We start from the raw sequence: 62,354 nt of genomic DNA, 5'->3' as shown, positions 1-62,354 counted from the left end.
GGGTGCGGGTGGGCTCCCACACCTCCACAGCACTCAGACTCAGCACTGGGTCCCCCCAGGGCTGCGTGCTAAGCCCCATCCTCTACAACCTCTACACCTACGACTTCACCCCCGTCCACCCCAGCAACTCCATCGTAAAGTTTGCAGACGACACCACCGTGGTGGGCTGCATCTCGGGGGGGGACGAGGCGGCGTACAGGGATGAGGTAGAGCAACTGAGCAAGCTGTGCAAGGTTAACAACCTGCTGCTGAACAAGTCAAAGACCCAGGAAATCATCGTGGACTTCAGGAGGAAAAAGTCTGAGATCCAGCCCCTGCTCATCGACGGAGAGAGCGTGGAGAGAGTCTCAGCCCTCCGATTCCTGGGGGTGCACATACAGGATGACCTGTCCTGGAAGAACAACACAGCAGCCACCATCAAGAAGGCACAACAGCGGCTCTACTTCCTGAGAGTCCTCAGGAAGGAACACAACAAGCAGGAGATAATGGTGGCCTACTACCGCGGCGCAGTGGAGAGCATCCTCACCTACGGCATCTGCAACTGGTTCTCCAGCTGCGCAACCGCGGAGAGAAATGCGCTACAGAAAGTCGTGAGAACAGCCCAGAAGATCACCGGCGCCCCCCTCCCCTCTCTGGAAGAGCTGTACAACACACGCTGTCTCAGGAAGGCCTCCAAGATCTCCAGAGACCCAACCCACCCTGGGTACGAACACTTTGCCCGGCTGCCCTCGAAAAGGCGGTACAGGACCATGGCTGCAAGGACAAACAGACTGAAGCACAGCTTCTACCCCAGGGCCATCCAGGCCCTGAACACAGCAAAGACCTAGGTTCTGGGCCCTGGACAGTCTGGACGGATTGATGGCAGCTGCTGGACTGAAAAAATCAGGTGTAGTGCTGAGGCACAAATATGTACATTTCAAGCCTGCAAACTGCGACACTTCAAATGAATGTGCAATAACACTATGTGCAATATGACAACCCTAGTCGTCTATCTGTACAGTATAGTATAGTGGATAGTGAACCATAAACCAGCTCCTTCCCTTCTTGTGTTTTTTTTTCTTTTTTTTTTCTTTCCTAGCACCAGGGGAGCCACCCCTCCTAAATGTTGTTGTTTGGTACCTGTACTATAGCAATGACAATAAAGACCATTCATTCATTCATTCATCATTATGTAATACCAACCCCTCTACTGCCATGGGTGGCCATTATCCCTTTCGTTACATTATGCCGGCTACTTGTTATAGAACAGGCTAGTTCTTACTCTAACTGCATTAGGGCTTCTGATGACAATTCCAGAAATCCATATTTACAACTTGTTACCATGGATATTTAAAACTTGCTCTGATCTGTTGAGATAATAATGTGTGGGCCATGTTCCCTCCTACTATGCCCCTGATGGCTTGTATGAGTGGATGACTCCTCATAGGCCCTCAATTGTTAGAAACTTGATTTCTCGCTTACTTCTCAAAAAGCTTCTGCTTATTTTTTTTTATTTTTTTTTTATACTTTATTGCAGGGCTGTACATTACATTTCAACTTTATTTATCTTGACTTATCTTGCCTTATTGCCTTATTTAGCTTTCAAAGCCTAAGAATTTTACTCTCTTACACTTGTGTAATGTGACATATCAATAAAACTTGAAACTTGAATATATAAATAAATAAATCATTCATATTGACTTTAACAGTGGGGAGCCAAATGTGCATGGGAGTAGGCAATATGTGTACACTGTAACAATGACACTCATTGTGAAAGATAATAGAAGTAGTCTACTTACCTATTAAGATAAGTGAAAATAGGCAACACTGCAAATGTGTTCTTCCCAGGACACTTTCTGGAGTATGACAGCATCGGTATCAGAAGTGTTGCTTATATATATTCAAACAACATATGGGTGGATCTCTCTGCATGCTTCCTGATTATAATACTGAACATGCTTCCTGTAATATCACTGAGTAGCTCCACCTCCTTTTTATAGGTGATTGAAACACATTAATGTGTAATTCTTACATTAATTTAGCCTATTTATGCGTAATGGGGGCTGGGATAAACTAGAGGGAGTACATTTTCTAAAAGATAGTTTATGTCTACGCTCAGCTCTCTAAAAGGGGTTAGGGTTGGACGAAAGATGGACAGATGAAAGGAAATAAGACAGCAGGATGATGCTGATGATGATGATGGGTGGATATGAATGTAGGAATTTGGATTGATGGATACACACACACACACACACGCGCACACACACACACACACACACACACACACACACACACACACACACACACACACACACGCACACACACACACACACACACACACACTCTCTCACTCACACACACAGAAACACTCTTATTTACTTGGTGCAGCAGGAGGCGACAGGCCCAAGCCTAAAAAGGAGGAAATACAAAACATTGTAAGTTCCTCTGTATTTCTGACCTCTAAATATTATTATTATAGTTTGCTCCTTACCAGAATCACACACACACACACACACACACACACACACACACACACACTCATTGTAAATGCTTTATTTATGTCCACATAAATGTAGAATATCTAAAAGACATAAATACTATCAGTGCATTTTGACATTATGAAAACAGTCAGTTACAATAGTGCTGCATTGACAACCAGTTATTCTACACATAGGATGTTATTCACACCAAATGATAACAGTGGATTGACATACAGTATCAATACTGTAAAACAGACAGTATAAAGCTCATGGGTACAAGAAGCACTGCCTTCTCCATATTGAGCGGCTACCAATAATAGCAGATACTGAGCAATACTTTTCTAACTGTTTGGCCCTTCTCTTAGATAGGCCAGCCATTTGAAGGCCTCTGACAACAAGCTTGTGAACATGGCCCAGGCTGCCAAATATGAAAACTAAAAGTTTACATCTGTAACCCAGTTGTGATATGGCCTGCTCCAGCTGTTGGTATTTCAAGAACTCGGTTGAAAAGGCTTCCTCTAGGCTATGGTCAAAGGTGCAGCCAACTTCTAGAATGAGCACCTCTCTGTGATTTTCATTGACAATTACATCATCGGGAGTGTTTGATGAAATATTAGAGAACACTTCTGAATCGTCACTACACAGACTGAACATGCTAGGCTTTACAGTGGAGTGCTTGTACAGCGTTGCGGCAGGCCTGAATATGGAAATGACAGTGACACCCTCTGAAATCAGATCCACGATTCGATCATGCCTACATATGGAGAGCCCTTTATAAGCATGACAACCATTTAAGATGTGGGGCATGGTTTCAGTTATCTGCTGGTGACTGTGATGTATGCAGTGTGGGCTATGACTGTCAGGAAGCCAGATGGAGAGGTTAAGCTTTGTTGGTAAAACCTGCAGCCTAGCTTTTAAAGTGAAGGTGACAATACACTCATCGAGAGTTACACTTTTGAACACTGCGTGAGAGACCGAGTGATCAGCAGCAGGGAGACATGCCAGATTCCCTTGCAGTTTCAGTTCAGTCCAGTGCTGCACACACACAGACACACATACACACTGTACTTACTATAACTGGTGAAGGTTGTTGTCGTGGTACTGGCTCCATCTGAAGAGGAGTAGCCCGAGGTGCTTAAGGCAGGAGGAAGCAGGCTCAGCCTGGGGGCCTGGGCCAGAGCTGGGCCAGAGCTGGGGTCAAAGCTGGGGTCAGGACTGAGACAGGAGCTGAAACACTTGCGGTGCTGCTGCTGCTGTCGGAGTCATTGTCGGACTGGTAGTACCCACGCAATGCCAGGCGGGCACTACGACGCGGCATGACTGATAGGAGAGAGAGAGGGATGGTGGGGGGCATCAAGAGAGCGATAGAGAAACACAAGGTCAAGTGTTGATTCCACACACTGTTTGCATCCCCAACCACTTGGGGGTTCACTTAAGTCAGGTTCAGAAATCACAAGTGTCTGCTGCTCATTAAAATGTTTCCTCAAATAAAATGCTGGTGTAAGCTCCTGGTGCAACCTGGGACACACAGGTTGTTTGTTTGTAATGTTCAGTTAGGTCATACTGTACATATATTTGGACAGATATTAAAAAAACCAACAACACATATTTTATTATTTTAGCTGTTTACCAAAACATATTCAGGTTACAGCTATATAATCAATATGGGCTTAACGTGTAGACTCTCAGCTTTAATTTGAGGCTTTTCATATCATGTCTCTGCTCCCTCATTAACGAACGTTAGTGCTTAGTTTAGTCCCGAGGACCTTCCCTTGTGTAACAAAAGGTGTCGTTGTTCTGCAGTGAATTCACCAACTTAGCCGCAGCCATTCGGGCTGAGATCCCTTTATGCCACGTATGTTTACAAAGTGGGAGCTATAACTAATAAAGCACATCACACTCACTCACACTTAAAATATCTTGCAAGTCCCATCAGATAATGCCAATGTTGTTTTATTTTAGATGACTGTCCCAGGATTAACTCAATAAAATGCTATAATCTACTGGAATTGGACGAGTCTTGAGACAATTGTAGCCAATTGAATGCTGAACAGGTGGGCACTGGGACTAACTCTCTTCAGCATAGGCTTATACTGACTATATATTAGGCTACAGTCATTTTGCACAAATACCTGACTGTTACTGTTCAGACTTCTGCTATTCAAAATAAATAACTGTCCATTTGTAGAATGTGCCTACAGCTCTGATTGGACTCAGGTAAAGTCAATTGAAATCAATTCAAGTTAATATGATCAAAAGACACCCAGACACTGTCAAAGTGGTTGAGGGACATCATAATCCCTTTCACAACAGGTGGAACTATTGACATTGTGTAATAAACTCATAGAGTAGATTATAATGATTTAAATGATCATTTACTAATGACAGCAAAAGAGGGAGAGAGGAGGATAGAGAGGGAGAGGAGGAGAGAGAGCAGGATGGTGTCGGCACACCAGAGAGAGAGAGCAAGAACCAGGTGAGAAAGTGGACAGGTAGTCAAGACCACAAAAGTAGCCTTGTGAACCGATGGTTCTCGAGCCTAATGGCCCATAGGGCAGGATTCTCCTGTTTCTGTAGCGTGAGGCGGCTTGATGTACAAGTACACCCCCTGGACGTGACGCTGGTATGTCGCAGGGTCTTACCCCCAACCAACCCTTAATGCTGAGTTATCATCACCGAGGGGGGGGGTTCCATGCCACAGTCCATGCCACCCCCCCAAGGCAGCAAACCTAGGGGAAACACTGAGAGCAGATAGATGAACTGTTCAGTGTCAATCTTGTAGAGATGGAGATGGAGGTTAAATCTCCAGAATAATGTCCAGCTACAATCGCAACAACATTCACAACATTTCTGGAGCCTGGTAGACCCAGACAACTATAAGAATATTCACCAAGCAGCCCTGAAAGTATTTGCTTTATTTGTCTACATACCTTTGCGAATCAGCTTTTTCTGATATGAATGTAATGAAATCTACATTCTGAACAAGACTGACAGATGACCATTTAAATGACTCTATAAGAGTGAACCTAAGTGGATACACTCCAGCATACACAACTGTAGTAGACTCCATGCAGTGACAGTCATCTCAATAGCATGGAAAAGTTAGCTGGACTTCGAGAGAATGTGTGTTATTGCGCCATCTTGTGGCAGGTGCTATAAATACACGAGGAATTGGTGTAATGTAAAGAAGATACGCTTTGGATATTAATGTAGTTAAAAGAAAGTATTGTACAACACATTTGATTGGCGTCATAGAGTTTACCTAATTTATCAAAGGTATTTAACTGTACAAATTAAACCGATTAATCGTGTTTCTCTTTCTTTCATTAATAGCCTCTAAGCAGGTGGCTACAGATCAACTTTAACTCGTGTTAAACATTTTTTAATAGGAAACATGAGAGTTAAGCATTAATTACACTCAAACTATTAGACACAGACAGTTCACTTTATATTAGTAGTTTAAGATTCCAGCGGAAGCAGCGCGTTTGCCCTTGTCGGCCACCGTAAATTAGGCTACCTACAACATCTTCAAATAGGCAACACCTGTCTCCCTGACTACCAATTAAAAAGTTCATGATGGCGACTGTCGCGGTTCATTCGGTGAGACTCGTAATAGATTACTGTTTTTGTAAATGATTTTTCTCTTACAGAAAACATTCATCCCCGTTGAATCGCCCCCAAGTGTTCCCTTGATATATGGGTTATTTGCTTTTGATATTCTTATCTTCTCCTTTTTCTTCTAGCAAGAGAAAGGAGCCAAAAAGAAGAGGGATGTCAAAGAGGTCCATGTTACTGCTGCACATGTTGTTGTTGGACCACATGTGAAGCATCCCCTGCAAAACAGGTGTCTTCTTTTGATTATACCATCTGTAACATACTTTGAGATGGTTTCTTGACTTGTATGTAAAATACTTTGAGATGGTTTCTTGACTTGTATGTAAAATACTTTGAGATGGTTTCTTGACTTGTATGTTTTATTAATGTCACCTATGTTCTGTGCCTCCATACCTTGCTGAAGCAGGGTAAGTGGCTTATTGCTGTCAATTAGAATAGTTAACCCTTAATAGTTACTTTTATTTGGTTTAGATGGGCTCTCTGGTTTTACAAGAATGATAAGAGCAAAATGTGGCAAGATAACCTGAGACTCATCACGAAGTTTGAGACAGTGGAAGACTTCTGGGCGTGAGTTTACCCATTGCTCTTATGAATTCAACTGTATGTATTAACTTAAGTTTAACTTAATAAACAATTACATTTTGAATGTGGAGGTCAAACCTGGCAACTGCAGCCTGTAAAACAAATGTATGTTGTCAAATGCCATCAGTTGTGATCATCCTTTAATCGGTTCAAAATCAAGTTTGCATGTCTTGTTTTATAGGTTGTACAACAACATGCAGATGGCGAGCAAGCTTTCGTCTGGTTGTGACTACTCTGTGTTCAAGGTGATTTTAGACTCTGGAGTGTAGAGTGATTGTGATTTTCATCTCGTTTCTCAGAGACATGTTAGAGATTTAAAAATGGGCAGAGAACGAGAAAGTAGTTTTGACCATTCAGGAAAATGCTTAATTAGTCCCTATATAACTTTGGCTATTTTATTATTACCACTTTATTTGTATTACCACTATTGTTTTGCTCAATTTGTCTTGTCTTATTTGTCTTTTATAACTATTGACACTATTTCTTTTCTCACTGCAATATTGAGAAACTGAAGCCTAAGGATTTTACTCCCTTAGACTTGTATAATGAGATGTAACAATAAGATTGAAACTTGACTACGTTGAAGCTGTCGTTTTCTCACCAGGATGGCATTGATCCCATGTGGGAGGACCGAAGCAACAAGTGTGGCGGCCGGTGGCTGATAACACTGTCGAAGCAGCAGAGGCATACTGAACTCGACCGCTTCTGGCTGGAGACGGTTAGCAATCGGTCCACTCAACCTGCCTCACTCGATTTTGCATTTTTGGATCACTGTGAAAGTCAGAGGTGGTCTAACTCTGACATTCACCCCTACATGTTATGCAAAACCCCAACTCAAACGTTTTTCCTGTTAACCAGTTTTACCAATTCATTGTTGAAATACCAGTGAGGCATATTTGTTGTATCCCTCTGATAATACAAAATCCATGTAGTTTCTGTCTCTTGCCAAAATATGTTATTGTTGTGTATTGTACCAGCTTCTTTGCCTCGTTGGAGAGGGCTTTGGATCCTTCAGCAGGGATGTTTGCGGCGCGGTCATCAATGTTCGAGCCAAAGGTGACAAAATTGCAATCTGGACCACCAATACTGAGAATGGAGATGCTGTCACTTATATAGGGTGAGTCCAGCATGATTCAGTGTGGACTGCATTTACATTTACATTTTTGGCATTTAGCAGATGCCTTATTCCAAAGTGACTTACAATCAATACATTTCACTAAGCAAGTGAATCATCAATCCACCAGTCGTAGCAGGAAGAGTAATCCACTGGACCTGGACTGTGCTCTGAGATTGATACTTCTCTTACTTACACAGTTGTGGGTTTTATTTGATATCATTAGTCTGTATGTAATAGTCAGTATGTCTGCCACTTTCAATTTCCATAAACTGCTGATAATTGTAACCACCAGACTTGCAGCAAATCCTGGGCAGATGTGGCCTGCTAACCATCAGGTTGTAAACTATAATTGTTCTGAATGAGCATCTGCTTAGCAACATAATGAATATAGTTGCCCATTAGGTGGATGGGAAGAGGGAAAACCTGCTGGTGCAATCCATTGCTTCTAGGATTACATGCGGCATGGGCCACATCTAATTGGCAACAGTTGTCCATGCAGTTTATCGTAAAGAGATGAGCGCTCAGTTGTAACATGAATGTTGCTTGTCAACGATCTTACTCTACACCTTTTGTGTGATTGATCATTAAACCTAACCCTTCATCATTGTTTCAGGCGGAAATACAAGGAAGGACTGGGCCTGCCTCCAAAACTTGTCATTGGATATCAAGCCCATGCAGATACTGCCACCAAGAGCAATTCAATAACCAAGAACAAATTTGTTGTGTAGAAATGTTATATACATTTTGTCTCCTATAGCAAAGTTTCAGTTTTTGTGTACACTAATTGTCATGTTATATTTTGCACATGTACTTGCACTTAATTCAATACTTTGTTTAATTGTGTGCATCACACCATGTACCTGTGGGAGGTATTTGTTTAATTAAAGGTGTAAGAGATATTTGTGAAGCCTAAAAATAAATTGGATAGATTGTATGTCTCTTGTGCATTTTCGTTCTGTTTGAAATGTCATTGAATTGAATTTGGCTGAACAAACAAATGGCACAACTTAAACATTAAACTCTTAAATGCTGTCTAACTGGAGCTGCATACTTTTTTTTAGAAGATTTGGGAAGTACCTCATTGTGCCAGTTCTGTGATCTACGATACATTTGAAAAGAGAATCGTGACCAGAGAACAGCTTAATTAGCTGAAGGAAATGGACTGCCCTCTGCCTGTTAATGTTTCATCTGGTTTACTGAAACAGGGCTCGGTGGTTGGAAACCATGGTGAGGTGAATCACATCAAGACACTGGGATTGCAGGAGAGAGTCTTTGTCACCACGACGACAGTACAGTCTTCTTGTTTTACAGTTGATTTTTTTTTTCTCTTTGAAGCCTTAACATCAACCACACACATTAAGGTATGTTTCTTTTCCTAAAGCTTGTTTTGAAAAGATGTGGCCTACTTAAAATACAGCAAATATCAATGGCACTCGTACCATATTAATCAGTATTTTACTGTTGGCTGTTACTCTATTTTGAAGATATGAATCACCTAAGTAAATGAATCACAAAGTCGAAAATTCTAAATTGTGTCAAACTATAACGTTAATATCAGAATGATTTGATAATGCATTCAAGCTTGGATAAAAGGTTGTTTTCCATCAGATGCATTGTTTTCGTCTCTAATTCGCGTATACAATTAGTAGTTCATTCATTTATTGAAATATCCTTTTCTGTTTATTCTCCTTGGGCATATGACATTGTTTTATGTCTTTGAGATGCTTAAATCAGAGCTATGGACCCATCGTTACATGAATATAGATACATGTACTGTATAATATATTGTTCACAAGTCATTATAGATTTTAATACTGAAGTACAATCCCATTGATTTGTTGGTAGACAGAGCATGCAAAATATCTGAATAATCTGCCCCAGTATATTTTTCCAGTGGCTCTGGCGGGTCTTTGTTCAATAGCACAGTCCTGCCCAAGCATTTTTCCAGGATAATTAGCTAGATGCAGCAGGACCGTTATCACAGCTCTCCATGGTGACAGGGTAGACTGGCCACAGCATTACTCTTAGCACTTGGCAGGAAGGGAGGTCAGTGGAGTGTGACATGACATTCCTAGGACCTGTAGTTTTTCCTTGTCAAGTCATGGTGTCAGAAACCAACTCCAGGCCCTAGTTCCTCCACCTGTGCCTCTGAAATGGATATATGTATAGTTAGAGGAAAAAGCTATAACAATAAAACTGTTGGAGCTTGTTTATGCTTTTATACCCTAAAAGTTCCCAGTGCTATAATATGCAATATTTCGATAGCAGTGTTTTACATCGAACTAGGAAAAATTAATAATCATATTGGCAAAACATTGTTAGCTATTGTATTTCATTAACCTCCTTGCAATCATATTTTCCCTTTGTTTTCAGGGTTGTGTTGCAGAATTTGTTACACAAGACTTCTCAACTAAGCACATACCGTACCTCTCCAGTTTTCTTTTACTTTAATGGACTTCACAAACTACTATTCATCAGAGCAAGAACATTATGAGTCAGAGACAACAACACAACAGACAGACTCACTGGAGAGGGCAAGACTGAGGGGACATTCAAAGTGTAATGTTAGATCCCTCCTAAGAGCTAAACCATGAGATTCTATCTGTACTACCTGATTCTGTTGGGGTCCAGTTGTGCCATCTCCACCTATGATCCTCATCAGAGAGCACAGAAGACAGGGGATATTATCCTGGGGGGGCTGTTTCCAATGCACTTCGGTGTTGCCTCCAAAAACCAAGACCTGGCAGCTCGGCCAGAATCCACAGAGTGTGTCAGGTAGTATTTATCATTGGTCATTATTGACAATTAAGAATTTGACTGTTTTGTGCTAGGTAATTCTGAACGTAAGTGGCAAGGTGATGCTGCCCTTTTTTTATTGCCGTGTGCTTCATATAAGGTACATATTCAACTTAACTTAACGCATATCACGTTTTGTTGCTCTTGCAGGTACAATTTCCGTGGATTCCGTTGGCTTCAGGCCATGATTTTTGCAATAGAAGAGATCAATAACAGCAGTACCCTCCTGCCCAACATCACACTTGGCTACAGGATCTTTGACACTTGTAACACAGTGTCCAAGGCCCTGGAAGCTACCCTTAGTTTCGTAGCTCAAAATAAGATTGATTCTCTAAACTTGGATGAATTCTGTAACTGCACGGCTCACATCCCGTCAACAATAGCAGTGGTGGGGGCGTCTGGGTCAGGAGTCTCCACTGCAGTTGCAAATTTGTTGGGCCTCTTCTACATACCACAGGTGAAGAATAGAATGATAATTTGAATGTAAAGGTACACTCTTTGTATAAATACACTCAGTAGACAATAGATGTCATGCCAGAACCCTACTGTATTTCATTGTACCGTTTACATATGTATGCTGAGCATATGATAAATAAACTTTGAAATACACAATCCATTGTGCAAATTGTATTCATCGTATCAAATCAAATCAAACTTTATTTTTATAGCACATTTCATACACGCTTTTATTTATTTATTTATATATCATTTCATGCACAATACAATGTGCTTTACAGGAGGATAATAGGGAGGAGTACCGGTAACTCATGTTCTAAAGCTACAATGTGTACTGTACTGTAATACTGTAGCAGCTTGGTCTTCAAAAACCTTTCGAGCAGCATTGACATCTCTTCTTGATGACTGAAAGATTGTTGTGTGATGTTGTGTGATTCACAAGTTATGCTCTGCTAAATCTTGTTGAAAACCCCTATCAGAATGTTTAAAAATGTCAATGACGTTATTCCCTCTGTGGTTGCAGATCAGCTATGCCTCCTCCAGCCGCCTGCTGAGCAATAAGAATCAGTTCAAATCCTTCATGAGGACAATCCCCACAGACGAGCACCAGGCCACGGCCATGGCAGACATCATCGACTACTTCCAGTGGAACTGGGTCATCGCGGTGGCATCTGACGATGAGTACGGACGCCCAGGGATTGAGAAGTTTGAGAAAGAGATGGAAGAACGAGACATCTGCATCCACCTGAATGAGTTGATCTCTCAGTACTTTGAGGACTACCGCATCCAAGGTTTGGTCGACCGTATAGAGAATTCATCAGCTAAAGTCATAGTCGTTTTCGCCAGCGGGCCCGACATCGAGCCCTTAATCATAGAAATGGTCAGACGGAACATCACCAACCGTATCTGGTTAGCCAGCGAGGCTTGGGCAAGCTCTTCCCTCATCGCCAAACCGGAGTATCTCGACGTCGTCGCTGGAACTATCGGCTTTGCCCTGAGGGCAGGTCACATACCTGGATTCAAGGAGTTCTTACAACAAGTTCAACCGAGGAAATCCAGCCACAATGAGTTTGTCAGGGAGTTTTGGGAGGAGACATTTAACTGTTATCTGGAAGACAGCCAGAAACTCAGAGACAGTGAGAACGGAAGCACCAGCTTCAGACCATCGTGTACGGGAGACGAGGACATCATGAGCGCAGAGACCCCATACCTAGATTACACTCACCTTCGTATCTCATATAATGTATATGTAGCTGTTTACTCTATTGCACAGGCCCTGCAGGATATATTTACCTGCACACCTGGACGTGGTCGTTTTGCCAACAACTCCTGCGCAGATATAAGGAAAATAGAAGCCTGGCAGGTAATATGCACACCTGTTAATTTAATTTTAATTTTAATTTAACACCCAGTTTTCGTTAGTGAGTTGGTCCCTTTGCTATGCCAGTAACCTGATCAAATACAGTGCTGTATGCAAAAGTATTCTCCCCCTGCACATTATCCTTGTAGTTGGACTTATTACGTTATTGAGTAACTTGGTAAAGATATTTTTGCATTTGAGCTCATTTAAGGAGAACCATCGCAAGAGGGGTGTATGTATACTATACATACAGTATGTGGTTCTGTTTCATTTATTTTGACAGGTTCTCAAGCAGCTCAGACATTTAAACTTCACGAACAGCATGGGAGAAAAGGTGCACTTTGACGAGAATCAAAGTCCGTCCGGAAACTACACACTTATCAACTGGCACCGGTCATCTGAGGATGGCTCTGTTGTGTTCGAGGAAGTCGGCTTCTACAACATGCGTGCTAAGAACGGAGCACAACTTTTCATTGATAAGACAAAGATTCTGTGGAATGGCTACAATACAGAAGTAAGTCCTGTCAGGAATATCTTTACTCAGCATACAATCTGTGTGTGATATACCTGTACCGCATGCTTATATGAAATACATTATACATGTTATGAGGAGTGTCAGTGCTGCATGAAATTAGATTTAAGTAAACTCACACACCAGAGACGGAAACAAACATTCTGTCCAGTTATTTTCCTTCTCCAAAGGAGGAGAGGTGGATGCAACATGTCCCCCAAAACACCCCCCACTAAACAGGGTTACCATATCCACATAATATTCCTTGTTTCCCACTGATTTATCTTATAAACACATATTGATATCTATAATGCCACCAATCTCATTCTTTGGTCTGTTTTCTCTTTTTTGATTACTGTGCTATAGGTGCCATTTTCCAACTGTAGTGAGGACTGTGAACCAGGCACCAGGAAGGGAATCATAGAAGGCATGCCAACCTGTTGCTTTGAATGCACAGAGTGCTCAGAGGGAGAATACAGTGATCACACAGGTGAAATATTATTAAAAAAGAAGAATGGTAACACTTTATATTAAGTTGTCCCTAGAGTAACATTAATATTGTAGTTATTTAGCAGATGCTCTTACCCAGATGATTTGCCTAAAGCATGTGACACTGCTTCTACCGTAACACAGTTTGACAGTGCTATAATAGCCACAGTGCTAGAGAAGGGGAAGAAAGAATGGAAAAATAATTGAATTAGAATTGCTTTTGTAACATTGTAAGTTTTTAGCAGATACTTTTAATCCAAAACGATTTACAATGACAAATTACAGGGATATTCTCCCTGGAGTAACCGCGGGCTAAGTGATTTAGGGCACACTAGTGGTGGTGTTGTTTCAGGCGGGATTTGAACTCCTTCCGATCACCAGTCCAACTCACTAGTTATTCACTCATTCAGTCATATTATTATACAAGTGGAATAAGGATCATAAACTGCTCAACTCACTTACTATGCAATTATAAATAAATGACTAATGTGCTATGTAACAGTATCTTAATACGATGTTGATACTAATGCAATTACAGCGTTACTACACAGGTACTGGGGCAACTTAATTGTAACTGTCATATTTCATGTATTACCCTTGTACATCATATTTCTTCATGTTAATAATACCAATATTGGACTCTTTCCCTACAGATGCCAGTGTTTGCACGAAGTGTCCCACTGACTCCTGGTCTAATGAGAACCACACATCTTGTTTTCTGAAGGAGATAGAGTTTCTCTCATGGACAGAGCCATTTGGGATAGCCTTGGCAATATGTGCCGTATTAGGGGTATTCTTGACAGCCTTTGTTATAGGAGTATTTGTCAGATTTCGTAATACCCCAATTGTTAAGGCCACAAACAGAGAACTGTCTTACCTCCTCCTGTTCTCCCTCATCTGCTGTTTCTCCAGCTCTCTGATCTTTATCGGTGAACCCCAGGATTGGACCTGCCGACTACGCCAACCTGCCTTCGGGATCAGTTTCGTTCTCTGTATCTCCTGCATCCTGGTCAAAACCAACCGGGTACTTTTGGTATTTGAAGCCAAGATCCCCACCAGTCTTCACCGTAAGTGGTGGGGGCTAAACTTGCAGTTCCTTTTGGTGTTCCTGTGTACCTTTGTGCAAGTAATGATATGTGTGGTCTGGCTTTACAACGCTCCTCCGGCGAGCTACAGGAACCATGACATTGACGAGATCATTTTCATCACGTGCAACGAAGGCTCTATGATGGCGCTAGGCTTCCTGATCGGGTACACGTGCCTACTGGCGGCCATATGTTTCTTCTTTGCATTCAAATCGCGAAAACTGCCAGAGAACTTCACCGAGGCCAAGTTCATCACCTTCAGCATGCTCATCTTTTTCATCGTCTGGATCTCCTTCATTCCTGCCTACTTCAGTACCTACGGCAAGTTTGTGTCAGCTGTGGAGGTCATTGCTATACTCGCCTCCAGCTTTGGATTGCTGGCCTGTATCTTCTCCAATAAGGTCTACATCATCCTCTTTAAACCCTCCAGGAACACGATAGAAGAGGTCCGTTGTAGCACGGCGGCCCATGCTTTCAAAGTGGCTGCCAAAGCCACCCTGAGACACAGCTCAGCCTCCAGGAAGAGGTCCAGCAGTGTGGGTGGATCCTCTGCCTCGACTCCCTCCTCCTCCGTCAGCCTAAAGACCAATGGTAACGATCCGAACTCCCCACCAGGTCACCGAAGAGGCCGTAAGCCAAGAGTGAGCTTTGGGAGTGGAACGGTTACTCTCTCCTTGAGTTTTGAGGAGTCCAGAAGGAATTCCATGAAGTAGTGAAGAACCATTTTAGAGGATTGAGGGCTGTGGTATGGTGGCTGTGCAGGTGTACGTAGATATGACGAATTCACATGAAAAGCTTTGAAGTACTGAACTATTGAACTAACGTATTCATAAAAATGAATCCAGCGTTGGATGCAATTGCATTGCAGTCAATCTGCATTGTTGATTCTGATGATAATTGAAAAATATGGCATCAAACACATTTTACTTTTATTTTGTATGTATATTTGTATTCAAAGATATGAGTATATTGGCATACAATATAAAACATTGCTCTTTGTTCCATTTCTCCATCCCTCAACAATCCCCCAACACATCACCAATACATACAGCCTTCAAATTCAACAATGAAAATAAATACATAGAAAAAGCTACATACATGGTATTATTCCATTGTTACATTATTCCATTCGGAAGAGGTGAAGGAGGTCGATATCACACAACAACTTTAAGGAGGAGATAGGGAATAAGGTCAAGAGTAATCAGCTAATTTGGGGGAAGTGCCTCCAGGTTTTCAAAGTAGGATATTATAGGGTTGCAAATAGAATGAAATGTAGTTGACCCTCTACACTACAGAATATTTAATATTTTTTAGTTTTCAGAATAACATAAATATTAATCATCTTTAAGCCAGAGGGATGCTTTCGGAGGGTTGGAAGACTTCCAGAAACTAAATATTTTGAGATGGCATTATGCATTCAAGTCAGTTAGGAGACATTTTGTATTCCAATGATGTATACCAAGACTTTCCTTATGTATTTGTATTTTTTATTTTAGTAGACACATGAAACCAAATGTATGACCTATGATATAAATGTATGTTAAACTTCCTTGATATTGCTGCAACAAGGACAATTGTGGACTATGTAAATAAAACAGTAAAACATACCATTCCCGTGAGTGTCCCTGTCATTCGAAAATGGAAGAAAATGGGTTAGGGCTAAATTCGGACTAGGGTTAGGGCTCTAAACATTTACTCCATACATATCATATCCATGCAAGAAAATACACAATATTTTGAGAAACTTTGATTTTAAGATGAATTATTCTCCAGAGTCAAAACAGATGTGCAGTCAAAAGCTTTGAACGTTTGTATTGATAAAGATGATACGGCTGTGCCTTGGAGGATCCTTTAATGGCGCTTTTCCATTTGTCGGCCTGGGTCGGGTCGGGTCGCTTCTTTAGCTACCCATCGAGGGCAGGAACCTTTTTTGAGACCCGGAACCTTTTTGCCAGGCTGACGCTGCACACCGTTGATTGGTCAATGGAAATCATCATCCCATGTTCATAGATTTCTTCTCTAACCGCCATCTTTAAATACCACATTCGCTCTTGGAAAATGTCACTACAGTTTCTGTAATAGCTTATTAATAAAGATTCGAAAAATTATGCTGACCATCGTATTATCTTAGTTTAATGTCATTTCAATGCATCATAGGACTTTTATTTACAACAAGCATAACACAAAAATCGCTATTATGCACCGTCTTTGCCCGTGAATAACACCGGCTGTGAAGGTGGTAGAAACACAATACTCCTTTGCTAACTTCACCATCGGTATACGGTCATTTTGAGCCTTTAACCACCGCGCTGACACCCCGAGAAGATATGCTTTTAACCAGCGGTGTAGTCTAGTTTTTTCTAGTGGGTATACTGTGATTTTCCCTCCCAGCCTCATATTGTTCATTTCGGAACGCCATAAAAATGCTGATCTGTGCATGATAGTGCTACATTTTGACATATTTCATGTCGCATTTCCCCCCGTTGATGGTATATGACGCTATAGTCAGTCTCAATGGTCCAAAAGTCAAGTGCTTCGTAACACAGACAGGGTGAATTTTATGAATGAAAGTGAAAGTTCTGTCACAAAACGCTGTTACGTATCCTCACACATTTTTAAGTGGGTATATGGAAATCCTTGGCTTTCCTAGTGGGTATACGGCGTAGTCCTGCGTATCACCTCACTGCTTTTAACCGTAAACTCAATGAATCTGTGCCTGCAGCACCGCGCCAGCTGGATGAAACTACCGTTGACAGCGGGGGGAGAGAAACGTTTTAACAAGGAATTCGCTCCGCGCTGTGTCGACCGTGATAGCAGTGTCGTATCGACACCATTCAAATGGTTTTGGATTCCCTGTCCTCTCCCCTATCCGGACACGTTTGAATTGTTATCCTAACCCACGGTAAATCACAGTTATTAACCCGCAAAGGGTGCCTCCGTCACCGTGTTTGTCCGTGAATAACACGGCACACAATGATACTACAGTTCATAAAGCAGACAAGTGAAGGCAGTGGTTTTAAGGGTTCAAAAAACATGACTTTATTATGTGTACATAGCTTCCTCTCTCTCTTTCTCTTTCTCTCCAAAAAACCACGGTTAATAATATACCACATGCCGAGGAAAAAGTATACGATAGCTTCAAGTTCCTCCATGTCGCTGTTGTTGTGGCTGTGTTGTGTCTCGTGAAAATATACGTCACCACCATGGCGCGCTTTTATAACGCGTAACTCCGCCTACTATCTTCTACTCCTCCTACTCATTCCTGGTCTCTTGTGTAAAGTGGAAAACCAGAACTGTTCAAAAGCGTGCCGAAGCGTGCCGAAGCGAGCCGACCCGAGCCGAGCCGGGCCGATAGTGGAAAAGCGCCATTGGTCTCCAGGAGTGCATTGCTGAAGGGAGGGGTAGAGGGGCTAGGAGCTGATTACGCTTACGTCCTTCAGCGTACTGTTTGCGGAAGTGGAAGGGGGAGGTTTCCAGGAATTCCACTAGCCCAAAACTGTAGTAGTGAGAAGTTTAGAAGTCAGCTACTGAAAAGGTAAGCTAAACATTTTCGACATACTTTCAATACTTTTGTTTGTGCACCTCTCATCATAATAACGTGCATATTGGTGCGCTGAAACAGTTTAATTCACAAGTTTAACATGAATAATAAGACCCACTATCTATGACACCATTGCAATCTTTTAGCTCTGATGTAAAATGAACACCTTTGCATACATGCGACAGGGACATAACGGAGAATAACGCGCGAGACGAAATAGCGGATTATTGATTTGGAGACTGACACGCGCCATGATGTTAATGACATGAAGTCACACGTGTGATTAATGACATGATGTGACACGTTCCCATCGAGCCAGGAATGCGGTTTTAATTTATAAGCGAGATTGAGACTGGAAATAAAAATGTGATACCTATTTATAATTCTAATACCACTACTGTACCCAGGACATTAACATTATAGTTCCTTTCCAATGCATCATCTTCTCTGAATGGTTAACGGACGTAGTAGCGATGTATGCTATATTATTGCTGACAACAGATGTCTATATAAACCTCAGTCACTGGATATGTGATTCCTAAAACATCCTTTTTTCTGGACGCTCATTTCATGCTAGCTAAGCCATGTGATGTTTAATAGTGCTACGGTGCATTTCTCCCATTTGACAAAACTAGCATCTAGCTAGGCAGCTGGTAGCCAGGAGTATTAATACATCTCAGCCTGCTTGCCTTGGTTTCATTGCATGATTCCCAAGAGCCATTTCAAGTTGATGTGGAAGTTGTTGTCACTGCTGCTGAGTTGATTTTCTCCCTGAATCACAACAGGACAACACCAGTCAAGTGTTTAACCAACAATCAATTAAGAGAGCCCTAAGGTACTAGTAGTTAGCTAAGTAACGTAGCTACCTTTGTGATTTGGCCGTTGTCAAGAGCAGTTTGAATGAATGAATGAATGGTCTTTATTGTCATTAATACAGTACAGGTACCATACAACGAAATTTGGGAGGGGGGGCTCCCCTGGTGCTAGGAAAAAAATACTAAAAACAAGAAGGGAAAAGAGCTGGTTTACATAAATAAATAAATATCCACTATACTATACTATACAAATAAACCCCTTAGCTTGTGATTCTGTGCAGAGAACAAATAAGAACAACGTGGCACTGTGAGTTGAGCTACGGACAAAGCACACAGGTACTCTTTCAGTTGACATACCTGGATAGTGTGTGTGGAAAGACAATGACCAGGAACTGTGTCAACATGAAACCAAAGAGCAAACAGGTGAGGAGTTAGAAAAGATCATTATTCCATATAAGTAACTTACTTGTCTGTTGAGTTTTCTATAAAGGGATGTTACGCTTTTTCCTGGTTTAGCCCTGACCTTGGGTGTAGCCTAGTTGATTAGCCCAAATAGCTATTCAACAAACAAGACTACTCAAAGCAAAAGTATATTACAAAAAACTGGGCTTCTCAACTACGGTCAAGGACAGGTCAGGGTAAAACCAGGACAGAATCTTTAAAAACGTGGAGAATCCCTTTAACCTTCAGATGAAGGGAGGGAATTGAGTAAGTAGGCTACTTGTAGAATGACACACCTCAGTGCACCACCTTGGTAAGACACTGAACTGTACTGTTACTGCATTTTGCATAATGCCAGAATGGTACTTATCTTATCTCTCTCTTCAGGTGCAGCTCTCAGAGGGAAGTTCATTGCCAAAAAAAGAAAGAAAAGCAAAACATCCGGGCTACATTCCCCTACACTGGTTTTACGGGTTTTCCCAAAGTAATGCAACATCTTTGTCATGATGGGAATGACCGATCAGAGGACCTGATCAACTCCGCTCAGTTGTTTTTTATGGTTACGCAGCAGAGAAGAGCCAAATAGATGTCGTAAACCAGGACCACTTTTTTTTTTGGGTGTTGACATCTCTACAATTGGGCAGCCATGGGAGTCTTTAGGAGGGGAAAGTATTTGATGCTGTTGCTGGTCTTGCTCTCTGTGCTGGTTTGGATCACCCTCTTTGCAGGTGAGACAGTAAACTCGATCCAAAATGCTCCGGTCTCACCACAGACAATTAGCAAAGCAGAAGTCCAGGGGAGGGGTGACCAAAACTCCAGGAGTACAATGACACATGTGTTCTCTGACACTCCATCACCGAAAGAGAACTGTCCTCAGAAATCACCGCTACTTCGTAAGTACAGAGTACACTTACATGTCCTTGTAGAGTACAGTACATTTCCTTGTAGCAGCATAGGCTATGTATTGTGTGTAGTGTGCATTTCTGTTATGGTAAGTTTGGATTTTGTGTGAACTATAGAGCTTCAAGCTACATGGGGATAATGAAATGGATAGTTTGATAAATGTCTAGGGTTGTAAGCGTTCAACATTATCTTGTCATGTATTGCTCTTAGTCAAGGCCTACATGTTAGATATGTGCATCTCATTATACTCGCACATTTGGCAACACTTTGCATGTAGCCTAGGCCTACATGAAATGGCTCTTTGTTGACTGAAAGTGTCAATCACCATATGGGATGCAGATGGTACAAAATATGTTGTTGGGTTTTTTCATGTGAATCAACAGAAATGCAAACTTTTAACACCTTTTATTTGTCAGTGAGCGGAACAAAACGTACACACATTTTACTGTTATTATTTAATTTAGTTTTGACCATATATATTCTGATATACATATATATTCAGATATTCTGTCAATGAAATGTAGTTACCTGGAACTCAGTTGTGTGCCAGATGGATGTGCCTAGACTTCCATTGTGTTTTCTCTTTTGTTGTAGAGGGAGCGCTGAAGCTGTCATTCGAGCCCACCCTTACCCTCAAGGAGGTGGAGAGTGAGAACAGAGATGTGGAGGAGGGCAAATATCAACCTCCAGACTGCATAGCCCGGCAGACTGTGGCTATCCTCATCCCCCACCGGAGCCGTGAGAAGCATCTTCTCTACTTACTTCATCACCTGCACCCCTTCCTTCAGAGGCAGCAGCTACACTACAGCATCTATGTCATCCACCAGGTAACAGAATCAATCTAATCTATTATGTCACATATGTTATGTTATTACTACCTGTAAGCAATATTTTTTCATCACCTTTTATGGAGTGGATTGTATGTCTAAAAGATCTCCTGTGAAAATATGGAGGTGCTGATATTGAAAGAGGTTGATGTTTTGGTCTTGATTCGTGTGTTGTGACAGGCTGGAGAGGCAAAGTTTAACCGGGCCAAGCTGCTCAATGTGGGATACTTGGAGGCACTCAAGGACTACAATTGGGACTGCTTCATTTTTCATGACGTAGACCTCGTTCCTGAGAACGACTACAACTTATACAATTGTGAGCAGCAGCCTAAACACTTAGTGGTTGGGAGGAACGCCACAGGGTACAAGTAAGTATCTTAACTCACTTACTCATTGTATCAAATACAATCGACAGTAGTCTACAAGTTTGTCATCACAGCAGCATTCAGGCTTGCATGACTTGGTAGGGTTGCAGCTACAGTGTCAATATAAAGTCATTCACTGATGACAGTTTGGCATTTAGATTTTGACCAACATTCAAACCAAAAACTGGAAATGGGGTCTGTAGTATCTCTCTTTTTTATGATCAATTTCTATTGTTTTCCCCCCAAGATTGAGGTACAAAGGCTACTTTGGAGGGGTGACAGCCATGACGAGAGACCAGTTTTATAAAGTCAACGGATTCTCAAACACATACTGGGGATGGGGTGGAGAAGACGACGATCTTCGCATCCGGTGAGACCCCCACTTAAGACTTGATCTTCTAATGTCAGATTCCATCACATTTCTCTCATACATTTATTAATACGGAATGGTATTGATTGACTGATTTAGTTTGACTGTTGACAGTTGACTGTGGTTTGTGTCTTCTAGGGTGGGGCTCCAGAAAATGAAGATTGTGAGACCACCCTCTGATATAGCACGCTATACCATGGTGTTTCATAAAAGAGATAGTGGAAACGAAATTAATAAAGACAGGTCAGTGAATGTAGATATACAGTACATCAATGGTATACCTTCGGCCTCTAGTTTAGTTTTGTTTGCCTGACAGTTTTTTTTGTAATTTTCTTGTTTTTCTGTAAAGCGACCTTGGGGCCCTTGAAAGGCTCTATATGAATTTAAGTTATTGTTATTGTTATGCCATCATGTTAGAAATGATATAGTTATTCACCCTTCATTTATGTAATATCAAGGTGAAATTCTGTCTCCTTTACAGGATGCGTTTGCTCGGACGGACACCTCAAGTCTGGAAAAACGACGGACTGAACACCTGTTCCTATAACACGATGTCAGTGGAGAGACCACCTCTGTACATAAACGTCACTGTGGACATCGGGAAGCCTCAGGGGCTCCACTGAGGCCTTAGCTGATTCACTGTAGTACAACTGAAGTGAATAGTGAGTTTATTGTCTGTTGCTGTTTACCATAGTCAATGTAGTCCTCATAGTGTTTTTTGAACTTGAAACCAATCCAAGCAGGGCATTGGTAACACTGAAAGGTCCTAAAAGTCCATGTCTCATTCTAACAGCCTGGAAGCACTATTCAATCCACACTGGCAATCAGTCTCTAAGGGCTAAGATCTGTTTGCACAGCAGAGAGCAACATTTCATTGAGTGGAATTTGAATTGGTCTCTACATAAACATGGTTTTGTTAAGCATATGTAATCAGAAGTCAATTCTAACACAGCGTGCTGTTTTTTGCCATACCTCAGAATGCTGATTACCAGTTTCGATTGAATAAAACCCCCCGAAGGTTTACGGCTTGAATTTCCTGCCCTATTAAAAAAAGAGAGCTAAAGATTGCTCTCGAGTCACTCCTACGGTACATGAATGTAGAATATTAGTACATACGAGTGGGATCTGTCTGCATATTAATGATTATATTATCCATAGCATGTTAGTGAAGGAATGTTACATAGAGATTAATTGCAGGTTTTATGAAAGCCTCTTAACAACCATTTGCAGTGTGGATAGCTTTCATTGTATAGACATGTGACATTGTGGATCAACATGTTAGGTCACCATGCTGCTACGATATGTGTGAGGTAACTGATACACTCATATCATAAAATTTGTGGTAAAATACTTTGTTGCCTTAATCCATTTGTAAATTGAAAATTGGAGAGAAAAAAAATCAAAGTATCAAAGTAATTCTTTATTTTATTTTATTGCTGATCAATACATGTAGGTCCTTGTCAATGGCTATGAAGAGTCTATTTTGCCCTTTGTATGTGACATTTTCACTCTTTTATCAAATGTATTATTGGTCTGACTGTTTTTAAATGATCTAGTAGGCCTATTGCTTGTTAAGATTTATAATATATTTTGGAAATATGATATTTGCATTTGCTTCTGTAGGTGATTCATATTTCCATTGGGTGAGGTCTCTGTTACCAAGAAATGCATTATGCACTTACTGAAGACTTTATTAGGAACACTATTACACTACGGTATTATACTAATACTGGGTAGGGCCTCTCATTGCTCTCAAAACAGTCTCAATTCTTCGTGGCATTGAATCCACAAGATGTTGGAAACATTCCTTTGAGATTCTGGTCCATGATAACATGATTGTATCACGCCATTTTTCAGGTGCACTTTCAAGCTGTGAATCTCCCGTTCTACCACATCCCAAAGGTGCTTTGTGACATGGTGCATTATGCTGGAAGTAGCCATTGCGTACATTGTGGCTAAGAAGGGGTGCACATGGTCAGAAACAATACTCTATAGTATACTAATAGGCTGTAACATTCAGCGATGATTGATTGGTATTAACGGGACCAAAGTGTGCCAAGAAAACATTCCCCACACCATTATACCATCTCCACCAGCATGTACTTGACAGGAGTACATGTGTTCCTAATAAAGTGTTTGGTGTGTGTAAGTACTGTAGCATTCAACATCTCAGTTGTGATATTTGTTTCTGTGTTTCTGTATGATTATGAACGATTGCAGAACATATAATATTTAGGGGTGCCATGATGACTGTTTAATTAAGAGTGCCATTCTGGGAGAGGCCATGTTGTGTACATTTATTTTAAAATCACATTGTTAGTTTTGTTGATTTCATTGGGTGAAAGGGAAACATATAAGTGAAATGGAGTTTTTGCATTTCACGTGTAATAAAATGCTCTATTACTATTTCTAACAAAGCTGTTTGAGTTGTTTTCCTTAGAATGACTGTGCTTAATTTTGTATGAGGGATCTCTTTTTGCAATTTCCAATCCAATATCTCTGAATGCATGTATGAAATTAAGTCCTAGGCAATTGATTAATTGCAGCTCGAGTAGCAGCTTTTTGTCTGAAGTGCATTTGATTTGTATAGCAGTGTGTAGGGTGCAGTGCTGGAGGGATTATGAAGTTTGATTATGAAATGGTAAATCCTCAGGAGTCACCAGCACACATGACTGGACTTGCAAATCTCTAAATCAAATGTTAATTCCCTTAATCCTGGAATTGATGCTATGCAAAGCAAACACACTTCGGAAAGGTGGTCCAGAGAGCTGCAATCGATTGAATTCCTGCTATTTACTGTACAATATTTTTTTATTACATGGTTTTTAAAAAAGTTTAATGTGTTCGCTTTGACAGTAGTCTTTTTTTTTTTTTTACAAGATTAGTAAGGCCCTTGGCTTCATCAATACAACACACACCTGTCACTCCCTTGCTTTCATAAAGTGGTTTGACCAGTAGCTTGTAAGCTCGCTCTAAGAGGAGCACTCGTTTCAACAGTCCAATATTGTGGAGGCAACCAAAGAGGGGAAGGAGTGTGATGTCCGAGGCTTTGTATGGACAAAATGATGTCATCCCTTTTTCCTGTGGCGCAGAAAGAGGGCTTTGTTCAGTGGAAGGCAGGATGGCCTGGGAAACAAATGCACACACTTTGACATTTCAAACATTAAGCTTTGAGCCAAACAAAGCAGATTCACATTCATATAATACGTAGCACAGAATGACATATTTTGAATTTACTGCAGTAGACAAGAGTAGATCATGATCTCCTCATTCAGAGAATAATGTAAAACCCTGGCGCAACCTTCCACTCTCCTCACTTTGAATGTGAGTCTTGCTCTCTTTGAAACAACACAAATGAAGGATACTGCATACTGACAACAGACCCCTTCCTACAACTTTATTTGATGAGACAGATCAATGGCTCAGCAGGCCTGGAGTCATGCCTAGTGGCCTAGAGACTTCCTTTAAGCTAAAAACAAATGTTCCATTAGGGGACAAGGATCACCCTTGATAGCGGGAGACAGTGCAGGTGGGGTTATGCTTTGTGATAAAACATGACATCTCATGGCCAATGTGTGGACTTGGACAGTGATTAACACTTTTCTTCCTTGTGATGCAAATATCTCTAGCTACGTTGACACACCCTAACATACAGTAAACCCCTCATGAAGTTTGAGGGCTATATCTGTGCCTCCCACAAGACACACTCATGTGTAGAGGGAGCTGAATCGAACGTAATGTGAGTCTGACGATAATATCACATTAGATATGCAGGCAAATCACTATAACATATTTTCTCTATTTCTGTGCAACTCACATCTGCAGTAAACACCCTTATTTGACCCTACTTTGACACCTATGTGAGAATGTGAACTCACTTGGTATGCGGTAGTGCACTGATTTCTTGTTTAAGCAAAGCAGGACCATGCCATTTTTTGCAAAGAATCACTTTAAACTAACTTAAAGGTCGAACCACCGTTATGCTCATTAAGTCAGTGTCACCCCATGGAAGTGGTTAGAGTCTGCCCTGTGATCTTGTCACTGACAAATGAATGGGTGTGATCTTGGGATCATCATGTGAAAACCCTGTAGCCTTTACCACCAGGCTCAGCGGCCATATATGGTACATATGTTACATGACTATCTTTTAGGATCAATAGGTTTCATTCTTTTCAGTTAAACCTCTCCTTAGACATTGGGAGGAAGTGTGCTTCAAGAAGTAAGATGTGTGGTTAAAAGTCTTGTTTAGAGAGAGAAAAGATGGAACTGCTAAGCAGTCAGTCGGTAACCAGAACCATGTGTCCTTTTTTTCCCCTTTTCCCATCTGCGCCCTTCAAGCCCTCGTTTCACTCTCCCCCCCCACTTCCCTCTTCCTCCAGAACCAGTCTGTTTTTGTTTTCCAAACAAGGCTCTCTGTACAGGAAATTGTGTACTTTGGGAGCATTCAGGAAGGCAGGGAGCAGATTTCCTGTTAGGACCATGGCAAAAAAAAAAAGAAAAAGAGTGGATAAAAGGGGTCAGTAATCTCTAAACCAGAGGAGAAACAGCAGTCAGCTATTCCCCTCCCCTGACTTCACTTCCCTCCCCTTTACACAGTCTTGACATTTCAAACCTCCATGCCACGCCACTGCCACAACTACCATGACCTTCGAAACATGAAAAAATTGAAAACTGGAAACAAGAAGGATAAAAGAAGCAAACTCATATAGACAATATCCCTGCGCCTCACTTGGTTAACTTTCCTCAAATACAGAGAAGCCAAAGAACAGGGAGATTGTGTGGTCGAGGAGGAAAAGAGGAGGAGAGAAAAAAAGGCAAAGGGGAGACTGGGTAAAAAAACGACAACAGGAAACCAACTAATTCTGATGCTGTTTCTGCAAATCCTCCTGTGATAAATCACTGTAAGAGGACTGCCATTGCCAATCCACATTTCCAGCTATCTTACAATTTTAACTGACAGGGTTCTTTTTTCTTACATTTTTGTATGATAGATTGAAATGTCCAAAGGAACCCAAAGAATCCAACTTAAAAAGTGACGTCAGCTTTATTCTTTTGCACAAGGATTTCTCTGTCTCCCACACAGTTTGTGTGGTCAGTCAAGATGTGAGCGTATGAAACCTTTTGGGGGGAATCTGACATCCTGGTTTGTTTGTTTCTTTATTTTTGGGCTACATTTAACCCATTTCCCAGGGTCTCTCGGATCAATGGTTGTGTATTTGAGGATTTGTTTGTTCTGAACTCCTGGACTACTAACTGGATCCAGATGAAGAATAAAGCAGCCAAGCAGAGGTCCAAAAAGAAAGGAAGCGAGAATGCATTCGGCTGTGACCTAATAGAACATTTACAGAATGCAGGACAAGATGGTAAATTTGCTCCTTTCAATATTTTTTATGGTTGCTCCTCATTCATGTATATTCCTTTTCTGTCAGTTTTCAACTGATTTGATTTTCTGCTTTAGTAATGACCTCATGAGTTCAGCAATTATAACACTCACAGGGAGACCTGACTGTAGTAATAATTCAGTAGTTGATTTGTCATATGTTATGTTAACACAAAGAAACAAAACAACTTTTCACACCCAACAACAACAACAACAACAACAACAACAACAACAACAACAATAATGAACTGAACAATAAAGAAAATAGTAATTATACTCATTTTAACTATATGATTATCAAGCAAACACGTTTATCTAAATGAATCTATAGTGACCAGCTGTGACATTCTACAACTTAATGTTGATTTTGTTTGTTTGTTTTTTACACTCAGCTTTTAAAATGTTGATATTTCAGTGTGAGGGCAGTTTTTTTCCAAGTGAATCCGTTCTTACTGTCTGTTGAGCCAGGATACATGATGCTGCATTGAAATGATCAGGATTTTTACCAGACATGTTCAAGAATCTAATTCCGAAAGACCTTAGCAAGCATTACAACCCCTATCTTGAAGTATAACCATGTGCTAACCTATGTATTGGAGGGTTTCACTTAAAACAAATAAGGAAAGATACATGATATTTATTCAGGTAAGTGATGTGGATAAATATTACAATAATGTTCATGTGTTTTACATTTCATATAGTTATGTATGCTCCCAGTGAGTTTTAAATAGGGGGATATGTTACTTAGGGTGTGGCTCATGGTCTTTTTTGTCAACTTCCCTTGCCCACTAAAAGGCCTGTGCCTGGTTCTCTCTGGGAAGATTCTGGGTGGGCAGGGCTGCTCACAGGGGGGAAACAGACAAATGACCATACTTAAGACATCACTCTATTATGGGTGTATATGTTTGTATCCAGATAGTATATCGTATGAATGAACATTTTGTGAAGTGACGTATTGTGTGTTGTACTGTAACTTACGCTGCTTGCTGAACTTCTCAGTTGTATTAGATCTTAACTTTTTTTCTCAACTTCTTTTTCTGTCCTATGATGGGAGAAGTGACATTCACATGATAATACCTTAGGCATTTATGTGGGAACTCAAAATGGCTTATGGTGATATTCACATGATAACACCTTACGTGGTTATGTGAGAACTCAATATGGCTTATGGTGATATTCACATGATAATACTTTGCACATATGAGAGAACTCAAAATGGCTTATGGTGATATTCACATGAATGAATGAATGAATGAATGGTCTTTATTGTCATTGCTATAGTAAAGGTACCAAACAACGAAATTTGGGAGGGGGGGCTCCCCCGGTGCTAGGAAAGAAGAAAAAAAAACTAAAAAAACACAAGAAGGGAAGGAGCTGGTTTACATAAATAAAGGCTATGTACACTATCCACTATACTATACTGTACAAATAGACGACTAGGGTTGTCATATTGCACATGATAACACCTTATGCGTTTATGTGAGAACTCAAAATGGCTTATGGTAATATTCACATGATAAGACCATATGCGTTTATGTGAGAACTCAAAATGGCTTATGGTAATATTCACATGATAAGACCATATGCGTTTAAGTGAGAACTCAAAATGGCTTATGGTGAAATCTATTTTTGTTGTCAAGATACTTTACGATTTCAGCTATCAATGTTGTTGTTGAGCTAGGATTGTTGTTGTTGAGTTATATATATGTCACGTACTCTGTTTAACCAAAGACAGAGGACAGGATGTATGTATATAATTACTTTATTTAGAGAGACGATTTACGAGGATTAGACACACATCAACTTCAAATTCAATAAGCTGCATTTCCTTTTGGAATCCACAAAAAGATTTCAAAGCAAGCAGGAGATTTAATTCTCAGAAGAATATTCCAAAGTAAATGGTGGCTCATATGCTGCTCACCAGCCACCATTTTGACCAAAGGCACGTCAACTGAGGAGTGTTTGTTGTAGTCCCTAAGCAAGCCCCATGTGGGAGAACACACTTTCATTCATACTAGCCCTCTGAGGTTGGAGCAAAGCTGGGCTGCACCATGAGAACGCCAAAGAGGGAATTAATTGTTTTGCTTGGACAATTTCCAACAGAATATGCATATCGAGGGCCTGGAAATACAAGGAATTCCACCCATGTGCTTACTGGTTCATGGTAGTTGTGTTGTTCAGGGGGGGCATTCTGATTCTGATGGAAACAATCTGTTCGATATTCATCCACCCCACAACTGTTAGTTGTTGTAGGTTTGCAATAGCTCTGCTGCATTCTCAGGGGATAAGAGAGACTGACCTCCATGCATGCCATTGTGAAATGTGAAACAATCCACTGTCACTGGGGCCGCTGGCCAGATGGTTCCTTATCCTTTTATAAAGACCTCTGGGACGTGTCTCAGATTGTGTCTGTGAAGTGGGAATGCCTATTCAGCCTAAATTAGTAGCTGTGAGTCTCATGTACTTTTATTCAGTTTAAGAGGAGTTTACAATATACAGTAGAAACCTCTATTGTGATCACTGACACATTAGACAGTATAGTCACTATTGCTGAAGACACCAAAATGTCCTTTTCATTGCATGCAATCTATCTATGATTTATTGTTGTAGTATGTTGTTGAGTGTTCATCAGCCACTTAGGGCAGAGACCCGGTGCTTGCTTACACTTGAATAAAGAAATCCATTTTTAACTCAGCATTGTTTACGAATACACTAATCCAAGTGGGAATATAGTCCAGAAAGCAATAGAGAGCTGGGTGGTAACATTTCAAAAGCCATTTTCTATTAGAGGAAGTGTCGCAAGTAATACCAGCTGCAAGGATTGGGTGTGTCAACCTTCCTCTGAAACAAACAAACCATTTTTTTACTTCCTGTGAAATTCCACCTTCACAACTGCCTTATGGAATAAAAAGCAGCTACAGTATATGATTTTTAAAAAGAAAATACATTTTCCATTTACAGTACAGTAAATTGGTTTCTTCTGAGCTAAAACAAGGCTGACACAAAGGATCCAGATCCGTATACCACATACATTAAACTGATCCTTTTCCTCCTCTCTCTGTTGCCTGCCAGCAGCTGAAATGATGTTCCAGCGTTTTCCTAACTGCCATAACTGCCAAAGTTGCCACGTTTTCGAGGCAACTCCCTCTTAGTTACTCAACAGAGATGACACAAGATCATTTTGTTTTCAAATGAAATGATGTAAGATTTTCAGACATGGAGCATCAGCTTTTTAGATCATACTTAAATCATTGCTATCTTGAGAAGAAATACCTCATATCACTTGTAACTGACTGTCAATATGTTTGCATATTATTTATTGACCTGCAGGTTTGAATAACAGTCTCTTACCAAACTTATAACTTAAAATATAGACAAATAAGACAAAATACAGTGGGGTGCAGAAATGTGGGCACCCCTGGTCAAAATGCCTTTTACAATTAATATCTAAGTGAAAAGAAGCAAACTTAACCTCTAAATGGTACAAAGACACATTTCATCACATTTTAAAGCAAGATAATTTATTTTGTTATAGTTTCAAAATAATAAAACAAGGAAAAAGGCCTTTCAGCTAGTACTTTGTAGCTTCTCCTCAGGCTACTATAACAGCTTGCAAACACTTCCTGTAGACAGCGAAGAGTCTTTCAATTCTTGTTTTGGGAATTTTTCCCCATTCTTCCTGGCAGAACACCTCGAGCTCTGAAATATTCTTCGGCCTTCTTGCATGCACGGCATGTTTGAGATTTTCACAGATTTTCTGGGTCTGGGGACTCTGATGGCCATTCCAAAACCTTAATCCGTCTTTGCTGGAGGTACTTCATGGTTGATTTTGAGGTATGCTTCGGGTCATTGTCTTGCTGGAATACCCAACCTCTCTTCAACTTCAAATTCTGGACTGACCGTTGAACATTAGCCTCTAGAATGTCTTGATATTTGGTGGAATCCATTCTTCCTTCCACTCGCACAATATTGCCTGTGCCCCCAGCTGCTACACAACCCCAAAGCATAATGGATCCACCTCCATGCTTCACAGTTGGCAAGGTGTTCTTCTCTACACATGCTTCCCCTTTTTCTCTCCAAACATACGTTCTTTGGTTGTGGCCAAAGAATTGTGGCCAATTTTGGTTTCGTCAGTCCAAAGCACATTGTTCCAATAGGCTTCGGGTTTCTCAAGGTTTTCTTTAGTATACTTAAGATGCTTAATTTTGTGTTGTCGTGGCTTCTTTCTGGCAACTCATGCCATATAGGTCTTTGTTGTTTAAGGTACACTGTGTTGTTGTCCTGTGAACAACTAGACCTCTGTCTGCTACTCTTTTTTGCAGCTCTTTTGCAGTGATGTGTGGGCTCTTCTGAGCATTTCTCACCAGATCTCGGGCCATTCTATCTGAAATAAGTTCCCTTGACTTCAAAGGCAACTTATTTTAAATTTGTGAACTATCTTGATTCTGACATCCTTGGACAACTGTTAGAGGAACCCATGGTTTTGATCAACAGCCACCGCAGTCAGATACTTTAGAAGGCAAGGAGTTACTTCAGTTCAAACCTGGAATTATATTCACCTGACTCATTGAAGCACTAACAAGTAAATCACCTTGGTCTGGGCCTTAGTAATCATCTTCTCAAAAGGTAACAAAGAATAATCCAAAAGGGTTCCCAAAGTTTTGCACAGGGCCCTTTTCCTTTTTTATATTAAAAAAAAAAGAGAAAAGAAAAGAAAAAGAAACCTTGCTTTAAAATGTGCAGAAAGGTGTCATGTTTAACTTTTAGTGTTCTGGTTTGCTTTCGATCAGATTAATTGTAACAGCCATTTAAACCAGGGGTGCCCAAATGTTTGCACCCCACTGTAAGTTTTTAATTGCCCGTTGTTTGAGTGTACTGTATATTGATGTTGAATAGTTAATTAAATTAATTAATTAATTTTATTAATTTTGCCATTTAGCAGACGCTTTTAATCCAAATGGACTTACAATTACGAATTACAGGGACATTCCCCCTGGAGTAACTGAGGGCTAAGTGCCTTACTCAAGGGCACACTAGTAGTGGTGTGGTTTCAGGCGGGATTTGAACTCACAACCTTCCGATCACAAGTCCAACTCACTATCCACTAGACCACCACTACCCAATAGATGACTTATACAACATTGAAACATCATTTACTTATTGATTTATTGTTTCAGTTCCTCAGGTTTTAAAGACGTGTGCAGACTTCATTGAGAAGCATGGCGTTGTGGATGGGATATACAGGCTTTCAGGAGTCACATCAAATATCCAGAGACTCAGGTATTTGTTTTACTTTTAACCACACCTTTTTAAAGTCTTGATTAACTGGCTATTGTGAGAACTTCAGTAGAATTATAATGTTTTCACTATGATAAATGTATCGAATGCTAGTGCATGATTCTGTTTGTATAGTACACAATTCAGCACCATCATGCTACAGATTTGTATTGTAGACCATCACCAACCCACAATGTCAGACCACTTATGTAATATCATATATAGTGACAATAAGAAACGTTTATCCAAGTTGACACAATATAGTGTCACTCGTGATCTTAGAATTATAAGGTTCTATCTCCGTTTAGGGTAGTTCAGAGATATTGAGCGTCAAAGTTTTTACATTCCATTATGTTTTGTGAGATGGAACCTTTGTATTTTATGAATTACTAACTAGAACATTTCTACATTTTAAAAATAACACCACACAGGCATTAATAAACACCTAATGGATCAGATTATGTAAAAAACTCGATTTTGGCAAAAATGGAGATAGAACCTTATAATTCTAACGTCACGCACTGAGTCAAAGCAGAGAACATCCAGCTGTATTGAGACCCATGTGTTTGTGCGCTTACTTACAGGCAGGAATTTTGCTCTGAGTCGTGCCCTGACCTTACAAAGGAAGTGTACCTCCAGGATATCCACTGTGTGGGCTCCTTATGCAAGCTGTACTTCAGGGAGCTGCCCAATCCTCTGCTCACTTATGAACTTTATACAAAATTCACTGTGAGTATACTGTCCAAAACGCCAGGGTCTCCAACATGCAATACTGAATATTATGTTTCCACTATTCTTGGTAAACAGAATTGCAGCCTTGATTTGGGTTGATAGTGTTTTATAATAATAACTTGGGACACTAGTCCAAAGCAAAAGTAAACTGAGTGATCATCGTTATTGTACAGAACTGGTAATACTTGACTCTTTCCCTGACACTGTGCAGGATGCTGTCACAGTCCAGGATGATCATGAGAGACTACTGCATATCCAGAGTGTCATCAAAGAACTTCCCATGCCCCATTTTAGGTATAACTATACTTGACATAGTCAATATTGACAATGTACTGCACTTTCTAAATTGTAAATATTGATCGATATTATGTTCTTGTCTAGTGGTTGTGTGTGTACATGTCCATGTGATAGTTATGGGCAATGTGTGTATTGACTATGTTCTTGTCTTGTGGTTATGTGTGTACATAACTGAACAGCTTTTCCACCTGTACCGAAAACAAATTCCACCGACCTAGGTCGTGTGGTCATTAAACGATTCATTCATTCATTCATTCATTCATTCATTCATTCTCTTCACCTCTATGTGCCGACTATAGGCAGAGGAGATCTGAATGTAGATTTTAACCATGACTTGGTTATTTGCCATTTTCCACATCTTAAGTGATTGAGATGTTTGTCTTCTCTCCTCAGGACTCTGGAGTATCTTACCAAGCATTTGTCCAACCTGGCCACCTTAAGCCCCCAGACTAACATGCATACCCGTAACCTCGCCTTGGTGTGGGCTCCAAATCTGTTGAGGTGAGCACTATTATATCTGTACATGTCACGGTATGGAGTGAACACTCTTAAACCTTTCAGGCACAAGATCTTTGATTCTCCAGTTCACACCCTCACACAGAAGACCAGGACAAGCAATAATAAGCTTTATTCCAAATTCAGGATTAACATGACTTAAAAATCCACCCGTCAAACCGACAATGGGCTAAAAGCTGTACCTTTTTTTTGGTAAAAGGTTTTTTATATGTATTATGATATATTATATGCTATAATATTTGGGCTGTTTTTTTTTAATCAATTTGGACGGATTTTGAGCACTTATTGGGTTGGTAAACATCAGACCAATCTGGCAACACTGGTTGTAAAATGATTTGGGGGCCCAATATCTTTAGTTAGCTAAAGTAACTAGCTTACTATATTGTTGTCTTAGCAGTTGGTAAAAGAATAGGATTAAAATAAATATATATGAGCAATAACATATTGTGGGCTTGCTACAGCAAGCACAATACAACCCAACCGTCTGAAGCTACAATACTGGGACCATTTGTGACTGGGCTACAGGCAGTCAAATACTAGGCGAATGTGTGTGTAAGACACAAATAAACTTGGATTTTATGCATTTCAAGTGGCATCTTTATAATCATGACGACGTAGTCATGTCCAAGAATGCCATATAAATTCAACAAATAGTGAAAATACCACCGCTATGTTTATTGCGAGCTTTCGGTCTCCAGGCTCTCGGACCATGTAAATGACGAGTTTGACGAGACTGAAGAGACGTGCAATGCATTTTGGGGATTGAGTAGTTGAATAGTGTGGTCTCATCACACGAGATTCTGGATAATCTAGTATCCATACTAGATTTCTTGCATACTCAAATTTCACATACTATACAATGTGAATGCACTGCATACTCAAAATCTGTCATACCTAGTATGAATAGTATGCTAGTATGCCATTCAGTCCGACGGTCAACCGAGGCCAGCTCGGCTCTATCAGGACGCCTCTTGTTGACAGCCCTGTGATCAGTCCTGGTCAGCTCGGCTCTACCAGGAAGTCTCTTGTCGGCAGCTCTAGTTCCGTGCCCAGACGCAGCCGGACTCAAGCTTCGTGCACACCGCGAACCGTGACCCACCGTTCTGACGCAACCTGGTGGGATGGGCTTGACGCATGTCGCATGCGATGCAGACGCAACATGTGTGCACAGCGGGGGAAGTTTGAACAAAAAGTTTTAACAATGGAGAAGCAATTGATTCTTGCCGTCTCTGGCCAACCAAAAGTTTGATACAGCTACATGCTGATACAGCTACATGTTGATACATATGTAAGGTGAATAGTGAGTTAACATGTTTATTAGTTGTATCCCTTCCTTGTTGTAAAACGTGTTGTTGTTGAACATGTCTGTGACTGAGATAGACTAGATACTTCGGAGGATGTTATCATAGTGTCTGTGATGCTAACGGCGCCATCTTTGCTAGCCTGTGGAGACGCTATGATAGCATTAGCTCCACACGGATTTAACATGAACAGTAGTAGACTACACTTGTAGTAGTAGTAGTAGTTGTATAAGGTGAATAGTGACTGGTTATTCAGTACCCAGTCTGGAGACTAGAGAGAAAATGAGCTCCTACGTGGGTAACATCATCTCTTATAAGCCCAGGATACATGATAGCCTTTAGCTAGGCTAGCGAAGTTTCCCTCAGAAGTGGGGGGAAAAACGTCAGCTAGATATATAAACTGGTTATTTTGATAAACCGGATACATTTTGTGAATATATATGGTTACTTTCTCGCCTGAAAACATATAAAAACTTCATAAAATGACATATTAACACTTGTAGAGCCAAATTAAAGATTTTCGCCAATGGCGGATTTTACATCTAAAGGCGAAAGTTCTGGTCAAGAAACTACTTCCGGTTGTTTTGACGGACCCAACGCAACGCAAAAGCTGAAATATTTTGACTGATTACCGCACCCTGACGGACAAGAAACGCAATGCAGAGCAACGCAACGGATCAACGCAACTGCCCCATTGAGATGAATGACTTCCGGTGCAACGCAATGACCTGGTGTGCACGAAGCTTCACTCACTCACTCACTCACTCACTCACAGATCGCTCCAAGAGACCAACGTCGCCAACAGTGCATTCACACCAATGCAAGTACTCTTCCCCTGTCCCTCCTCACCTAAACCCAGGGTATAATAACAGCCAATCCCATAGCTAGTCCGCTCATCAGCTAACCCACTTAAGCTGTGTCTAATCAACATGCCCGAACTTCCCATCTCATTACTGGATCCCATTTCATCTTGTGACACACACACCAATATCACCTTCTGCAAGACCATACCAAAACATGATAACTGCCATCTTGTTCGAATCACGTATTTGATCAAATAATGTATCCCTTCAGGATTACTATTCATGAGTAGCTCTTATTGAACACATTTGTTTAACCAAAATGTCCACTTGGTTGTTATAGAAAGTCAAGGATTCTTTCTCTTTGCTTTGTGTTTTATAGATGTAAAGATATTGAGGCTTCCTCCTGCAATGGAGACATGGCCTTCCAGGAAGTGCGGATACAACAGTCAGTGGTTGAGTTCATTCTAAATCACACAGAGCAGATCTTCAACCATGCTGCTGTGCCAGTGAAACCTAAAGAAGGTATTCTAATCACAGTGATTGAAAATGTGAAATCAGTGTTTTTTAATAGTGGAATTAATTCCTGGATGTTTCATTCTGGTTTGTACACCTAATCGATTTGATTGTTACTGTTAAGACAATGCAACAGAGAATTGGATTTTAATTTAATTTAATTAGATGCAATTGTTGGCCAATATATTTTCCACCTGTTACCAAAAGTAAAAAGAGAAATGTGAATATTGTCACAGGGCCGAGTGTGGTGTGTGGGGAGAAGTATGCCACCCTTCCTCTCAGCACCCAAGGAGGGCCTATGAAGCTGATGAGTCTGGAAGAGGCTCAGGCCCGTTCACTAAGTCCAAACCATCCGGCACGTAGAGAGCGGCAACGGGAGAATAGTCTACCTGATACCAGCGCTGCTACACTGTACCATACCGTCATAGATATATCGGATAACAAGTAAGATGGATGAAGATTTGGGGTTTTGGTTTAGTTTGTTTATTTGGATCCACCATTAGATACAGCAAATATGCAGTAGCTATTCTTCAGGGGAGGCGGAAATCGGAGGACCGGTTCATTGTATTGCATGGAATAGAATGAGGAATATTATCAAACACCCTTTATACCTCCACCAGCCTCCCCTGATGAAGATTCAGTTGGTTGATTTATTAATATATTACTGCATTGATATGCATGCCCCTTGAAAAATCCTCTTTGTTGCCATGCACCTGGATAGAGTCGTCAGTGATAACATCCACATAACAGAATGTACATATAATTATGTATACATATAGTAGCGTGCTGAGTAGTCTACCATGTAATCCAGATCAATTGGAATGTTTGAAAACGTGATATTGTTGTCCTGTAGATTTTATCATTGCATTTGGATACACAAAATCAAAATCAACAGACCATTTTTGCAAAAGCATTTACTCTCTGCTTATCTGTCAAAAGAAAGTTTTCTGGGAAATCAAAGAAGTGGAAGTCCATCTTCAACATAGGCAAGTCTGTGACAGATTCTAAGGGGAAACTGAGCCGGAATGGGAGTGTGTTCATGAGAGCACAGAATATCTCAGGTAAACTAAGATTAACACACTTTTCAACCATCAATGAACCTGTCTTCAAAGGCCAAATATATGCAGAGATTTAATAATAAATAACCAATTGAGTGAATATTTTACTCGTTTTATTTTCACCTTGATGCGAATGATTATATATAAAAAATAAAATAAAAAAAGAATACACAGAATTAAGTGTTGAATACACTGCTTGAACAAATGTATGTCACAGTACAGAGTAAAATAACATGATTACAAATTGTCGTTGACAGAAAAGGCAGCTATTCGGCCAGCTAGAAGCATGGACTCCTTGTGTTCTCTACCAACAGGTGAGTCTGAATGAACTACATTTCATACAGAAAACATTTAATGACACCAAATAATATCTTCTTAAAAAGAAACATTCATCATCCTTTGTCCTTAATTCTCAATTTCCCACAAATAAAATACTATAGATTAAGAATGAATAAGGATGAACATTTAAATTGTTAAAAATGTTTTGCTTCTATACAACTATTGTACGTATTGTATATTGTATTGTATTGTATGTACTTTTTTGTACTATAAAAAAAGTTGAACCTGTTTTCAAGAAACTAAGAACAGGAGGATACTTTTTTGTACTATAAAAAAGTTGTACTATAATGTGGTTATTATATTTCCAACACACAGATGATGACAAAGCAGGGAACTTCAGTGCAGCAGGTGGAGCCAACGGTTTCTTTGCACCCGGAATAAAATCCAGAACACTCGGAGCTGACTCGCTCTACGACCTGAACGAACAAGACCAAAGATGGGAATTTGACGGTAAGAAGTCTGGAGGGGCGACAGGTGGAAGTAGCCCCACCATGAAGAGACGGGGGTCTCCCGGTGCCTCAGCGCCCCAGCAGAAGGCACTACCTGAGCAGCTGAAGGTTTTCAAAGGTGACGACCTCAGCAGCTGCCAGCCTACCTCCCCGAAGAACAGGAGGATGCTGTATTCCGGCTCCACCCACAACAACTCGTCCAGGCCCTCCTTCCCAGGGAACCTCTTCCCTCTGGAGTCCTCCCCCAGGCACCAGCGCAAGGCTCTCAACATATCAGAGCCCTTCGCCGTGTCCGTGCCCCTGCGTGTGTCGGCGGTCATCAGCTCCAACAGCACCCCCTGCAGGGCGCCGGGGAAGGACAGACCCTCTGCAGCTGCCCTGAAGCCCAGCAGAGAGACCACCCAGTCAGAGCAGAGCAGTGACAGCAGTGGCAGCTCGGGTTACAGAGAGCATACCCTGGGAGAGAGCAGTGTAGGGAGTGAGCATAGCATCTACAGTAACAGTAGCTCCGCCCCTCTGGAATTGGAGGGAATACCAGCAGAGGAGAGGAGGGCCAGAGAGGAGGCAGCTTCTACAATGGTGCCAGAGGGTAAGACGTTTTGACCTTTTCACCTGTTACACTTACCATTAAACCTGACGGATGTATGTCCTTTTGTGTGTGTGTGTGTGTGTGTGTGTGTGTGTGTGTGTGTGTGTGCGTGTGTCTGTGTGTGTGTTTTATTATCATCCCTGAGTCTATCTAAAAACATGTCACTTTCCTTTCTTAGATTCAGGCTGTGAAGGAGAGATGAAAGAGGTGATGGGAAAAGGTCATGAGAAGGTGGAAGTCTCTAGCCTGAAACAGTCTTCTACTCCCAACACACTCCTCGAGGAGGATAGAGGGAAAACACGTTCTCCTGGGAAACAACTGGAAAACCAGCCGGCACAACAACACCATGAGCCAAAAGAATTGACACAACTGGTGAGATTGATACCTTAATGGACCATTAGATTAGGTTAATAAAGTGCTCTAAGTATATGCACATCTAGCAATGGTTCATTGTCATAACTCAACAAACATTTGTGGTTTATATTCTGCAGGACAAGGGATCTGCTCCTTTCGGAAAAGAGCTGTGGTTGGACCTTCATCATGAGCTGAGGATCACTGAGCCTGATATTGACATATTGGAAGAGGAATTTAAGCCAGGTGTCTGCTTCGCCAAAAACACTGTTGAGGATGTTAAGCTAAAGCCAGATGTTCAATCAAAGAGAAGAAGCAGCCTTCCGACACACTCTCTATTATATAAGGGACAGCATTTAATGCCTGCCACAACTGCTATGACTGATCATTGTACTGCTACTGGAGAACAGTCAGCAAGAAATCATGCCCCGGACACTCTTTCTCTTTCATTTGACAAAAGCTCTAATTTCGTGGTTAGCACAGATATCAAAAATGCACTTCTGCACTCTTCTGATTCAACTGACAAAACAGGAAACAAACTGAAGTTGCAGCTTGCAGAAACAGATAAACCTATCAACATCAAACCGAAGCCTGTGCTTCCTCTCCACGCAGATACAAGTTTACATTCTTCTCAACAAATCCAAGTCATAAAACCTTTGCAGTCAGGTGATGTCATAACAGACACTGTAGCATACAGAGGTGAAGAGGCGTTAGTGAAACATAGAGGTCGTGACGGGGTGAAAAAGTTTTCCCTTGATTCTGTAGAGATCCTGGGAGGCATTGAGAGGCTTTCAATATGTTTGGAGGAAAGACCCCGCACCTTGGCGCTACCACACCAAGCTGACGAGACTGGTTGGGGAGGAAATGCAGAGGAGTTGGATCTGATGGAACCCTGGGAGGATTTCAGCTCCACCAAACAGTGGGTAACCAGTCCTCTTCACTCACCTACCATCAAGGAATTGTTTGAGAAACTAGAGGTGTCGCCATCTTGTTCTGTGGGAGAAGAGGTATCGAGCTCCAAAGAGGCAAATGTTCCACCTCTCTCTAAAGGAGAAAAACAAGCAAACAGATCATGTCCAGTTAGAAGCATGGAACTGTTGCCAGGAAACAGCTCTCATGCATGCAGTGGCAAAACTGAGACCAAGAGCACGAATCAACAGCTCTCCAAAACCACCCTAACTCTGGATGATGCAACAAGACCACACAGAGGAAACGGCTGCGCAGCTAAACAGAAAAACACCACATCATCTCAAAGGTTTCATAGACAGACGTCTCACGAGGTATCTCATTCAGAGAAAACAACCGAGGAGAACAGAGGAGAACTTTCCAAACACAGGCCTTATTCACTAAATTTTGATTTAGGACATCGATGCATCAGGGATATTTCAAATCAGCAAAATGTTGATTTATCAGAATTTTCATCATCCTCTCAAAAGATGGCAGTGACCCCATCTGGGACCAAATATAACGGCCTGTCCTTGGAGTTAGAACTATTCCTGAGCGATCGTCAGGCTCCTGCCCGTAGAAACTCCGCCCCTGTTAGTGTGTCGTCTGTCAGGACGGCGTTCATGATTAAGACCTGCCAGGCTAAAGCTGTACCCGTCATCCCCCCTAAGGTTCAGTACAGCCACATACCTCACCCTAGGCACGACAAGGGGTCTGACACGGGAAAGGGATCCGAAAAAGAGCTAATCAAAAACAGGGGGGAGAAAGCAGACACTGGTCCACTGCTCCATTCTATCAGGGATCTAAACGAGGAGTTGGAGAATAAGGAACCAGCCCCCAAATCTCAGAGGCAGCCTACTGCAGATAGATCTACAGAGACATGTAAAACCATACCTACTTCAGACCCACCTGTGCTGAGGAGGAAACGCTCCTCCAATATGGAGGCCTTTGCTGACTGTCCAAGACCTGATAGGTCTACTCTTCTACAAAGGCCATCGTTCAGGAACCGGCAGAGACCACAGAGCCTCATTCTGTTCAGTCCCCCCTTTCCTATTATGGATTACCCACCATTAGGTGACGACGGCAAGCTCCACCTCTCGCCCATCAAGAGTCCGACCGAAACATCAGCGCCCGATGTCTTCTCCGAAGAGATGGCAGAGAATCTCAGGACCCCAGAGGGGGTGATCCTGCGGAACAAAATGACTATACCAAAAAGTGGCCAGAGGCTGGAGACCTCCACCAGCTGCTTCTACCAACCACAAAGGAGGTCCATGATATTCGACAACAGGAGCCACAGGCAGATTGAATGAGTTGAACTGAACAACTGAAGTCATTGATGTCAATGGCCCTGTTTCCGAACACTATACCCAGATTGGTTATTATTCAGGGCATTCTACATGCTCTTGGACTTGTGTAATGATTTAAGCTGTGTTAGGTATATACTGTAGGTCAATAGGTTATATTTGTTATTTGTCACACTATTCTGGGATTCCTTCCTGGAATCTTTTTAACATGCAAACGCATTGCCATAGGTATTTGAGAAAGTCATGAAGTATTTGACAGAGCCTTATTTTATTGAAACTTTATTTATACAGGTTAGTCTCATTTTTCAAGAGAGACCTGTTTCAAGAGCAGCAGGGGGAACAAAGTTTCAGACAAAACAACTGACATGCACCGACGCAACATTGAACAAACTATGGACATACAGTACAACAGTTACATATGGAAAGTGTAAGTGTTATTCATCCCCTTACTTTGCATCTCACTATCAACTGCAAAGTGCCTTTTTGCTTTAAACAATGATTTGCTAAAGAGGGAGTGTATCCACAGTACTAGCTGCTTTGTATCTATTTATATCTAATGTCTTCTTTTGTGAGGTGAATCCTGACATCATACAGTATGAACTCACTGACATGTTTTGGCACTGTGATAAGCTTTAATCCTGAGAAAGTTTATTTCAACATTCAAAGCAATGAATAATGAAGAAAAATGCTATCTTAGTTTTAAATGTATTATTAATACTAATAGTATTTATTCACCCAATTATTATTCTAGAGATAGTCATTAACTGGCTTTACCAATTATTTCTGTAATTCCATTATTCCATTATTTCATTTTGTTATATGGAAAATATCATACTGTATACTGGCTTCCATTCTAATAGCCAGACGTCATTTCTAACCTCACCAATTCAGTATTATGTAAAGTTTTTTCACTTTTCGAGAGGGATTTGTTCGAACTGGCAGAATCATTGTGCACTTTTTATTGGTCTATGAAGTAGTGTTTTGGTAAAGTCAGAACATGGTTTTCCTAATTTAGAGGATGACAGATGACAGAGATAACCAAATAGTCTCCTTTGATTGTTTTATAAAGCCATGATTTACATAGATAAACAGTTGAGTGATAATGAAAAGAAAGTGAGAAAAAAATTATCTACTGGCACTTGTAATGGTATGATACAAGTCTAGTTTGCAATAGAGATGACTCATACATGTATTGTATACTATGTTACAGATGCATTAAAGGGTTAAAGAGATATCGGAATAGGGATACTGTGGGCTGTTTGCAGCTGTGTTGACATAATGCTACACTTGTAACCTGTAAAATGTTGTTGATGACCAAAACTGGACACATTATGTATATTCATTGTACGATATGAACATTAAAAATACACTTACAGTGTAATTTGTAAAGATTTGCTCCCATACTTGATACAAAATGATGAAAATATAACCAAAGAGTCAAAGACAGATGATCTCGATATCATTGATATACTAAACAAATATGTTTATATACTGTAGTTAATGCGATTTTACATAAATGTTTTCAGAAGCTTGACTTGTTGATCTTCAGTAATCCAACTGCTTGTAGTGAAAAATCGCTCCCAAAATCACAAAGAACTAGAAGGAAAACAAACAAGGGAAATCATTGATCCAAACATGTTGCTAGTTTCAGCTGTTGTATAATTGTGCCATAGTGGTCTGAAATTACATTAAAGCAGTTGAAAACTGACATTATCTCAAACAATGTTGTCCATGCACAGCGGAAATTAAATTCTATGCTCAGTTTTAGAAAATACTGTCACTTGTGATCACATCCAGACCCCCAAGACATTTCATTTACTGGAAGTTGATAGTGGAGTATTGTGCACTGAGGATTAAAGTTTGAATTTCACATTAACTCTTTGTGGTGGCCCAATGACGGTAGGAACGCCCAATGTAGATCATTTAGACTTTTTAGGAGCCCACACTGATGTTTAAATTCTTATGGGGGGGGGCTGATTTGTTATGGGGGAGCTTAGCCCCCCAAACCCCACTATAATTTGAACCTGCTGAAGATGCTGAATGTAACTGTTACTGTACTCACTGTCCAACACAATATGGCAAATCCAAACCAAGAGACTCCAAAGCCGTGTCTGATCAAAGGACCTGCTATGTAATCATAACACCCCTAAAAGAGAGATTGTATGGTATATTAGAACACAGTACAATGTTATACAAAGCCCCTCTTCCATGAAAAAAAAAACCATCTCAAAAAACATTTCATTCATATTTCGCTGAAATATGTACAATAGTAACATTGATGGGTTTTACCAAAAGCTTTCTAATTTCTGGTGTGCCCTCCCACATCCATCATGTACAGGGTCACTTCGAAGACATTGGTGTTGGTTTTTCACCGTTATGCCACCAACCCATAAAAAGTAAAGAGTACTGAAATATCCTACTCAAGTAGAAGTACTGTTACTTCAGTGAAACTTGATTTGATTGGCCTGTTTTGGCGCTAGGCTATTGAATATGATTGGGCACAATGAGTGCAGTTTTAGCACCACTGCTATTATTTAGCAAAAACCCTGCCCTTAACAGAGGATGGCAACCATTAGCAATATTCTGCTATGAATAACATTATACTCTGTAATGGATGATTTAAAACAAACAAAAACAAAAAAGTAGAATACGTTCAAAACATACTGATATAAAAGTTAAATTACACGACATTCAAAAATGCTCTAAATTCTCTCAAGGACATTCATGAGAGTAGTGGGACACTAAATTGGGAAACACGTGATAAAGGACACAACTCGTTGTGAGGAAATTACCTGTACATGCAGGAATGGTCCAACCCCAATCTTGCAGGCCTCTACATGGACGATGCGTCCCATAGCGTCCTGCTGACAGCACTGCCTGGGCCAAGGGTATTCAGCATCGGTGTACTGCTGCCTGAAGAAGGAGTCATACTTCACCCAGTCCTCTGGCCCATACACTCCACAGCACTTAGACTGTAAGAGGGAGTGATCTGGTTTACTATAAAACTTCAGGGTGAAGTGATGTTCTTCATTATAACAATCCAATGATTTTAAGCTACAGTACTGACAACATCTGCTGGTACATCAGAGCACGATGGGGTTCCACCTGAGATAGGAGATGTTGTAGGCTTACAGTAAGTTATCACAAGATGAAGTACCTCAATCATGACCCGGTTCCATGTGTCTGTTATCCCTTTAGTGACATAAATCTGGTCCTGGGTGCTGGGCAGATCTTCTGGCAATGGCTTGTTGTAGTTTTGTAGCATTTGCTTCAGGAAGAGGTTGGGGACAAACTGTGGGGGAACAGACACACACAACACCAAAAGATCACTAGACACACTAGCACTCACCTTCATTTGATCAATATCTTGATACTTATCTGAACAAAAACTGAGACTATGCAAAGGATGATAATAGAAAATATCCATGTTTGCTAGAAATGACAAGTACCATCTATAAAACTGAATGGCTTACCCAGTCTTTGTGTGTCGCAGCAGTGATAGCTGACGCCACCTCAAATGTATATATGATCACCATCAGAATGATGTACTAGGAGAAGGATATGAAAACCAAGCACGTCAGAGTCACATAATTGTTTCTAATAAATCTACACGAATAGAAGATGTTCCAGTGGATCAAAGCCTTAGATGTTTGGTTTTTTGTTGTTGTCATAATTATTTAATTGTTATTCTTAAGAATAGAACATAAGTATTCATGCACAGGAGTTGTTTTCTCTTTGAAGTTTGAGGAGAGATACGTCAGAACAACTCACAGCCAGTATGATGTTTTTTTTGGGCATAGCAATGGCATGCATCCCAAATACAGACGTGCAGAAAAGGGCAAACCCAGTGAAGAGGCCTATCCAGGCACCTCTCCAGATAGAGTCATTTCCTGTGGCATACACCAAGATATACAATCCCTCACGGTCGGATATGAAGAAGATACACATGGCCATCAATGCAATCCCACAGCACTGAAAACAGAGAGAAGGGGATAGTCCAAACAAATCTGCAGTTAGTGTTCTGTATCTGTATCTAAAAGCTGCTCTATTTCATGTGAGGAAACATACCGCAGTCACAAGGTTGCCCCAGATGAGGAATGCTCTAAAGCAGCACTCTTTGGCGTCAAAGTCAGGGGGCATGTTTGTCCTCGGGAATCCAAATGAAATACACAAATGAATATAAGTGCAATACATTTGTGCCTGCTGAATAGTATAGCTATAAACTAAACTATCCATACCATGATGGTGATGCCATAGACAATGCTGTCTATTACAGTTAATTAGTTACAGTAACAGATTTGATTTTTTAGATTAGATTAAACTTTATTGTCATTGCAGAGTCCATTACCAGATAACTGAAATGCAGTTTAGTGTCTAACCAAAAGTGCAAATGGTGACATACTGCAAAGACATGATAGTGTAGACAAAATAGGATATGCACAGTCATGAAATTATAAGTATAGTATGATAAGTACAGTAAGTAGTAGGTATATAGAAGAGATGGATAACAATTAGCTATGCATAGTTATGGTATGATATGTACAGTATGGTGTATACCGAACAATTGGGTATGTACAAGATATGGTATGTGGACAAATAAGTATGGTATGCGCAAACAGCTGTAGTGCAAAGTTACAAACAACAATTTAATTTACTAAGTAAACCCACAGTCTTGCAAGGATTAACTGCCTCATGTATTATTAAATTGCAAGCTCAAACCAGACAAAAAATGTGTTGTGTAACGATGATTCAGATAACGCCATGTCCTGTAAATACAAGTATACTGTAGATCAAATTGACACGGTGTCAGGTTGAAAGCTATTGTTCCCAGGGAAATCTGTGTGACAGCTAAAAACCTTGTAGTACAGTGAAACAAAATGAAAATATAAATAAAATATTTGTAAAAATATAAGAATATCAATGCCAATCAATAACCTTTTAATCATAACTCTCACACAAGAGCCCATGACCCTGCTTATTTCACAGGGTTTGTAGAGAACTGGACAGTTATGAGACATAACAACAAAGGAAACTGAAATGACAAGTCATGCATATACAAATATACACATTAGCCCATTACTGTACAATATGATGAATATAACTAACAGCTATAGGGTAAAGTTGATATAAACACAGAGATTTCCCTTATGTAATGACCTTCAAGTGAAAGACCCCGTCATTGAAATGGGATGTTCTAAAAGGCTTAATGTAAAAAGGCTTAACGCTGTAACAGTGAAATCTTATAAATGCATGCCATCTGTGTAGTAAATGAAAAATCAGAGACCTAATGTAGATGAGGCTTACCTTGGTAAATGTGAATTGGTCTGTAGGTTACCTCTACATGCAGGTAAAGAATGAACGTTCCCTAACACTGGTCTTTCATTGAAGTAACATGATATTGTAAGAACCTGTTAGGTCAGTTTGGAATGTGTATTGAACAAGCAAAACAATCCCTTGTCATTGAAACCAACAGTGACCCAAGACACCACAGAACAGACACTGGGTAATATTTATTCTTTACCTGTTAGACAACATTTTCTCAGGAATCATGAAAGATTGACCATGCAAGTATTTGGCTGAAACATGTATAATAACAGGGTGGCTGAGTCATGTTACTTATTATAACCATAGTAAAGAACAACCATTATATTAAAAAAAATATATATATAATTATAAATGACACATCATTGACAACCCCATCCTCAATTTGATCGTATCCATGTACTGTATTTGCTGTCTTTTTTTGTTGTAAAATAACTTTGATAAAGCACTGAATACTTCAAAGACCAGAGTAAGAGCTGACTCATGCACTGTTGTCTGACTGATAGTTGGGAGCAACACAATTAGGCAATAGAGGCCTACAGTATGACCTAAGAGTCATGAGGACTCTTTCATACACATTTCTTGAAGGAAGCAAGGAAGCCAGGAACCAACTCAATGTCAAAGAGGTCAAAAAACAGTAGTAGCCATAGTAACAGACGTAGCCATAGCTGCATTAGTTGTTTCAGTACTGTATGAATATTCATATCTGAATGACTGAATGTTTTTTTGTATATTGTGTCCAAGAGTAAATGTCTCTTGTTGTTTTTATGATTTGTTTCAAAAATAATTATCCCATGAGGGATAATAAAGTGTTCCACGTCTACTATACTACTACTAATAATAAAAAGGTCACTGAAATTAATTGAAAGTTTACAGTTTACTCATAATCGACTTGTCTTTCGAAGTATGCAGCAGAACAGGTGACTACAGGTGACTACTCTCCTTTCTCTGCTTTACTACTGGACTCTTCTCTGTTTCGGATCTTCATTTGCACCTGCGCAAAAAGAAAAACATAGACTTTGACTTGGGGTTAGGGTTGGAGCTAGGGTTAGGGTTGGAGCTAGGGTTAGGGCTGGAGTTAGGGTTGGAGTTAGGGTTAGGGCTGGGGCTAGAGTTAGTGTTAGGGCTGGAGGTAGAGTTAGGGTTGGAGTTAGGGTTAGGGCTCGGGTAAGGGGTGGGGCTTGGATTAGTACTGGAGCTGAGGTTAGGGTTGGAGCTAGGTTTTAGGGTTGGAGCTACAATTAGGGTTGGAGCTAGGTTTAGGGATGGAGCTATGGTTGGCGATGAGGCTACGGCTAGGGTTGGGTTAGGGTTAGACTTCTTAAAAAAACCACTGACTGTACCTACAGGTACATGGTCATTAAACTGACACAGACGTGTTTAATACCATTCCTAAATCCATCCCATGCATTACATGGAATTACCGATTTCTACCTCCACCAGACTCCACTGTTCTAATATGATCTAACCTGTTCTAACATGAACTGAAGGGGGTCCTCTGGCCTGTCAAAAACCAGGTTCTCGATTATCTCCTGTAGAAAAGTAACACAAATAAAGTCATGATAACGCTCTGGATGACACGGTCCTTCAACTGGAGAGACACTGTATGACCAGACAACTTTTTGTTTCACTGAAGAAGAATTTGGAATTTTTCCTCACCTCAAAGATCTGAAGGATGTTATGACTCTCCATGTATTTTACCGAGCGCTCGTAGGGGTCCATGTAGGACGGCTTAGGACGTGAAGACAAATCAGGAGTCTCCGTTATGAGCACTTTGTCTGATGTTCCTTGGTCTGCCATCTGAGTGGAGAAATTAGGCCTACTTCACAATCATGCAGTAATACATCCACCTCAAATACCTGCTAGTGCCTATGCATAGATTTAGTGAGGTCAGTAGCGTGGACAATTCACCATCGTTTGACCACTCATCTACCGAGCTGTTCCCACATGAAGATGTGAGTCAACAGCCTAGCTGCTATGCATTAACCGTGACAGGCTCTGAGAATAAAATGCTTTGCATAACCAGTGTACACACAACACACCATGTTGCTGCATAGTGGCCATGGTTTTGTGTTGTAGCCTACCTGTGGGTTACATTTATATCACTGGGCCATGCATATAGATATACTGCATATAGCTTAATGCAGTATGGTGTGGTTATATGGTGGTTTAGTTCTGTGTCATTTGAGCAATTCTGCCCCCTTTACAATAATAGGCCTAGCTGCAGCTATTTCTTATCTAATTTTATCAAGCCATTAAAACTCATTTTAACAAATTGGGCCAAGACTAGCTTGTGTTAAATTCAATTGTAGCATCCCAGCACCATGGTACCACAATAATTGTCCCTATTCAATGAATTATGCAACACATATTGGTCACATTACTCACCCACGAACGTCTCTCATTATCAGCAGCAGACCTGAAACATTGACGCACAGTTTAAAAAGAAATAGCTTACCTGAAATTGACAATGACACCTTTTCTTAAGAAGAAGGGCTTTATTTCGCCTCTCCTCAAAATATCAACGACTGTCTGTGAAATTGCCTACAGTGTTTAAGCCTTGAACCTTGACTTAGCTAACACCGCCAAGAAAATGGACCTGGCTGTGTGTGTATGCGACTTGTTTCCCCAGCAACGGCAAACAATCTCTTTTGTGAAGTCATTTGCACCCATTTGTTGGTTTTTCAACAATAGAGTCTCCAAACCGTGAATCCGAGCCAGGATACAAGACACCACCGGTTGCCTATTTGCGATTAATGAAAAATATATTTTAGGGCCTATCGTATATAACGTAACAATTAGTAGATTTAGATTGCATGTCCGATCATAACCGTAGAAACAACAGTACATGCCATATGTTATTGACGGAATTGATTGTGTAAATTGCCATAATGAATGAGGCCGCGCTTCATATAATAGGCAAATATATGTTAAATGATAGTGGACTACTTTGAAAGTAGGTCTGTTTTTGTGTGGAGATATGGAAACAGAGGATCTGAACTCAGGGTAAACCATTAACAGATTGGAATAAAATGTTTCATCAATCTTATCGCATGTTATTGTTATAGTGCTGCCATGTCGATGGCCAAATACTGCTTTACTGTAATGTAGGTTAATCCTATGCGCTGGCAACAAGGGTGTCCTCCCCTGAACCCGGGATAAAAGTACATATGAATGTCCAGCAGATGGCGATCGTAATCAACCAAAAAGTACACAGCCCCTACAAAAATCCGGAAATGTACAAGATTTTAAATGGCGATTGATACGACACCCAACCTAATGCAAGATCTCGTTATGAGATGTGTCTTGCTGGACAAAGCTGAAGAGGGAATGATGGTTTTACTCCATACATAGACGATAGTCCTAGTAAGGTAGTCATTTGCGTGTAAATCATAGGCCAATTATTTTGACCTATATAAAGGGGTAGGCTATTCATGGTACAGAATAAACGTCCCGATAAGCGTCATTCCACGTGAGAATGTGGGCTAAATGATAGAGAACTATTCAAATGTGGTCTATAACATCGTGATGTTACCTGCAATTAATATGATATTTGGGTGGTGAAATCTGAACATTAACTTCAGCTCTAAGGCTGATTATTCCAGTCTAGACATCAGACAAGCGCGCGCGCGCGTACACACACACACACACACACACACACACACACACACACACACACACACACACACACACACACACACACACACACACACACACACACACACCTGTCACTGTCTAGACAGGGAGGGGGCACGAAGGCAGGAGGGGGGTGTTGGAGAGAGAGGGGTGAGGGGGGGGGGGGGGGGTATCCTACAACACACGAACCACTATTGCTTTATTTTATGCCAGTCAGAACATATCTGTGAACGCATTGGAGAACAAAAAAACTCAATATCGCTTTACTCAATCTGATTGGCCAGTTAAACCGTCAGATTTTTTTTTTCTGTTGGCTTGAGGTCAGCTCGGGACGTTAAAAAATAAATAAATGAGAAAATAGAAATGCGTAGAAAGTAAAAGACACGCGACCAATCTAGCTTGTTGGTACTATAAAATGATAGGCAGTGACGTTATCCAATGTGAAGCTGCGAACCAATCTGTAGCATTTACTGACATATACGTTGGCCAATGTGAAGTGCAGACACATGATAGACACGTAATTCACAATTGACGTCCCTTTTGATCAAGAATGGAATATTGAGACTTGAGTTAATTCTGCTTTAACAATATAGCCCGGTCGTCATGAATCCATATGTTGCGTTGTAGTACTATGTTATTTATCTAAGATAAGCTTCTAAGCCAAATTGATCACTAGATGACCTGAATAATGATAAAAAACGGTTTTCTTAAAGAACACACGGTGCAAGACATACATTCTGCATATATAAATAAATATATGTAAATATGTGAAGACCCAGACAGTGGAATTTAATTAAGAAACTACTGCCTTCTGTTGTCCATATTGGATCAAAGAACTTCTCCATATGCGTAGGAGGAACGTTGACTGTTTCAGAGCCACAATGGAGCCAGTTTCAACGTCCCACTGTGCTCCGTATAGGGAGGCTGCGCGGCGCGGCGATTGGGGCAGAATAATGTTGACCGATTTATGTTCCAACCTACACTGCTCCAGAGAGGGCTCTCTGTTCCAATCGTAAGTGAAAAGGCGTGCCTGCCCAAAATGTTCGACGTATAGTTAAAAAATGGGAGGGCACACTTGAACCGAGGTCCTCTACGAAGATAGGCTGCAGCGTGTGTTTATTGATGAGATGAAAGAAGATGGAAGTGAGAAATGAAACAAAGTAAGGGAAAATATTAAAAAACTCGAAGCTTTGCCGGGGAAAAACCTGGGGAAGCTGTGAAACGCTGTCGCCACTGGGAGAACAAGCTTTTGGACAGCAGGTAAGAAATATGAAAAGTAAGGAAAAGGGGCGGGTGTCAGTAGTATCTATGAAAGGCTATTTATAAGAAGGGAAATGTCAGTTATTTACAATATATTAGCCTATACAAAAACGTAATAGTAAGTCTAAGCTATAGTATTTAGCCTAGAGAATCCTATGAGTTTCATTGCCACCATTTGCTGGATTTTTCCCACCCAAAATTTACAGCAGAATCAAAAACTTTATTCATTTCGGGCATCTCAGAAGCTCATTTAATTACAACCTAAATGCAAAAAATGATATGTGATATTTTGGGGTTATTGATTGTAGTCTGGGTTTTACAATAGTCCGTGTACATTAACACCCGACCAAAAAGACGCGCTGCCGCTCACTGTCATGACGTCCCAGGTTGCCCATCTGTCATTATTCCCAACATGCATATTTTCTTACTTTTTACCCTTTCCGATTCGCTCAAGAGTTATGAACTGTGATGTTTCTGCTCCACTTCGGGCTGTTTAAAAATAAATAAATAAATAAAGCAGTCATTGAACATGTCTGTGGATGCTCCACCAAGCTGGAGCTCCAATTCAGACAAAAAATAAGGGTGATTCGCTGGAACATCTGGAGTTCGATACAGGCGACAGTGCGTTCAGCGGAATAAACGGGCAATCATTTGAATGAGAAGGAGCGGGCATTATAGGCTTCAACTTCAAACCACCATGTTGTAACTCAATCGGTTGGCTATTTCCTCGGACTAACTGAGCCCAAATGTGTCTAACCTTTATCAGACAACACTTGTTGGCTCGGAATAATGGCCGGAATGGAAACAAAACCGCTTCAAATTGTTGGCTTGAAGTCTATACCTGAATTTAAAGTTGTAATAAGGATAGGCTACAATACATGGTGCCTGGAATTTGTCAAATTACATTATACATTTAACATCTGCCTGCCCTGACACAGAAAGGTAGCCTACATTTGAGCCCAATATCCTCAGCTAAAAAAGTATGAAAGACACTGCGGATTTAGTTTCACCGATAAAAGAAAGAAAGACTGCCCATCTGGTCTGGATTTTGGTGCCATGATTTACAAAATGAATGCCCTCTTTTATTGTCACGATCTATGTTGCGCAATTCCAGCTATGTTAACGCACATGACCAATAGGCCTATGGTCTATATGACCAAATTAGAAGAAAGGGGTCATTTTGAAAAGATCTTGGTAAATACTGATACATCTAGAGGCGCCATCTCACAATTTGGAAGACAATGCAGGCCTATTATGTGAGATGTCCCGATTCTATCTTGATAAATGAAAGAGGCGCTCCGAGACCCTGAACTGGCTCCTCATCAATGTGTTTGCTTATCCACTTCAGGACAGTGGGATATCCGCGAAAACTCAACCGAGGTATGAGTAGCCTACATACAATAAAACGACATTGTATTTAAACAGTAAATACCATTTCAATGGCAATTGACTACACAGTCTATCAGTGGCGCCACAAATTGAATCTGTACGTCTGTCCCTGTTGTTGAGACTTCGCGCTTTATGTGAAAGGCCTAACGGTCAACAAACACAGGTTTAGGTTATAGTGGCAGTTTATTCAAATGACACTGGTGAGAAATCCTCCGACAAACCAATGTCCAAACCTTTTGAGGTAGGCCTAAACGCAAAAGATACGACCCACACATGCACCGGTGAGGGAGTTCACTCACAACATCTAAAACACATGACCTTGGAGGCATAATTTACTCAGCTCCCCCAAACTAGATCGTTTTAAGTGTGTGTGTGTGTGTGTGTGTGTGTGTGTGTGTGTGTGTGTGTGTGTGTGTGTGTGTGTGTGTCCTGCATGCAAACTCAGTTTAAAGTGTCCAAAATATTAATGTTGCCCCATTGCAAAGTTCGTCATGATAAACTTGATCACATTTCCACAATAAGTATAAACTACCTTTTTGAATATTGTCTTTCATTGGTTTGTCATTTGATAGCTGATTTGGTCCTGCATGCAAACGTTTTCGCTCTTATTTTAATAGGACAACCTGATTCTTTTGAGGTTATATACTACACGTGTTCTAGGCCTACATAGGCTTAGCTTGAGTACCTTACTTTAGGACCACTTGGCATAACTTAAAGCCTATACATAGCCTTAGCCTGTAGCCTATGGATGGCCGCTCCTTTCTGAGCACATGTGTGTGCTCTGGTTGGTGTGCTAGGCCTTTGCATCTTGTTTGAAATTAGTACAGTTTGTGTGTAACATTACCAACCTCCTCTAATGAGAGGTGAATTGCTGGGAGAGAGTTTGATGAATTAAAACGTGTTTTTTTAGGTGGTTACACGTACGTGTGATTGTGACAGTGTTCTATTGAGAATTCCAGGCAATTGCCCATGTTGCTGTTGTGGAGGCGTTCAGTGCTTTTGACCCTTAAACCCTTTTTTTATTTTTATTTTTTTACTGGGCCCATATAGTACTCTTCTCTCATATGGATTTGTAGGACATATGGAAAATACATTATTTTAAAGGCTGTGCAATCTTCTTCTGGATTGATGCCATGATTGGGCCTATCAGTTGCTATACAACTCTCAATAATGACAATCCTGAATAACATCTATAGGTCAGGTATAAGATCGCAGTAGATCATCATCCAAACTTAGTTTTGATCATTTGTTTTCTTATCATTGATATAAGATATAATGAAGAATATCACATGTGGCCAAATGTGCATTGTATCTTTTACTGGTGAGAGATTCTGTACTGTATGTTTACTGTATTAGAGATGACATTGAAATCATTTTGAACTGGAAACACTTTCCACCGAAGTGTGTTAAATCAATCTAACTCTGTACTACCATAAAGCATTCATAGACTTAAAGGTTCAGTAGACAATATTTTATGGCACTTTATGCTTATATAACTTTCTTAAATATTTCACTTATTTAGCCAATCTCTTATAAGAGATATATGGGAACTAGCAAGTAAAGTAAAGCATACTGTATAGTTTTACTGTACACAGTGCTTTAAAATACTCGTTTGACAGGCTTAAATCTTGTATTTATAAAAAACAAAAAACATAAGTAAAGCCAATGGAACTAATAAACATCCTGAAACACGATCCTATAAATATGTCACGTAAAAAAGACATAGCGTTTGGCTCCACAGGCTCCCATTTCAATGAGAATGAAGGTTTTACAAAACACATTTATTTACCAAAAAAAGCTTTGTTCAATTCCTTTTGTTTTTAAAAGTTGTCAACCACGCCTGTATTTTAGCCCAACATGGTTTACAAATGGGCTCCTTTACATTAGTGTCATGGTAACTAGTGTAACAGTTCCTTATACATTATTACTTATAGATATTGAAATTCCTAGAAATTGAGTAGAAAGACTAACAATATTGTATATTACTTGACTTCATGCATAGCTCACTTGAATACATAGGCTCCTGGTCATGGCACAGATTGCTTTTATTTATGATGACTGATGGATAGATGATTCACTTACTTAGACAAATGTATTTGTTGTAAGTCTCTTTGGATAAAGGCATCTGCTAAATGCCAAACATGTAAATGTAAAAATTACAGTAGTGGCTAATCATTTATCTCAACAATTATTGACATACTTTTTCTCAAAGTTAACAGAGACAATAAGTGTGCCTGCCTGGTTTTAGGTGCGGTGGCAAGTGCATGTATGACCAGGTTGCAAGGTCAACTCTGGTGGGGTCAAGAGGCCACATTGATGTGCAATGAAGCTGCATTAGAAAGGCTTGTACACGGTGAACCACATGCACTACCTGTGTGTCCGTAATACACCCCACACATTTTGGTGACCCTTTTTATTTTATTATATTCTTCTACTCATGAGCGCCCCTCATGGACAAAGTTCTGAAATGTCTCTTTAATACACACACAACACCCATCAAAACCTAGTATAATCCATATTAGAAATTCCAGTGGCCTTTTCTTAGAGTCAAATAAAAAATGTTTGCAGAGCATAATCTTACTGAATATGACGTAAAAGTGATACTCTACTTTGATTTGTGATAATTTATTCAGTCTGTTGTCCATAGCGATAGGTTTGGATCGGCTCATGAAGACACTGCCAGGACATCAAATGTGATCTGTGATGTCATTGCCAGGTGGGGAGGTTTGGAGGTGTCCAGCTTAAATTGAAAGGTAAGATTTTTTTGTATTTGAAAAGGGCAGATGAAACAAGATTGTACCCTCAACCTCTCAAGGAACCAACCACCTGATTTTGGAAGGTTAACTATAAAACAAATATATAGTGCAAATCCTTTTATGATTTGTTCTAATGGAGAAATATTGAAAGATGTTCTCCATATCAAAGTGTTTACATTTTTCAGTTGTATTATTATTTTGCTGTCTATTTTGCTGTTCGAAAAGAAAAGAAAGCTGACTCCTATGCAGAAAGTTTGTTCCGACTATGTATTAGCAGGCTCAGCTCTCTGTCACTGATGCAATTTGCTGCATGTATTTTGGTTGTTGGCATACGTTTATATTGACATATTCCGTTTTGTATTTGCTGTTTGGCTTAGGTACGTAGGTAAGTGTATTGTAGTGCAAATGCAATGTGTAACCATTTGACCTCTGCTTAGTGGGTTAACCCTATAAGCAAATTAGGTTGTATGCAAAGGAGGTAGTGAGGTCATCATCATCATCATCATCGTCAGCATCATCATCATCATCATCATCATCATCATTATCAATGTGCCAAGATAGTCTTGAGGAATTTGTTGGAAAGATAGTCGAGGAGGGGTGACTGTAGTGAGCTTGCCATTGTTTGCCGATGTATCACAGCCACTGCTGAGTACTATCCTATTGCCATAGTAGGAGGAGTAGCTAACTCCTCCTGTTAATACTGGGAAATGTGAAAGCAAATGAAACAGTTTTAACACTATCATTTTAGTTGCCAAACTTTCAACTGCACTATAGGTGACTGGGTATGATCTTATTAACTTCCTGGTAGCTGGTAGCTAGCTGGTGGCTATTAGATAGCAAGCTAACTGAGTGGATCGCCGGCTGTTGGTAACATTCTTGCCCAGTGACAGAGAACTACTTAAGCCTTAATTCTCACTTGAGAAATGTGTGCTTAACCGAGAGTTGTACACAAATCACGGCATCAATACACAACTTTCTAAAATAAATTGATTTACATGGACAAATCAAGAATGTCATGACTGGATTTTATGCTCAAAATGTTTATGCCAAACTGGTTTGTTAAGGGCAGCTTCTATAGTAGCACTTAAGGACATACTTTTAGAAGTCATGAACCATGTGGTGAGATTGACACTCCCTCACCATTGAACTAGACTAGATTGCATTTTTTTTAAATGACGAACAGTACACAGTTAAACTGATGAAGGGATTTTCTACTTTCTTGGAGTCAGGCAGTAGCACTGTAAGTTGATTTTCTGTACGAGAGGCAATGTGACTGCTTTTACAATTCAAAGTGGATCAGCATGATTTTCATATGATAAGGCTGACTTCAATGAAACCCACACACTGCAGCTAACCTGCGCAGTGGAAAACAACATTGTTTCATTGTTATGATTGATCAGACAACTTTGCTGAGTGAAATAAAAAATACATATTTCAATCCATGCATTCTTTCAGTGCAATAACAAATACATTCTCCTTTAATGCAGTTATGACTGAGTAGCAAAAGTTGCTAAAATGTTAAACTAACATTTACTAGAATATTAAGTGAACGTTGAAGCACATTCTAATATCTCCCATGTGTAGATCTAAGCACTTCATAAAATGCAGAGGTGTCTTTTGGTTCGTACAGTGCTTGAATTCCTGAAAAACATAATTTATTTTGGAAAAAGACAGGGCATGTAAATACTTTCTTTTCAGCCTTACTTCTTAAACACATACACGAGGGCACAGGCATTTCACTGATGTGAAAAATGTATCTTGGATTCTAATAGGGAAGTTGTATGTTTGCCAAGGTGCATGTGTGTCCTCAGCTAACCCAGTCACCCATATGGTTTTCTACAAGTCATGGTGAGATGTGTATTCAGAAGGGAAAGTATCTGGAGATGGTTTTAGAAAAGAAATAAAATAGACTCTTCAGTAACTTTTCAGTGGATTATGCCAAGATTGTATTTTATTTTCTATTTGTTTACACCTAGGCCCCTGGAAGGCCTGTAATGCCTTTCTGCTAGTGAACAACACATTGCACAGTGGCCAAAACTGTACGACAGAGTACATCCCGTTAAAACAAGCACAGTGACATTGGTGTGCAGTGGAAAAACCTGAGGCGTATTATCTGCACAATGGCATTTGTGTTATAAAGCCAGAGTTGCCCCACAAAAGTAAAGGCTATTAGGTCTCACAGGCATTTCCACACCTCTCGTTTCTTTTTTATTTGGTTAGCAATTTGTTTTCTTGAAATTTAGGAAATAGTTGGCAGTCTTTAAGTAAGTAAGCCATATCTGTTTTGCATCACCCATAAATCTGTATTTCCTTGATGAATATCCACTGAAGTAACAGACTGCTTTTGCGTCGTTGCACTGTCTAACCACTTCCAGCATGAAATGGATCACGATTATCAAATAATGTTCATAGTACACTCTTTATTGAAGCACTTCCCAGCATTATTTTTAGCCGACAGTTTTACAACTAGGTAGCTTACATTTTAGGGGGGATTGTGACAAGTGTGCTTTCTTACAGGGATAAAAAGAAAAAAAGGTAGTAAGGAACATGTGAACTGGTTATTCTTTGAAGTGAAAACTATTTTCATGTTATCAAGGATTTACAATTTCTCTACCAGCCTTCACATGTTGTAATAGCTCACATGTAATTCACAGGGAAGGTATCTTGTGTTATGCACAGTATTTGGATTATACTTATGTGTGAGATTAATGCATTTCTATGTCCATGTATAAACTGTAATGGCACACTAGCACTACTAGTACAGTCTAGTATGATGGCCTACTAGGACTAATACTAAGCAAGACTACTTGGCCGAATGACATGTACTGTACTGTATCCCAATATTGCATACATACCATTACATACATACATACATACCATTCATTTATCTTCAGAATATCTGTGTCTGCAACCCTCAGCCACAGTAGCCACAGTATGATGCAGTTCAGTGGAATCTATTTACACCTGCATTTTACATGTTCCTGTGAGGATGATAGCTCACAATACCTCCTCACTTGGTTGTTTGCACTTGTGTTGACATATCAAAACATATTTTGTTGAGTGTTGAGATTATGACAAGCCGTGTCCCTTTGCGACCCTAAATTGAAATACGTAGAACTCCAAAAGGGTTTATTGTTTATGGATTAGTAAACTTGTGACATGCCTCTAGTCATCAGAGAATATTCATTTTGGGTTGTCTCTTGATAGTTCACCCCTGGCTAATAAATCGCATTGCTATTGCTATTGTTTTCTGATAGAAAAAAACCATTAATGAGCTTTTGGCTGGTTTCTAGCGTCTTGTGAAATGGCTTTTTTAACAAGCTCTTCTTGCAACACAGTTATTAATCTATGGGTTAAGTTTTTAAATACCTTTTCAGGTTGGCCGTTTTGGATTAACAGCAAACACAATACCTTTGTTTCTTGAATGACAAATACTTTGTCATTACAAATACTGTTTGTTTTGTTTTTCTAATGCAACTTATCCATCACTCCATCGCACTGATTACACCTGATCTGGAGAGCATTGCATCTCTTTGGGGTTTTCTTTGTGTAATCATTATCTTCTCTATCTTTGTTACAATGTCCAAATTGTGTGACGATGACGAGGCAGGCTGATACCTCCCACTCCAAACAAACACCAGTTGAAACATCAGTCCTTTATATGATGAAGATATCATCTTCACAGGTTCTTCAGCTTTCGGAGTTAGAAGCTAGCTATCAGACCATTGACACTGGGGTAACCATGGGAGGTCAGGCACAATGCAAATAGTGCACTCATTACGTTAACCTGTGTTTGCATCTGCCAGTATGAGAATCGTACATGGATCAAAAGTTATGAGAGCTACCAACAGTGATGCCAAACTATACATCACACGATAACCCATCTTCAGACATCTATATTGGGTGTAGCTCAGGAGTGTGGTGAGAGGGAAAGCAATGACTGAGCACTTTCAATGTAACATTTTTCTAATGCGTCCCATAATTTTCTACAGCAGGATGATTACTGTTTTGCCGAGTTTTTTTTCTCCTCTTTTCAAATTTTGCAGTTGCTATGGACACCTGTGCCAAAATAATAAGACTCTAATTGTGCAATATCTCCTTCAGGGTTGAAACATTTTTTAGACTGTCACATGAGGAGTCAAATGGTTCATCGTGAACGGCTTGGTGAAATACCAGACTCAATAAAAATGACTCCGAGCGTGGCGGAAAGGCAACCGACCATGGGATCTTTCTTAAAAGCAGTGCATTTTAAAATGTAATGCAAGATTATCTATATGGGAACTTGATCAATGTTCAGTGACAATTCACAGTGGACCTAAAACCTTTGATTTCCTGTCTGAATGATTTTCTATATTCAAGATATTGAGAGGAGGTTGCTTGACATGACAGTCAAAATCCTCACAAAAATAATATAAAAACAGACAAATACAGGATCCATTATTAGACTTTATTGCAGTTTAAGTTGGTTTATGAAGAAGACATATCAAAGCACTGAGAGCGGGACTATCCTATAATACCTTTAAAAGAATATGCAGTTAGATATTAACTCAACAGATTCAACAGACGGTGGCTGGGGTTTCATGACATGCAATGATTTACTTTATCTTGTTTACCAGCCAACATATAAGCTATAGTTAGACAGATCTACACTCGCGTCATGTCGGTGTAAGGTAATTTGTCATAACATATCTTGTACTTTTATGAAATGTTATGAAAGTCATTATCATTTCAGGAATCCCATTACAACCTGAATGGTTGATTTTCTCCAAATAGTACTTTTGCTGGAGTCTATCCTCACACTCTGAACTAATGTACTCACAACATTGAAGACCTACACTAGTGTTACTTATGGAACTTCCCAAACAGGGATGACCTACACTAGTGTTACTTATGGAACTTTCCAAAACAGGGATGACCTACACTAGTGTTACTTATGGAACTTTCCAAAACAGGGATGACCTACACTAGTGTTATTTATGGAACTTTCCAAACAGGGATGACCTACACTAGTGTTACTTATGGAACTTTCCAAACAGGGATGACCTACACTAGTGTTACTTATGGAACTTTCCAAAACAGGGATGATCTACACTAGTGTTACTTATGGAACTTTCCAAACAGGGATGACCTACACTAGTGTTACTTATGGAACTTTCCAAAACAGGGATGACCTACACTAGTGTTACTTATGGAACTTTCCAAACAGGGATGACCTACACTAGTGTTACTTATGGAACTTTCCAAAACAGGGATGACCTACACTAGTGTTACTTATGGAACTTTCCAAAACAGGGATGACCTACACTAGTGTTACTTATGGAACTTTCCAAACAGGGATGACCTACACTAGTGTTACTTATGGAACTTTCCAAAACAGGGATGACCTACACTAGTGTTACTTATGGAACTTTCCAAACAGGGATGACCTACACTAGTGTCACTTATGGAACTTTCCAAACAGGGATGACCTACACTAGTGTTACTTATGGAACTTTCCAAAACAGGGATGACCTACACTAGTGTTACTTATGGAACTTTCCAAAACAGGGATGACCTACACTAGTGTTACTTATGGAGCTTTCCAAACAGGCATGACCTACACTAGTGTTACTTATGGAACTTTCCAAACAGGCATGACCTACACTAGTGTTACTTATGGAACTTTCCAAGGGATGACCTACACTAGTGTTACTTATGGAATTTTCCAAACAGGGATGACCTACACTAGTGTTACTTATGGAACTTTCCAAACAGGGATGACCTACACTAGTGTTACTTATGGAATTTTTCAAAACAGGGATGACCTACACTAGTGTTACTTATGGAACTTTCCAAACAGGGATGACCTACACTAGTGTTACTTATGGAACTTTCCAAGGGATGACCTACACTAGTGTTACTTATGGAACTTTCTAAGGGATGACCTACACTAGTGTTACTTATGGAACTTTCCAAGGGATGACCTACACTAGTGTTACTTATGGAACTTTCCAAACAGGCATTGATTGATTGAAATTTTGATTGAAAACTTTATTAGAAGATTTGCAGAAGTAGGTACATGAAAGTACATATTACATACAAGGTCAACTAACAGGATAAAAACCCAAGAAAGCCACTGGCTTATTTCAATTGGGGTCCTTGATTCTCAATTCATCGTTACATGTAAGACAGACATAAAAAAAACTAGTACTTGGCATGACCTACACTAGTGTTACTTATGGAACTTTCCAAACAGGGATGACCTACACTAGTGTTACTTATGGAACTTTCCAAACAGGGATGACCTACACTAGTGTTACTTATGGAACTTTCCAAACAGGGATGACCTACACTAGTGTTACTTATGGAACTTTCCAAACGGCGATTTGCGGTCAGGGGAGGCAGAGCCTCCTACTCCAATGAAAA

General features: G+C 40.3%; 5 protein-coding genes across 5 annotated transcripts; 4 read left to right on the top strand and 1 right to left on the bottom strand.

The window, feature by feature from the left end:
* Positions 1-6,035: 6,035 nt before the first annotated feature.
* eif4e1b (eukaryotic translation initiation factor 4E family member 1B) lies at positions 6,036-8,501 on the top strand (the record flags this gene model as incomplete). The annotated part of the gene is made up of 7 exons (XM_080550030.1): positions 6,036-6,059; positions 6,203-6,303; positions 6,546-6,641; positions 6,838-6,901; positions 7,261-7,374; positions 7,634-7,773; positions 8,387-8,501. 7 exons carry the CDS (start codon positions 6,036-6,038, stop codon positions 8,499-8,501), a joined length of 654 nt encoding a protein of 217 aa, XP_080406156.1.
* Positions 8,502-10,363: 1,862 nt separating this feature from the next.
* Positions 10,364-15,183, top strand: casr (calcium-sensing receptor; the record flags this gene model as incomplete). The annotated part of the gene is made up of 6 exons (XM_080550158.1): positions 10,364-10,548; positions 10,720-11,026; positions 11,549-12,388; positions 12,669-12,899; positions 13,263-13,386; positions 14,039-15,183. The coding sequence occupies 6 exons, from the start codon at positions 10,364-10,366 to the stop codon at positions 15,181-15,183; spliced, it is 2,832 nt and encodes a 943-aa protein (XP_080406284.1).
* Positions 15,184-20,067: 4,884 nt separating this feature from the next.
* Positions 20,068-24,073, top strand: b4galt4 (UDP-Gal:betaGlcNAc beta 1,4- galactosyltransferase, polypeptide 4). The gene is made up of 6 exons (XM_080550173.1): positions 20,068-20,160; positions 20,765-20,997; positions 21,178-21,365; positions 21,610-21,732; positions 21,871-21,975; positions 22,214-24,073. Exons 1-6 carry the CDS (start codon positions 20,094-20,096, stop codon positions 22,353-22,355), a joined length of 858 nt encoding a protein of 285 aa, XP_080406299.1. The 5' UTR covers positions 20,068-20,093; the 3' UTR covers positions 22,356-24,073.
* Positions 24,074-26,995: 2,922 nt separating this feature from the next.
* Positions 26,996-42,827, top strand: arhgap31 (Rho GTPase activating protein 31; the record flags this gene model as incomplete). The annotated part of the gene is made up of 12 exons (XM_080549645.1): positions 26,996-27,095; positions 32,290-32,392; positions 32,974-33,118; positions 33,333-33,415; positions 33,812-33,919; positions 36,418-36,560; positions 36,788-36,995; positions 37,491-37,612; positions 37,867-37,923; positions 38,264-38,986; positions 39,165-39,358; positions 39,478-42,827. 12 exons carry the CDS (start codon positions 26,996-26,998, stop codon positions 41,590-41,592), a joined length of 4,101 nt encoding a protein of 1,366 aa, XP_080405771.1. The 3' UTR covers positions 41,593-42,827.
* Positions 42,828-43,131: 304 nt separating this feature from the next.
* LOC308174917 (uroplakin-1b-like) lies at positions 43,132-45,726 on the bottom strand (the record flags this gene model as incomplete). Its single annotated transcript, XM_080550029.1, has 7 exons — positions 43,132-43,182; positions 43,649-43,732; positions 44,379-44,558; positions 44,744-44,878; positions 45,060-45,134; positions 45,358-45,558; positions 45,655-45,726. The coding sequence occupies 7 exons, from the start codon at positions 45,724-45,726 to the stop codon at positions 43,132-43,134; spliced, it is 798 nt and encodes a 265-aa protein (XP_080406155.1).
* Positions 45,727-62,354: the final 16,628 nt, after the last annotated feature.

The sequence above is a fragment of the Nansenia antarctica genome (assembly GCF_963989245.1).
Source record: "Nansenia antarctica genome assembly, chromosome: 20".
NCBI lineage: Eukaryota > Metazoa > Chordata > Actinopteri > Argentiniformes > Microstomatidae > Nansenia > Nansenia antarctica.
Note: the sequence above shows the minus strand (reverse complement) of the source record. Positions and strands in the feature narration are given on the sequence as shown.

Bases quoted from the DNA above. Each gene is read 5' to 3' on its own strand.
- b4galt4 (XM_080550173.1), top strand. From the start codon at position 20,094: ATGACACATGTGTTCTCTGACACTCCATCACCGAAAGAGAACTGTCCT. The intron at 20,998-21,177 runs GTAACAGAATCA...GTGTTGTGACAG, and splicing joins GCATCTATGTCATCCACCAG to GCTGGAGAGGCAAAGTTTAA. The intron at 21,366-21,609 runs GTAAGTATCTTA...TTTCCCCCCAAG, and splicing joins AGGAACGCCACAGGGTACAA to ATTGAGGTACAAAGGCTACT.